Here is a 72,089-nt window from a genome sequence, read left to right on the forward strand (position 1 = left end):
ATATGGGTCCGGGGTCCCACCATCTTCCTATGGAATACTCGGCATGGTGAAATGCTGGAACACATTGCTTCTCAGTTTGGGAGGCTTATTAAGATTGATGATCATACTTTGAATATGACTCCCCGCAAAGTTCGCTCTTCTCGCGATTGAAATTAACCTCTCCCAACCCCTTCCGCAAGGATTCGGATTGGTGGAAAGGATGATAGAGTCCCGTTCTAATTCTCTAAGAACGTCTTCCAACATTTTTGCTATCGATTTGTACGGATTGGGCACTCAAAGGATGATCGATGTTCTCTCCTAGAAAAGATCGTGCACATGATTCAAAGATTTTTGATCATCTTATGGCGCAAGATCCACTCCCAATGGAGAAAGTTTCAGAGCAAGTGTCGGATCATGTTGCTTAGGGAAACGATAGAATGGAGGTGGTGTAAGAATCAGACATGGAGTTCGAGTCCTAGATGGTTGTCCAGTACCACCGGAGCCGTGGCCGTAGCCGAGGTCTGGGCGCTACTTCTCATCGTAATCAGATGACACATTAAGTTGACACATAGCACAGAGAAAGGCAAAGATCAACACACGGTTCCATGTTGTGGCTCACATACAATTCATGGCGGTGGAGGAGGGCGACGTGACTGGTCACATGGGGATTTGGGTAACGAAGGCTCATCCAACAGTCGAGCTTCAATGATCTGATCACTCTCCAAGTCAAAGAAACCATTTAGTCGTTGATGATGGCTTGGCTCACAAGAAATTAAATCTGATCATTGGTTCTCTTGATGTTATGAATCCCCAAAAATCCTTGACACAAGTAGTAGGTATTGATGGGACTAAAGCGGTCGCTCTCCCTGTTCCTCCACCTTTAGGCTATAGCCTCCTTTCTCTATCCCCTCCCATTCTCTCTTCTTTGGATCCTCTGGGAAAAAAGGGACATCTGGGATGATGATGGACACTTCTTCTTCTGGTCCAAATTCTAATGGCCATGATTTCCTAGTTCATCGAGTGACCATGGCTCTCTAGCTGACACAAGAGACTGCTGGTCCCCAGGACTTGGAGATGGATCATGATGTTTCTTCTGCATCGGAGATGTCAAATGGGGATGATGAAGAGATAACTCTCGCACAGTTCCAAAATAAAGCAAAAGAAGAAGCTATCGCTCTTCACCAAAGTGCAAAACAATTCTCCTCTTCCAAGAAGGCGAGAAAAAACTCCTTTGCGTCTTAGCTCTTTTTTTTTTGTTCTTTTCCAGGGGGGGTGTCTAAGTTGCATTCCCTCAATTGTGTGAAGGATTTGATGTCCACTTATAAACATAGGATCTGCTATCTTGTTGAAATCCGAACTGATGAGGGTAGAGTGAGATGCTTCTGTAAACATTTTGATAAAACTTGGGAGTGGGCTGCATTACCTTCTAGAGGAAGGTCTGGAGGTATCATTGTCCTTTGGCATTGTTACCTTTGTACTATCACTCCTATCTCTTTTAATTGTTATACTCTGCATCTTGTTGTTTCTGCTCAAAGACCTGCTGAATGGATCTTAATAGTTGTTTATAATTCTGTGAACACCGCTATTCAAAATATGGTTTGGAAAAGTCTCCATTGTATTTCTCAATTTGACATGCCCTGGCTCATCACAGGTGATTTTAACACTATTCTTAACCCTGATGAGCATATGGATGGTCCTTTCTCTTACTACTCTAGTAAGGCTAGTGCCTTTCATGATTTTATTTCTCTTAATTCTCTTCTAGATATGGGGTTTGTTGGTCCTAATTACACTTGGTGTAATGGGCAACAAGGCATTGGTAGGAGATGGGCTCGATTAGATTGTTTCTAGGTAATCATTTTTGGGTGAGTCAGTTTGATTCTGACCATGCTCACCACTTACCTAGAATGCATTATGATAATGCTCCTATTTTATTGGTTATGAGCTTTCATAATTCTCTCATCTCTAAGATTTTTTCCTTTTGAGAATTTTTGGTTTGATTTTTGTGACCGCCATAAAACTATTTTTAAAAAGCTTGAAATTTCAATAGTCTACTTTTACCCCTCCACCATTTTTTTCTCATCTCGCTTCTCGCACAAAAAAATTTTCTTATTAATTGAGAGCAAAAAAGGTATGTCCTCCTGGAGGCGACATTCTATAGACTGAGAAGGACATCAACCTTCTTGAAACTTCAGATTGTTATGCTAACCCTCTGATCGGGGAGGATCTAGCCCTTAGAGCCCTTTATAATAGACATGCTGCACTTCTTAGGCAGAAGTCTATAAAATGGGCCCAACGTGCTAGAATCCTTTTGGTTAAATCAAGGGATTATAATAGCAAAATTTTTCACACCTATGCTAAAATTATACACCATCACAATAGAATTACTGCTATTACCCATAGTCTAGGAAATGTCCATACTGATTATAATAATTTTGCTGATTGTTTTACCGGCTTCTACAACAATATTTGCTCTTCTTCTAGTATTACCATTGTCTATGATCTTCTAAGATGTCTTCCCTAATGACTTGTCGAGATTAGAGGATTGTGATAGAAGATCTTTGGTCGATCGGGTTACTAGGAGAGAGTTTTTACCCGGTTCTCAAATCTATGCCTAAGCTAAAAAGTCCCCGGTCCCGATGGCTTAAGCTCGATTTTTTTACCTCTTTTAATGGGATATTGTCAAGGATTCCTTATGTGAGGCTGTTTTACACTTTTTCAATCATCGCTAATCTCCCTTCTTCCCCGGGTAGAACCTACATAGCTCTCATTCCTAAAAAGGAAAACCCCACCAAAGTTCCTGATTTAAGACCCATTTCCCTTTGCAATGTGAGCTATAAAATCATCTCTAAAATCCTCTCAAATTGTCTGAAAGAAGTCATGCCGATTCTTGTTGGTCCTAAGCAATGCGGTTTCACGGAGGGAAAAACCACCTTTGATAACATTCTTGCAGTCCAAGACATAGCCCATTCTATTGATTTTGATGCCAAGATCCTCCCTAGGATGCTTTTAAAGGTTGACATTGAAAAGCTTATAAAATGATCGATTGAATTCGCTTCTTGCCACTCTAACTCTTATGAATTTTTCCAAACATTTGGATATCTTGGATCCAATCTTGTATCTCTTCTCCTACTTTCTCCTTCCTTATTAATGGTCATTCTACCCTTTGGATTCGGGGCCACAGAGGCCTTAGATAGGGGGACCCGATTTCTTTGTACCTGTTCCTTTTGGTTTATCAAAACCTTACAGCTATGCTTAATTATGGTTTGCGTAATAATATGATTCCTGGCTTTGATAGTAGACTTACAAAAAAATTTAATCATCTTATGTTTGCCGATGATCTCATTATTATTACTAGATTTTCTTGTTTTGGTAATCAAACTGTTGAGCTTTTTTGGTTCTTTAGAAAATTGTGTAAAACAACTCGGGATATGAGGGATAATTACTCCTTGATTGTCTATAATCCTGTCAACACTAATATTTGGAATGATATCTGGATCGTTGACACTCCCCTTGGTATGAAACCTACTTTTATTAACATGAACCTTCCTAGGGAGTCTTTTATCTCTTACGGACTTTTGTGGATAATTGTAGTCCCGAATATGGTGGTCCTTAAGGAATTTCTTGGTAGCCACTTAGAGTGGGATCTAGATTTCTAGGATTAGAATTGATACCGAAATCTAGTAACCTCTAGGGTTTGGAGGCCTGTTAGTTCCCAGGGTAAGCTATCTTGTTCAATCTATGATTTCTTTCAGCAGCAATATGTTGACACCTCCCTTAGTTGGAGGGGCTGGAATATCATTTGGAGTCTTAATGCCCTCCCCAGATTGAAAATTTTCATGTGGAGGTTGATGTATGCATGGTAGAACTCCAACATTTGGTTTCTTTTATAGATTAAACATTGGGACTAATCGGGTTTGTTCTTTTTGTAATTTGAATTGTGAAACAGATGTTCATTTCTTCTGGAACTATGTGAAAGTTCAAGTTGTTTGGTAGGAGTTGGCTGCTCTTACTGGCTTTTCTCTGGATTGGCTTGCCACCACTACGTCAGGGGACTGGATCACTATTGATTGGAACATTAAGATGGGAAGTAAATCATTCAAAGTGCTTAATGCTACATGTGCTAGGCTTATTTGGAAAGCTAGATGCAACCTGGTTTTCAATTCAGTGTCTCCCAACCTTCATTCTATTGCTTTTCAAACCTAAAGAATCATTGAAGATACTAGATTAAATTGGCGATCTTGCTTAACGGAGATCTCTTTTAACTTAACTTCTCTTAATCTATATATTGATGCCTCCTGGGTCAGTGAAGATACTCTAAGTGGGCTTGGTTTTGTTCTCATTTCTTATAATAAAATTATCTTGTTGGTAGGTGTTGCTAATTGTTGTTGTTCATCCAGTCTTGCTACGGAGTTAGAAGCCATCCAGATAGCGGTCCTAATTTGTACAAAGAAGGGATGGATTCCTGATTCTATTTTAAGTGATAGCTTATCTGCTATTGAGACCTTGGGCAATCGGGAATTCAGCATCAATTGGAGGCATCAAACCTCTATTGAGGAGATCCACTTTGTTCTTAGAGGATGGGTTAGCTTTCACTTACAATTCATTCCCAGTGAGCAGAACTTTCTTGCCAATTTGCTTGTTGTTAAGGGGAGAAGGAGTCAAGGGTTATCCCTTTTTCATTTGGGGCTTAATCTTCCTAACTGGCTAAAAGGAGCAGCTTTAAATGTCGGTTTAGTGTTTTAACCTGTCTTGTTCCTAGCCTTTTGTTTCTTTTTCCTTTTTCTTTTAGTTGTGTGCCTACAACTCCTCTTTGGCCAGTTGGGTGGTTTGAAAGATCAAAAACATGTTGGCATTTTTTACAAAAACACCAAAAATATGGCATTCATTTTTTTCCCTAAACGCCACAATCTAGCGAGACAAACTGTTAAATTTGTTTGCTGGCATTTTTTTGGAAAAATTTCAAATAATTTTCTGTAATAATATCCAATTTTTATTTTTATTTTTTTTACCTAAATAAAACCAAAACATCATTTTCATGAACTTGAATTCAGAATATAAAAGTAAAAGATTAACCATTTCTAAAAGTGTACATTAAACCAAACATTCAAATATATTAGACATGTCAATCAAATAAATATCTAGTACATAAACCAATTTAGAGATCTTCAAATCATTGACAAACTCAAGTTTGTACCAATCATGAGACATAAATTATAAAAAAACCGCATACATAATCACTATTCAATGTCGATACATCACCAAAACATAAAAATAAAACCAAGAAACATGTCTCAAATCTTCAAAAATGTAGAAGTGCCATCATTGACATCCAAGAGACTAATTCTACAATTACTATTTAAAATATTAGATAATAGCTATGTTAGCCTCAGGTATCTCAGGAGATATATACAATAATATTTTTAAATTTCAATTACCTAAAATCATGAACTAGAACTGGCCTATGTTAGCCTCAGGTATCTCAGGTCCAATAGATTGATTCTTCAATTAAAATTAAATGTTTAGAATGCACAATTGAAGATGATAATAATTTACAATTTTGAAATACTTGAGATTGTGAACTTGGCCCACCTATGTTAGTGATGGGGATACTAGCTCCAGAGAACTAATTTTGCAAGAAAGTCAAAAGAGGTTTGTAGTGAGCATGTTCTTGCTCACTCTCTTCTTCCATTGGTTTTACTCTCTGGTCTATTTGATGGATTAAATCTCTACATTCAACTGAATAGCCGATTGATGTTGTGGTACCACAACTACTAGAATATCCATAATAGCTTGTAGGAGTTGGACCCAATCCAAGTTCTCTTGCTCGGCCATGTCCCTCCTTTCCAATTACTTGAGCTAATATCTGAGCTTCAATCATTTCCCCATCCCCATCTACTACTTCATATTCAACTCATTTTCCGTTTGCTTTTTCCTATATTTAAGTAAAAAGTTTGTAAAAAGTCTAAGATTTAGAAGGAAGCAATTAAAATGAAGAGTACTAGAGGATTAATTATTACCATAATTTCTTGAGTCTGCATTCACATAAGATCCATCCTTTTTTTGTATGAGTTGCTTTGAAAAACTCAAGACGACCAATTTTCCTTCCACTATTAAGATCCTAACTCACCAAAACAACAGAAGCAAAGTTTAACCACATAGCAAACCCTAATAAAAAAAATCAGAAAGCAAAGAAATTGGATCTTGCAAGGCATAACAATTTCTTACCATTTCTTTTTTTCTTTTCTTGCAAAACTTTTCAAACCCGATGATGTGTGTGTGTATTTTTTTGCAACTTTCTAGATGCAACCCCAACTTATTCTGATTACTACATAATGACATGTACATGAAGTGACACACAAGTAAGGTTTAACAATTTTAATATCACAAGGGAAAATTATTCTAACCTCTCCTTTCTTTGAAAACCAAAAGTCGATTAACTCTTCCATTGCCATATAATCGTCCCTTCTGGATACTTCTCCTTGTTCACTTGCAGTCCATCTTTCCTTTTGAAATGTCTTTTCTTCAAATCATGTTTGTAATCTCTCCATTTCTTTCCCAAATACTTAAGCACATAGTATTTTGGAATTTCGAGAACAAAGCACAACTATATGTGAAAATCATAAATAGTTTGAGTTTAATATTATAAACCTAATGAAATTTATTCGAGTGTAATCATAACTCAAATTTAAGTATGTAATCATACCTCCACGAAGTTTAATAATTTTTCCTTCAATGTTTTCTGCACTTTATGCCAACTATTATATTGGAGGCTAATTCATTGACTAGATCGAGCGAGCATACCTAAAAATGGAAAAAGCAGGTTGTGTCCGCGTACTAATTGGGTCGGCCTAGATGGTTCGCACTAAAGAGAACATTTTCTTCAGGGGGTAGTGCCCACAACTCCTTTAAAGTTGTTCGCCTTCTTTTGTGTGTCATCCCGTACTTGCAAGTATAATAAATAATGTGCAAATTAGTCAACTAGAATATTTACACCAACTTATCAAAAGCTAAATTTGAAATTCAAAAGCCCTAAATTAAGCATGATTTACATTAAGCACTTCGAGTGATGACTTCCGCATTTTTCCAATGTGTTTCCATTGACTTCATTTGCATCTTCCTCATTGCCATTTGAATCAGCTGAAGATCAATGAATTGAGTTGTGAGGTTGAGCATCAGGTTTTGGAGTAGAATTTTTAAGAACATCTGCAGTAGTATCCTTGCTAGTAGTGTCAGGTCAGATCAATTTTATAGCCTTCAATTTTAGTTTCAGCATCCTTATATTATCTTTCATAGAAAAAAATACATAATATATGTGACTAGGTCAAGCATGTAGAAAATCATATCAAAAATTTCGAGTTTATATTCTTCTACAGCCACACATCTCTAAACATGTGATCCGGGTGCATAATGTATTGATTAAAATATAAGACAACTCTAACACTACAAGAAAAACAAAATTTTGGTACCGAAATGAGCCAAAAACCGTGATAAACTCGACTTTAGTACGGAATAGTAACCTTGCCTATAGCATGCATGACAAATATAATTTGTCATAGAATAGTAAAACCGTGACAAATTTGTCACTATTTTAGGCATGGTTTTTGACATGGTTATTTTGTCACGGTTTTATTTGTCACGATTTTTGGCATGGTTAATATTGTCAAGGTTTTAGGTATGGTTTTTTGGCTTGGTTATTTTGTCACCGTTAATGTTGCCACAGTTTTTGGTACAACCTGATTTTTGTCACGAGTTTTTGGCACGATTGATTTTTGTCACAAAGATAATTTTTTTGGCACAATTTTTGTCACGCGTTTTTAAATTTAACATGATTATTGACACATTTTTGTCACGTTTACGTACGATTTTGAATTTAGTGATGATATTGACATGATTTTTTGTCACATAATTTGACAAAATTCTATTTGAAAAAATAAAATACATTACAAATAGATTAATTTAACATTAGAACCTGTATTTGATTTCATCAAAATATAGATTACAATATTTGTAAAATATGCAAAGTGTTATTACAAGCATAGCATAATTACAACAATAAGGTCCAATCTAACATAACCCTATACATCATCATATACCCTATACGTCATCCTACAAAGGAGAAAATACGAACTTTTTTTGGCATTGGAGAGTGCTTATTGGCATGTGTTTGTGACTCACACCGTCAGTGTTTAAGGAAAATTTCACATGCGAACAACATTAGTCATGTTAGAAAGGTGAATACCTTTCTTGAAAGGAGAAAAAAACTTTATCACATGGTGCTGACTTTAGACATACTAAGAGCTCTTTGTTGATTACTTATACTTTCAATGTATTTCAATGTACTATAAAAAGTAAATGGACAAAATACAATTAACTTCCATAAATACACTAGGCATTTACAAATTGCTACATGGCATTCAATTATTCCATAAATAATAAGTCTAAATAATTCAAGTGGTATTTATGACTCTAAGCAACACAATCATTATACCGATGCATGATAAAATGTATTGCATTTAGATTTTGACCTTTTCTTATATCTCTTTCAACTTTCAAGTGGAATTTATGTATTAGGTGTAAAGATTGGTGTAGAATTTAGCTAACCTTGGCTATTATTATCTGTAAAATTTTGAAAATAGATAGAGACAGTTCTAGAATTATTACATGCATGGACTTCAAATGGGTGGGGGCCTAAAAAAAATATTGTTATACAAGCATATAAAAGCATTATTATATACAAGAAAATAATTATTATATATCCTCATTCTGAAGGCTCAAAGCAGGATGTATGCTGACCTCACAAGCGCCATCAATATCCTCATTCGCTTTGTCCCTCCACTCACTTGAGCTTTTACACCTCTCGTGTCTCCACTACAACCGACTAACCCTGAGGACTGAGATGTAGATGATCTGCACTTTTATTTTTTTTAATCTTCACTGTACTTTTTGTTCATATTCTCATTGTATTTTGTATCAGTTTGCAAGGATTCACCCTATTAAACTTGTATATTTTGTTTTTCTTTAGTGACTTTCATTTTTCTTTTCTTTTCTTTTTATTTTTGTTTGTTGAGCTATAATGGATCTCTCTTGTCTTGCAAGACTTGAGCGATAAAAGGTTAACCCCTTCAATTTAGGTGTTACATACCTGTGCTCAACTTCTTGGTGCTGAGTATGCAGCCTACTATGTTAGAATAATAAGAGTGAACCATGCCTGGTTTGGTGGTTTAATGGCTTCATAACACCTTCAATTAACCGAGGAAGTACCAATTTTCCTTCTCCTGCTTTGCAATTAATATGGTTATTGTTTCATGTTTTTTTTTGTATATTGAGGTTAATGTATGACTTCAAGTGTGGGGGAAGGGTGTAGGATTTAAAATTTTTATGCATGCCAAGTGTGACGCTGATGAAGGCATACTTGAATGTCTAGTGGTAGTCTCGTAGTCAAGGAGTGGACAAGTGTTGAGTATTTATTTTGGGCTCTAATAGTATGCTCTATTCTTAGTCTATGCATTTTTGTTTGAGCATCTCTTTATTGTAGCACTCTACATACTTAGAGTGTTTGGTGGAATATAAACCTTTGAGGACAAAAAGATCAAAGATAAAAAGGAAGATGTAAAAAGCCACCACCCTTGAAGTGTGAAGCTACTCCCCAAAAAGTCGGATACCGAGGTATGCAATATGCCCTAGTAAGAGCAAGTGCCATCTCTTAGGGCTACATGAAAGCTATTGTCCAAGTAAGATAGTAGAATGGGCTACCACTCTTGAAGTGTGAAAGCCACTCTTGGCACCCAATAAAAATTGGCTACCTTAGGAGCTATATGCAGCTACCACTCAAAAGAAAGAAAAAGCAGACGCCAATAGTCTAATAAGTATCTATTGTACAAGTGTATTTCAGTTGAAGAGGGTGAAGTAAAAAGAGTTGTACACAAATGCATGACAAGACTCTGAATGGAGCTTTACTATTTTCTTTATTAGAACTGGTTTTTTTTTTTGTATTTGGCATTATGGATTCTTCTTTATACTCTTGAGACTTACCAATTTTGAGACATGAGGTTAAGCACTTATCTACCTTGATTTTTAGTTGGTTTTTTTTCCTTAAGGACAAGCAAAGACTCATGTTATGATAGAATTTGATAAGTGCTTGAGGATGCTTGCATTTTTTTGCTATGATCATTTACACTTGCCATGATTATTTGTTGAAATGTGAGCAAACTAGTGCTTAATTTATTATTTTATTGTACCAAGGGCATGAAAGGAGCATATAGAGCACAAGGGAATAATTTGAGGTGTTTATGGAGCAATTCAAGGCATTCTAGACAGCCATACGGACTACTTAATTATGCCCATAAGGATGAGGAGAAGACCCCTCGGTAGCACAACATGGAAATTGAGCAAACAAAAGAGCTTATGGCCAGACTTATGGCAGGGCTTGTGGTTATAAGCCCCAAATAAATGAGCTTGCTGGTGAGCTTACATGAGTATGCATGAGTATAAGTGTAAGACAAAAGTGCTTACAAGTAAGACTTACGATCATGCACGCTTTAGTTGCAAGCACCAAACAAAAGCACTTACGATCTAGGCAAACACCGCAAAGCCAACTCGTAAGAACTAGAGAGAAGACCTTATGGGCTACTTTATACTCTTAAGTAACTACTCATTTGCCCATTGAGAGTAAAAAATCTTAAGCTCCAAGTCCATACGGTCTGTGGGTACACCCATAAGTAGCCCTATAAGGTAAAAGGTATAAATATGGGTTTTAACGGTTTTTTTAGCGGACTTTTGGCAAGGTAAGAACGAAATCAAGGAGATTGTTGCCAATCTAGGGAGAAAGGGACTTGAGGGGGGTCTCAATGTTTTTATTGTTTTTGTTCTATTTTTAGATTAGATTGTTGTTCCCAAATTATGGAGAACTAGTTTTATTAGGTGTTTGGCTATTGATGAACCTTAAGATTTATGCTTTATGAGACTTGGATTCAATCTTTCTTAATCTTTCATATTGTAATACTTCGATTGAGATTAAACTTTGCATACTCTATTACCATGATTTCTATTGTTGAGAGAGCCAAGAAATTCATGTATAATTCATGTAAGCAAAGTCAAGTGATCCACTATGTGTAAGGCCACCATAGTTAAAGAAATTAGCAAGTCAACCTAGAGATAGAACACTGCAGGATCGGTGTGTGATGACCCTTATTCTCCCAAGTGAAATCGATCTTGTTACGGTTCTTTAATCATTAATGCAATCGTAGGAAGACCTATTAGGAAGAGATTCCAATTAGTGTTCGTATGGGATTTGAATTGATTATTTTGAGAAAGGAATCAACTAATTGAAACATCCATGTTTGATTTCCAGATTGGAGTTTACAGTGTTAATGCAGTCATAGGGATATCTGTATCAATTATCTTGAGAAAGGGATTAATACACTTTAGGAACTATCTTGGTTATCTAATACGTATTATCTGTTTTAATTACATCATTGTCTAGTATTTACTTTTAGTCCTAGGTGTAGTCTATGCCCGGGCGCCTCTTCTTTAATGCTTTATTTACTGTGACAGCCTAGTGTCATTATTTGTGATATTCTATTTAAATTTTTTTAGCTTTCTTTTATCATCACTTTAATCAGGTTGGATAATAGGGTGTATAGTTAGCATTAGTGATTCCTACATTCTCATGGATCAATAGTCTTGCTTTTATGCACACTATATTACTTGATCAGCACATACACTTACGTTTAATGGTGGCATTAGTCCTCACCAATAAGCTATATTTAAAAAGATGTATTTAATAATATTGGCAATGATGAAATTATTGGCAATGATGAAATTATTCATTAACTTTATGATATAAAAACTCATCAGAAATAGTCAAAACAAATTATTTTACTATTTTAATATTATACAATCAAAATTTTATATGCATATACTTATAATTTAAACAAATATATGAACTCTACCATCAAAAAGTTTTGTATCCTCAACATTGATCATGTATAGGGCTATAAACGAGCCTAGCCGAGCAGAGCTTTGCCTTGTTCAAACTTGTCTCGTTACTATTTTAATCGAGCTCGAGCTCGAGCTCGAGCCAAGCTTTCTTCGAGCTTCATTTGTCAAGCTCAAGCATGGCTCGTTACTATTTTAAATGAGCTGATTATAAGCTTCATGCTCGAGCTCAACTTGTTAAGAAAATTTGAAGCTTAGATTTGACTTGTTAGCTTGATTAAGGCTCAATTATTTTTTTTATTTTTTATTTTTTTAGTAAAGTATCATTTAAAACATATTTAATGAATCATTATCAAGTGCATCTCAACTCGATAGGAATTTGAGGATCATTTTAATAAAAGATTCATTTAAGCTTGTTTATGGAATCATTAAGGCTTGAGTTCAAGCTTGTTAAAATCTTCTTTAAATAAGTTCACAGATAATTACAATAATAACAAAATAAACGTTGTGATGTAACAATCTATAATTTCTTTTTTGTAATATTATTAACTATCCGTTAAACAAGCTTGTTCATGACACTATAAATGATTATATTAATGATTATTGCAAATAAAATTGCAAATGATACTATAAATGAGTCTCTTAATGATTCCTATAAATGATCTTTTAATTATACACTAAACGAGATGTTCATGAGATTTAATGAGCTAAGATTGGTAGTATTCAGGCTTGGCTCGTTTATCTTACAGACTCAACAATAGGCTTGTGAATCGCTCATTTAGCTTAATGAACTAGCTGACCCTAGCTTTTAACTGTTAGTGTAAGCCCTAGCCCCAATACATTGTTTGAACTCTTATTATTTGGATAATTATTATGAGGCATCATTTTATCTATTGTTATTTCTATGCATAGTTAATAAGATAAAATATCCTGGAATATTGGTTCTGCTCAAGTTATAAAATGAATGATTTGGATAGTAAAACCTTGAAGCATAAACTAGAACAATATTCAAAATGTCCCTAGTCAATTATTTTCATGGGAATGAAAATAAATTAAGACTAGTATGTCTTTCGTGAGATGACCTTATTTTATTGGTCATAGGATATTCAGTTCACTAAGAGATCAAGAAATTAATTAGCATTAAAATAAGGGTGAATCCCTCAATGCCTTATGCTAATTAAGATATTCAGTGGCAAAGGATTGTATGAGGTCGCGATAGGTTCCGTTAATTTTCAAAATTGACCTTCATTTAATATTGGGTAAACGTATTATCTTGCTAGAGAATAATTATGATTTATGAGCGTTAAAATTTTTTAAGCTCATTGTCAATGTTAAATGGATCTACAGGATTGCACACTAAGAATGCCGGGATCAAAGTTCAGTATTTGTTACTTATTGGACACCTATTTAGGTTTTGGTGAAAAACCTAAATTAAGTGGAGCGAATAGCTTATTCGGGTTGGGTCTTATTAAGTGTTGATCCAATCTAATCGATTTGGTTATTTAAAATGGTTTAATTAATCAAGTAAAAAGAGATTCCGAATTTGATTAGGAGTGAAGGGTTTATTCGTAAATTAGTGTTTTAGGTTTCCAATATAAATAGATGGTCTAAACCTAATATGATTAGAGAGAAAAAAAAGATAGAGTGATTGAGAGATTGTCTCTTAAGAAACCCTAACCGCCATCCACTCTTTTCCCTTGCCCGCCGTCATTAGATCCCGCCGTTGGAAACCGCCGCCGCTGCGCCTACATCCCCTTTTCTCTTGAATCTCGGGTGCTTGCTATTCGAACTAAGAAACAAGTGTTGTTTCTTGAGGTACTAGCATACCTGATTGATTCCAAGATGCGTTCGTGTGTACGTGATAGTAGAGGGGGGTCGCGATTCGCAATCCCTTTCAATTTCGGGGAAACAAGGGTGTGATTAGAATTGTCATCAACAGAAAGGTATAACTTTTAACTATCTATTTATTTAGAATTTAATCCTATATCTGGCATGCGCTAAGGTTTTATCATGTTTACTTGCTGTTAAAATTTTTGTTATACGCTGTGTTTGGTATGTATTTTTCGTACGGTAATTCCCTTATTAGAGTGATAAGATCCCAACATTAACGAGCTGAGCCTTTGAATAGTAGTTTACAACCCTATATGTATGACTCAAGTTGTCAACAATGACATAGTTTAGACCTTAATATACAAGTATATATATTAATGTAATATATATATATATATATATATAAACAAGCTCACAACTGAGCTTATAAACAAGCTTGTTCATGAGCTTTGTTCACGAGCTTGTTAGCGAGTTGTGTTCGTGAACTGTGTTCGCGAGCCAAAACGAGATGAGTTTTTGGCTATTCAAATTTCGCTCGTTTATTAATCGAGTTTGAAAATAAATTTTAAATTTGACTTGTTTACAATATGAGCTGAACACAAACGAGTTTTTATTAAATCGAACACTAAGCCACTCACGACAGCTCGACTCAAATACATTCCTAACTATGTACTGAAACACAGAGTATTATGTAAATGGTAGACTCGACCAAAAATGACATGGTCTATAACCTTTCAAACTTATGTGCTAATCTTCCCATTTACCCTTCTTTCATCGCCTAACCTCATCAATTATCAACCATGTGCTTCCGGACAAGGTACACAGTGATCCCTTACATGTGGCCTTGTTACTTGTTTTCTCTCTCACATTACATGTTACCTTGGCCCTTGATTACTTGTTCTCTCTCATCAAGGTCACATGAGGACATGCTTCGACGTGATCTCTCGCTCTCTCTCTCTCACTCTCTTTCTCTCTCATATGAGGACAATGGACACACATCATTGGGCATGCTATGATGTGATCTCTCTCTGCGTGAGAACACTGGACACGCATCATTGGGCACACTATGATGTGATCTCTCTCTCACAGACACACACACACACACACACACACACACACACACACACACACACACACACACACACACACACAAATCCAGTGTTAAAATGCCTCCGAACACACACACACACAAATCCAGCAAATCCAGTGTTAAAATGCCTTCGAACACACACACACACACAAATCCAGTGTTTAAATGCCTCCGATTATTTGGTCAAAGTTGCATTTAGATCAGTTTAAAATATCTACTATAATTTGGTATGAGTTGCATCTAGATCAGATTGGGACAGATCTTTGCTGGGGTGATCGGAATTGTTGAATTTTTTAGGTGGATAAAATCATTTATCCCAATCAATATTATATATATAAAAAAATTAATCACCCACTGAGAGCAAGGGAGGGAATTATCATCCTAATATAAGGTGATTGAGTAATGTTATATAGAACGAAAAGATCACATGAAACCAGCCACACGAATGATGTGGTACGGTGGCGTCTTATTATTTTTAATTATTAAAAACAAGAAGATCAAACACGTGATCTCTCTTCTCTCTCTCTCGTTTGGTTCTCTCTCTCTCTCTCGTTTGAGTGTGTGCTCCTGGCCGCCGTCCGTCTCCCCAGCTCCCGTGCACCACCGGATCAGCCGCCGCTCTCTATCTCTTGTGTACCACTGACATGTGACCTAGTTTCTCTTCAAAGCAAAACAAGAGAGAGGCGGTGGCCGGGAGTGGGAGAGGGGCCCGAGGCCGAGCGGAGGCCCGAGGCGGTGGAGGGATGCGGCGACCGGGACGGGGGCCGGGAGCGGGAGACAGATGTCGGCCAAGAGCGAGGGAGACGGACGGCGGTCGGGACCACACACTCAAACGAGAGAGAGAGAGAGAGAGAGAGAGAGAGAGAGAGAGAGCAAAGGAGAGAGAAGAGATCATGAGGAGGAGGCGAAGGTCGGGAGTGGCGGCGGTCACGGGGAAGGAAGGCGGCGGTCACGGGGAGGAAGCGGCCAGAGACCCACGAGAGAGACACATAAACTAGGGCAGAGTTGTGCGTGTCTTCTCTCTCTCTCTCTCTCTCTCTCTCTTGTTTGAGTGTGTGCTCTCGGCCGCCGTCCATCTCCCCCGCTCCCGTGCACTACCGGACCGCCCGCCGTTCTCTATCTCTTATGTACCAATGACATGTGCCCTAGTTTCTCTGCAAAGCCAAACAAGAGAAAGGCGGCGGCCGGGAGCGGGGAAGGAACGCAAAGGCTGGGAACGGCGACCGAGAGCGGTGGAGGGATCGCGGCTGGGGGCCAGAGCTGGGAGGCGGGAGATAGATGGAGGCCGAGGCGGGGAGGCGGATGGCGGCCGGGGAGCACACACTCAAGCGAGAGAGAGAGCCAAGCGAGAGAGAGAGAGAGATCACGAGGGAGGCGAAGGCCGAGGCGGCGGGCGGTCGCGGTGGAGGGAAGAGGTGGCCGGTCGCGGGGGAGGGAAGCGGCGGCCGAGACCCACACAAGAGAGACACACATAAACTAGGGTAGAGTTGTGCGTGTGATCTTCTCTTTTTAATTTTTTTTAATTAAAAAAAAATACACGTCACCAACCACATCATTCGTGTGGCTGGTTTCGTGTGATCTTTTCGTTCTATATAGCATAACTCGTGTTAAAATGCCTCCGAACACACACACAGACACACACACACACAAATCCAGCAAATCCAGTGTTAAAATACCTTCGAACACACACACACACACACAAATCCAGTGTTTAAATGCCTCCGATTATTTGGTCAAAGTTGCATTTAGATCTGTTTAAAATATCTCCTGTAATTTGGTATGAGTTGCATCTAGATTAGATTGGGACAGATCTTTGCTGGAGTGATCGGAATTGTTGAATTTTTTAGGTGGATAAAATCATTTATCCCAATCAATATTATATATATAAAAAAATTAATCACCCACTGAGAGTAAGGGTAGGAATTATCATCCTAATATAAGGTGGTTGTTGAATCAATTTTATTTATCGTTTATTTTAACAAAATTTAATATATTTTTCAAATTTCATAAAAAAATTCATAGAAATGGCTTGCAAGTCTCCACTTAATTTATTTTGTTTTTGTAATTCTATTATTTTTAAATACAATGAAACACTCTTCTCATCTATGCTTAGTTTTATTTAATTTTGAGAATTTTCATATAAATATTAATGCAATACATTTTCTTATTTTTTTTTAAAAAATATATATTTTTTTTCTTATTGTGACTTCTTTGTTTTATTATTTTCACACTATTATTAAAAGAATTAAATATGTCAAATTAAGAAAAATTTGATTAATATACATTTTAAAGTTGAGCCAACACCCTCGTCTTTGACACAAAATCCCCTAAATAAGGTGTTCTTATCCTGCTGATGAGACAGGTTCAAATCTAGACTCATATAAAGTGAAATGATAGATATATCGAGGGATTAATTCAATGCATGCACATGTCTTTGATTTGTGATTGTCTGCATTTTCACATAGTCTATTCATGAAATAAATGAATTAATATAATAAAGATTACTTTGTTACATGCAAGTTGCATAAGCCTCCTACAACACTTTATGAATATAAACAAATTAAAAATATAACTCATGAATTTTCTCTAAATTTTCAATTCCACTCAACAAACAAGCAAATTGACTACCAAGTGCATGAAGAGACTACAATTGTCCATTCACAAGTGACTTTTGCTCATCAACCATTTGATGAAATTTGAACACGATGATCCCTTCCATAGGAACAAAGTGCTTTAATATTTGGGGTAGATCAAAATTGGCAATTAATATAAGTTTTACTCATTAATAGGCAAGCGAAGGCAAATCCATTAGTTTTAATATATATATATATATATATATATTGAAAATATAGATAAACCACATGTATTAACAAGAAGGAAAGCTATAAAACAAGATATAACGTCATTCTACTAGCTGCGGAAAGTTTTAATATATTTTTTCTAATCTTGTTTTTTTATATTTATTTATTTTTTATGTGCCTTTTTTACCATGAAAGAGACAAACTCCAATCAAGTGGGCACGCTTGCCACTCTTAAGAAAAGAATTGATGTGAGCTGTCGTTACCTTAGCTTCATGCCTATCCTCAAACTAATGGATTTCTTAATTATCAAATCACAGCAAACAAGTCTTTTGTTAATCACGATGTCACCCTAAAATATCCTTTGCGGGAGTGGAAAAAAGCATTCCACACGTATGTATAGATTTCTATATCTACCAATGACAAAATTAAAAAAAAAAAATATTCAACTAAAATCAAGTTGGATTAATTAGTTTGTCAACTCAGTTATTGTTGTAATAACCGAATAGTCAATGAATTTAACTACTCTACTGCAAGTTGAGAACCAGACATTCCCCCAAAATATAATTGAATTATAAATAAAGTAGAAAATTATGGTGATTTATCTACATTAAAAAAATAAAAATAAATAAAAACACAAAATTTACCGGCTCTAGCCTGCAAGGGCATCAATGATATCAGCCAAAATTTTCCTAGACTAGTTACATCAAAATGATTCCTTTCTCCTTCATAGTGAATTTCATAAATTCACTATTCCTCCATAACTCCAAGTCTCTTGACACTTTGTTCAGAGGTGCTCAATGCACAAGGAACAGTTTAATTCAAACTTCGAGTTTGGACTGGACGAAATTATGGCCGGAGATGAAGTTCTCACATTTTCAAGATGTTTGGTGCAGCCCTCACACAAAGATGGGAAGAAAGAACAGAAAATAATCCACCTTACACCATGGGATCTGAAGATAATCTCCATAGGTTACATCCAAAAAGGTATTCTCTTCTCCAAACCATGCTCTTCTAAATCTATTAACTCTATCGTTGACTCCCTCAAATCTTCTCTCTTCAACACTCAATCATTTCTTCCCCTTGTTGCTGGTCGTCTCACTATTACTACACATGAAAGCACACCACCATCTTTCTCTGTATGCATCTTGTTAGGTCTGAACACTTGAGTTGGCATTATATGACAAGTCAAGAGATGACATGGTAATGGAAGATGACGTGGCTATGATGACTTGGCAAAAAGGAGAAGTGACTAGGATAATGATGTGACTAAAGCTTGGTGACATGGCATATAAAGATATGAGGTTTACAAGATCATGATGGAGAGTATAATTAGAGAAATACCTCTAAATGGATCATTTGGCAGAAATCTATTTTTGGAAAGAAGATCAAGATAAAGGGATCTCATCAAAAATGGGTAAATTTCATCTTGGGTATGATTTAATTTATTCTTGGTAAGATTCGGAATGATAAATCATACTTTCGTAAAACTCCTTTTATGAAAGATCTAATTTAAAGAAAGAGGTATTATTCTTTGAGAGATGATTATCATGGAGTAAAAAATAGTAAGAAGTCTAATTATGGATGAAGCTATTCAAGGAGACAAATCATATATGGAGGATTGACTGAAGATTACTTAAGATTTGATTGAAGATTTTAACATCCAAGCATGGATGATCAGAGATCATACATGAAGATATTGAAGAATAAACTTGGATGAGAGGAGATCAAGTTTAGTACCAATATTTCCATGATTCAAATGAAGATCACATGTGAAGACCAAACTTGGACCAAGTTTGGAAAGAAGATCGGGAGATCTTCGGTGACCATCTTCGATGAGATGGTTGCGTGTGCCTTGGTAGGAACAACCCTCAGGAGAGGGACCTGCTAAAGTGATGTGAGAAAGGAAGCGGTTGTAGGCAAGAGGAGCTCAGAACAAGTCAATTGCTACAAAGCGGACTGAAGGAGCAAGGAGAGTTGAAGGTGTCAAAAGTTCAGTGGTAACTGGCTAGAATTCAGTCATGTTCAGTAAACTGGGCAGAGTTGTAACTAGGTGTTGCAATATTTAACTTTGGAAGGTGTCCAAGTTAGGAAGCCACGGAGGATTCTAAAAGAGGAAGGATCTAATGGACGTAGGTGTGTCTATATAAGATATCCTGCTTGAAGATTTAGGATGAGTCACGAGTGAGAGACCCTTTAGTGAGGATTGTGGAGAGTGGGCATCGAGCAATCTTAAAAGGGTATTCTTTGTCTTGAGTGAGTAAGGGAGTGTTGTACTTTTTATTCTATCACCTTTTTTAGTGGATTGTTTCTTCAGGCTTGGTCCCTCAGATGTAGGCAAAGTTGTGCCGAACTGGGTAACCAACTTGTGTGTCTTCTTTCTCTTGCATGTGTGTGTTTTAAATTCTTGTGAGATTGAGTGTTTACCTTAAACACCTACCTTTTCGGAACTATCACATCTCTTGCAATGACGAAGGTGCTAAATTCATCCATGCCGTTGCCAATGAAGTCACAATCTCGAACATTGTCAACTCTATCTCTGTTCCTCCAATACTACATCTCTTCTTCCATCTCAATGGAGCTCTGAACTTTGAAGGCCAATCAGTCCCACTCCTATCCGCCCAAGTCACTGAACTAAAAGATGGCGGCATCTTCATTGGCTTCTCTTTTAACCATATCATTGCCGATGGATTCTCGTTTTGGCACTTCATGAACTCATGGTCTGGGATTTCAAGAACCGGTTCTCATTCAATCACATTTCCGTAATCTCTTGAGCATTGGTTCATTAACTCTTGCACACCTCCCATTCGTTTACCATTTCAGCAACCTCAAGATCTCATTAAGAGTTATAGTCCTCCACAACTTGATGAGTGTGCCTTACATTTCTCAGCTCAAGTAATTGCAAAGCTAAAGACAAAAAGCAAACAAAGAGACGCAAACCAATAAGATTTCATCCCTCTAAGCCTTGTTAGCTCATGTGTGCTAAAGTGTGACTAGAGCTCGTTGCCTCAAACCTGATTAGCCAATAGGTTATTTTTTGGCCATGGGAAATCGATCAAGATTGGATCCTCCTTTACCATTAGCATACATGGGTAATTCTATACAAATAGCAAACACGGTGAGAATCTTAGCAGGAGAGATGGTAGGAGAAAGCTTGGGATGGGCTGCAAAATTGCTTAATGAAGCAGTGGCATCTGTGACTCATGATAAAATTATAAAGTTTCTTGATTCATGGGCGAAGTGTCCCTCTTTTACTGACTTTAGTCAATTTACTACTTGTGATTTGTTCATAGGAAGCTCCCCAAGGTTTGATGTGTATGGAAATGACTTTAGCTGGGGAAAACCTATTGTTGTTCGTAGTGGAGGGGCAAACAAGTTTGATGGGAAGATTACTGTATATCCAGGATCAGAGAAGGGAAGTATTGCATTGGAGATTTGTCTCTTGCCCCATGTGTTGAAGCGTCTCATTGAGGATAGAGAGTTTATGGAGGTGGTGAGTGCACCTTAGTTTTGCATTGAAGAAAACAATATTTTGTATTATTATTATTATTATTATTAGAAAACTGGTTTCTCTTCATATTGTTGGTTTTTCTTTCTATTTCTCAATATAGATGTTTGGAGATTTTTAACATATATGCCATTTATTTCTCAATCATATATGGGGATCATATTTGTCACTCCCTGGACATGGCCAAGTTGAACCCAACACGAGGACAAATGGCCGTAGTCCCACAGGGTGTGAACCTAGTAAACCTACAAAACCTCAGAAGTTAACTCAGAGTGGAGAATGTAACAAGCTAATAGAAATACAAAATATGTGCACAACTCAAGGAATACATTAAAGGTTCAGATACAGAAATGACCAGAATATAGACATGTCCCAAAGTGCAAGATTTGACGTCTATACAACCAAATATAATAACACAAGATACAACTCCATAGGGAAAATATAACTATTGGTAACTTGCTATGCTAAACAAACTCTGGCCTACAGCTCTTGATCTGAAAAAGATTTAAAGCAATTTCATGGGCTTACTAACCCAGCAAATAATCAAAAATTTGTAAACAAAAATTCTAATCTAAGATATACAAAATAATCATGACCAATACAAGATCTAGTTGGTTAACATTTTAAAAGAAAGCATGCATGTAGCATAATCAAGTTAAATGTAATCATTAACCCACAAATATTTCAATCAAGAAATATCCAGACTAGAAATGCAAAAAGAAAGGTAGTAGATTCTCAGGTAATGGAGGTTATTTATTTACCCTTGGTGACCTGAGACTAAATATCAGAAGATGCTATTATTTCACCGATGGACCAGTGCAAAACTATTGTCTCATTTTCCAAAAACTATTGTCTACAAAGTCAATGCTTAACCTCCACTATCAGGATTAAGTACAGTTTATTTGGAGACTAGAATATTTAGAAATAAAAACAAAACTGATGTCCATAAATAAATGTCAAAAAGCTTTCCAAGTTTTCATACAAGCAAAAACACATAAATGGCATAATCGCCTGAGTAGACGAGCAACCATTTTCACAAATCAATAAATAAATAATCCTATAAAAGTAAAAATATTTTACTAGATAATCCAATTATATAAATGGTTAGGTGAAAATCACTGTAAAAAAAAAAATGTCAAATGGACATTGAAAAAATTGGCGCGGAAAAAAATTGTGACAAATTTGTCACAACATTGGATACGGAATTAACAAACAGTGTTAAATATATAAATTTTTTTAAAAATATTTTTAAAATTTTTGCTAAAATATATCAGATTAAAAATTTTACGATGAGGTTAAATCGCAGTACTAAATATATTTAAAAAATAATAATAATTTATTAATACCGTGCCAAATACCGTGCCAAAATACAAATATAATAATATATTAATACTATGCCAAACACCATGACAAATATATAAATATATTAATATATTAATACCGTGTCAAATACAAATATAATAATATATTAGATCAGACTTAGAATACAGGGTCTATATAAAATATAAATATATTAATATATTAACACACGATCAAATACTCACGCTAAAAATACTAATATATTCATTAGACACAAATAATCAAAAAATATAAATATATTAATATATTGATACTGTGTCAAATATGATGCCAAAAATACAAATATAATAATTTATTAATACTATACCAAATGCCAAAAATACAAATATAATAATTTATTAATACCATACCAAATGCCAAAAATACAAATATATTAATTTATTATTACCATACTCAATTAAGTTTATATATTAAAAATAATTAATACAATTGGGAGTTTGGGAGCCACCCTTAATTAATTCATTAAAAATGATTGAGGGTAACCCTTAATTAGGAAGTTAGGTCTATTTCACTGTCCATTAATACGACTAACCTTTTTTAACCCCATCTTAAACAATGGCCACAACTTCAACCCCATTTAATTAATTCATTAAATATGATTAAGGGAACCCATCATGATTAGGTCCATTTCACTGTCCATAATTAGGACTAATCCTTTTTAACCCATCTTCATCACCTTTAAAACCCTAATCCAATTCCATTGAAACCTCCATCACATTCCCTCCTCCATCAACACCATCACCGCCATTGCCAATCGCCATAGATCTCACCACCATGGTCACCTTTAAATATGATTAAGTAGCTATCAGTTTCATTGCCATCAAGTACTTTGTGAGATGATTGACCTACAAATGATCTTCCCAATTACCAAATATTGCTGGATTTTAAGTAGAATCCACATTATCAGTCATCTGAACTGTATTAATTGTAATTTCCTTCTTGCCGTTGTTATTGAGATTGCCTTCTCCTGAGGTTTCAAAACTTCGATCGAAATTCTCATTTGTTGAGTTCTTTAAGCAGCTATCTGTCTCTCCATCATGTAGTGTTTTGTGAGACTGAATCAATAAAGATGGGGAATTTATATCCCTTCTTTGCTCCACCATTTGACCTAATATTTCTATTGGTCTCTAAGGTGTTATTACGGATCTTCAGACAGCTTGTTCTATTCTTGAGTTGGAGATCACTCTGGGTAGTCAATTATAAACTAGGCAGGGCCTAATAATTGTGGATCCCGAGTTGATCAACTCTGGTAAATTCTATTATCTCAAACAATTCATTAAGCATTAGCAATTGGTTTAATATAGTTTAATTAATCAACCTAGTTTATCATTGGTGGATTTAATAATTGTTGTTTATTAGCCTAATGTTTAATTTGTTTGCATGGTTGCACATGCCGTGATGCCAATGCCATAAATGTGGTTTCCCTTTGGATTTCTATATTAACTTAATTCTTTAGGTGTAGATCTTATTATATTTAAAGAAACCAAATCATCAAGCACATCTTACATAGATTATAGACGCCTACCAAAAGATTAGGAAACAAAAAAAGAAGATTATGATAAGCATATGTAATTAAAATCTACTAGACTAATAATCTGAAAAAGTTATTCTAGTTGTACCCTTGGATCTCCGCAATAAGGAAGAGTGGGATGAATCAACTACAAATGAGGGAAATTAAAAAAGAAAAATAATAATTAAATGAATAAAATAAAAAAGGGTTGCTACTTGCTAGCCAGGTATGGTATTATGGTGTGTGTTGATATAAAATGTGGGTAAAAAAATGGTTGTTAGTACTGGATTAGAAAAAGAGAAACAAAATTATTACATAAAAGGGTGTGCATTACTCTCAATTCCATTGCGTATCTGGTTTCACTGGGACCTCCACTGCCATTAATTATTTTCTTACTCTAAGCATTTTATATATATGACAAAGTTTAAAAGAATGAGCCAGATGTATGCTTCATATACACTTTTTTATAACATTTTATTTGTTTTTATGTTATTTTTCTTTTTTTTTTTAACCCAAAGAAGTCTTTGTCTCACCAACATGACCATCTGATGTACAACTGTTCACTATCTCCATTGATTTCTATAGTTCAGTATTTTTGCTAATTAATCCATAGATTTATCCAGACATTTTGTTTTTAAGTAGTCACTCCGAATCCTAGTGGTCGTTATTGTTTACATGGGGAAAAATTTTGTTATTTTATTTATTATCTTTTTTTTTTGTTCATCATGAATGCATATGCGGATAATTTATCAGCATCAACATCTGGCATGAGTATGAACTAACATTTTCTTGTTTGTTGGATGATGTTAGTCACTGACAGAAAATAGAAAGAGAACATCAAATGAACAGAAATTTTCAATTGTTAAAGCACAAAAAAGCACAATTTATTATTTGGTATTTAATTAGAAGACCTAATTTGTTGAAATAATTTATAGGTTGAACCACGAAAAAATGATGGTACAGTATGTATGAGTAGGCTTTGGGTTTGGGGACAAAATCAGGCATCAACTATTTCTCTCTTATTATATGTATCATATATATGTGATATGCTATAGTGTTTGGGATATCAACTATTTATCTCTTATTATATGTATCATATATATGTGATATGCTATAGTGTTTGGGATACAAATAACTCATTCTCTTGTTTATTTCTGTTTCAGGGATCAAATTATCAATGTATATTTTTGGGTGTGTTTAGTCTGAACATGGTATGGAAATTATTGTGTTCAATTGTTAAATTCGTATCCAAATTATGAAAATGCACATGGAGTAATCTATTAGTAAATTAAGGATTTGGGAATTGTCTTCTTGGTTTCGATTGTATTTACATATGATGCTATCATCCTTGTAATTTATATTGTCAAGTATAGTTGTTCTATTGTAATATATCAAATTTAAGTTAAGTTTTAATCTGTTTGTTTTCACTGAGATTATCAGTAACATTAGCAATTGTTTTTATTGAGATTTAAATCAAAGTTTCAAATTGTTTTATATTGTTTTCTATGTTTTTCTTTTATTTCTTAATTCAAAATCATGTTTTTATGTTATGGCATGGGATGTTGTGCAGGGTGGATGTCTGTTAAGGGGTTTTATGATGTTATGGGAATCATATGGTTTATCTTATTGAATTTTACATCATATATCCGATCCATTGCATTTGAATTTTGATCTACATACATTACTCTTTTTTTCATTCTCATCGGTTCTGTTTGTTTTTTTAGTTTGTAGTGTTTAAGTTTTTAACTTTGGAGTAGGTTGATATCTAAATTTGGATGTGATGCTGTTTGTTAATTGCCTTTTTAAATTTATTGAATGATTTAGTATAAAAATGAAGGTGGGAAGCTTATTTACCAATACACCAAGAAAAGGGCGAGAGGGCCAAAGGGCCCAGTAACTGGAAAGAGAATTAAAGGAGTATACAACCTTGTTTTCCCCTAATTTTTTCTTCATTGTTTGTATGATTGTATTGAGGTTATAAGGTTGTTTTTAAGTTTCTAACCTACTTAAAGTATTGAATGCCATAAGCTTGTCACTGTTTTTCTGTTGTTCCAGGAAAATGTTATATTTTGCTTGCGTCTGTGTATCTATTCTGTCACCATTTGCAAATCACATATTTTTATCAGTTGTATATTGATAAGTGCTTGTGTATAAGTAATACAAAGTATAATTTTCTTCCATTGAGTATTACTTTTATCAGATTTTATAGCTCATTCATGTGTATTTGTGTTCTTTTGTGCATTTAGGGTCATGGATTCAAGTTTGGAAGAAAGGAAGTAAAAGTAGATCATGGACACGATTGTTGATGAAAGTCTTGTATCGAACAAGGGTCAAGGCACAAGTTGTACTCATAGACATGTGGGTGTGTGCCAACCTCCATTATGCTTAAGGAAATCCACAAAGTGGAGGGGCACAAAGACTGTCACACTCATATGTTCCGACTTGTGCAACATTGTTAAGAGCTTCGTCAATGTGGTTGAATTGAAGATGCGACGTGATCTACTATATGGATGTGTGCCCAATCATGCGGCCTTGATGAAGAAAGTGAATTCAGAAGCATTTCGGTGAAGTATTGTAGCAGTTTACTTTTGAAAATACTATAGCAGTTACTGTTCACAGCGCGCAGAAAAAGATGGCCTGGAAATCCATACGTCTGTGTGGATGCCCGATTTCAACCCTATAAATACCGCTTTGAGAGTTTTATTTGGGGATCTTCTTCCTATCTTTTGCTTATCTTTTAGGAAGAGCGCGGCTAGGGTTTGGAGAGGCTTCTGTTGGGTTAGGAGTGGTTCTATGGTATTTGACATCAAGTTTCTTTGGAGGAGAGCTATTGGGGGAGCTTTCGTTAGCATTGATTCTGCGAGGTGTGCCCTAGTCTTGACAAGAGAATCTTTGGAGAAGACGAGGCAACTCCTCAAGACCATCGACACGGACGATAAAGGGGCTATCTCTATCGATTACTTGCACTTACTTTCGATTTCATTATTGATTTTGTATTGCTCCATGGAGAGCTAAACCCCTAGTGGGTGCTTGGACTTGTAAACCTTATGATGATTATATTTCATTGACTCTTATTATGTTTTCTTTAATTGATGTTTTAATTGAGTTTCAATCTTGTGTGCTTGTGGATTTGATTTTCTATTGGAGTGACACTAGGGTTGAGAATTCATCTAGGTAATCCTTTGAAGGGGTGACAACTTCATTAGGGTTAGACTTAGCGAGATTGAAGAGAGTTGAGAGGGTGAGTCGAGAGATAGCGGAACACCCCCTTTCCCTCCCGATGTGATTTATCCTATCTCCATATTGTAAGAGTTCTTTGCGGTCGTGATAGAGTGAAGTACTAAGAGACAAACTCCACTGGGGCTTAGTTACGCAAGCAACAGAGTGAAGTGTTGAAGTAATTCTTAGTGTTAGGGCTTAATTGTGACTATGGGGGTCTTCACCTGGACCAAAGGGTTAGATCTATATTAGAGAATATGATTTATCACTGGAATCCCTAGAGCTTCAAGGAGTCTTACACAGTGTGAGGCGTTGAGAGTATCCCTTTCCACCGGGGCATAGTGTAAAGGGTTAGTCACAGTTGACCTTAGGTTTCGGACTGTGTGTCTTTGGATCTCCATGACTCATTAAACTTCAATAAGGAGATATAATATTAGTCTTGCACTTGAAACAATAGTTCTTTGGTGAGCATTGTCCGAGTACCCCATTTTACCATTGATTACCTCTTTTCCCTACTCTTTCTTGTTCTCTTTTCCCTTTTAATTTTCTTTGCATTAATATTTTGAATCAAATCACAACTTGGTTTTCATTATAGTTAAATAGAAATACTTTGTGTTTCTGAGCAACTATTCCCTATGGATTCGACTACCCATTTACCGGGGTATATTATTACTTCGACCTTCCCTGCATTTGCGGTATACGCAAGCAAGGGGTGTGTCATATATGTTTTCTATTACCTTAATTTTTCATTTGATGGAGAATGTGCATTAGGGTTTTCAGTCCTTTATGTTTGTGGACGTTGATGCTCATTGATATTTTATGCCTTGTATTCCTTTAAATTTGTGATATCCCATTCATATCTATATGTTCCATTTGTTCTTGGGTTTTATTTTCAACTTACTACCATTGTCACCTTTTTTTCCTTTGTTTTTTCATACTCGTTGTGCGCATTTTTTTGGGTCATTTGTATACCTCTTGTCAGAGGTGCATGATTATTGCATTCAACCGTTTTTTCTTTTTTTTTTTGGCCATATGAGGCAACAAATTCTATAATTGCCTCAGTTGGGACTTTTTTTTTATTTATTTTGATTTTGAGGTTTGCTGTGTGACTCACTGGCAGCTGCATAAATCATGAGTACCAGTAAAGGAACTGAAGTTATCTATCCACATTAAATAAATCGGCATTAGTTACCTCCACCATTCATTAAGGTTGTCTCTTATCCTGGTTAGACTGAGTAAATACCGCCCCATTTTTATATTAACTTATCCTAGAATAACATCCATTGTTCTTGGTTTAATAGTCGAGCTTCCAAGGAACAAGAGCCAAACACTTCTTATATCATAATTCGGGTTACTGAATTTAGATTGTATCTTAGTTTATCTATCCAACTCTTCTCAATGAAACTTGAGAACCATTTAATGCCATTTTTCTATTTCATTTTTGTAGATTCCTCACCTTAGACCTGTAGAGTATATGAGGTTAAGATTATCCAGGAACCGTAGAACTGTGAATCGTGCTTATAGTGGGGTGTTATCTAGAAGTGCAGTGAGGAAAAGGTTATTAATGTCTCTATTCTAGTATGTTAACTGTTATGTTGGTTACTTTGCTATATTTTTATTCATGCTCAGTCACGAGATTATCCTGGCTTTTCTGGTAGAAGAGCAAAAGATTGTAAAGAAAGTTCTCAAGATTCAGAAGGCCAAAGAGAAACTGTCATCAAAGGGCTAGATTACTGGTACAAGTTTCTTAGTTATCATTTACTGTGAAGAATTTTGCTTACATTCTATGATGATGATGATGAAAATTGTACCAAGTGGTTGCTGTACTTCCATCTAACTTGTTGTATTTCTGTGACATACATTGGTTTTAATTACTGTTTCAATCAATAAGAATGATCTTTCAAAACATGTTTTATGACTAAAAATTCAATTAGATAAGTGCAAAACTGAATTTTGTGTGTGTTTCATACTCAATTCATCCATGCATCGTGTCTTTCTCTTTAAAAATGCATGATGTTTTTGTATTAGTTGAAAATAAATCATTATATCATCAGAGCTTTATGCTTGATGATTATAAATTCTTGCTTACAAGGAATCTCAGCATTGAGCTTTTTCCTTGTATGTATCTGGTTTTCAAAATGTCTTATTCTTTTTTACAATGTGCACTTTCAGTGTAACTCATTGTTTCACCCAACTCCTATTAGCTCAATGAAATTGAAACCTATAGTCTTGACACCATTAAAATATGAATTTGGGAGCTGCTTCTGTAAGCTGACTCCTCATCTATTTATCACTGGTTATTTTTTTACAAAATTCAAGATGTCAATTGAGTTTAAGTTTCATCAGTGTAGATTTATATCACCCTCGAAGTTGTTTGCTTAAGAATGTTAATTATGACATGTGAGATCTGATACTCAAACTTAGGTGTGAAAATACTTAATTTCTTACTTGCTTAAATCTTAATTAGTATTGAGCAAATGGTAGAAGTAATAATATTTTAGTATCCTTATTTATTAATCAGCAGTTATAAAGCAGCCTATAATTTTTTTTTTTTTTGACAAGATATAATAGTCTATAGTTGATCTTCATAATTATTACATCCCTTACTGTTCCATGTGATCTCCCTATTGATGGAGAATCTTCACACTGACAGATTATACATATCTACAAACTAAACTCTTGATCTAGGTGTCTAATGATGCCATGTCTTGCATAATTAAATTCATGAACAATGCATAATATATTTAAATAGAATGTTACTATAAGGGCATGGTATGTTCTTTGATTACCAATATTGAATTCATTCCATTCTTTATATGTAAGTTTATTTATATATTAATTCTTGATGAATTTTTGTGTGGAACCTTTGTGTGGACATCGTTTTGGATGTCCTGAGCTTGCCCCTAGTGCAGAAAGACGAGAGGTTAGCTTATATGGAGTGCTTGGTGGCTTCTCCCTCTAATAAGGTCTGTGAATTCCACCAATGCATTGTTTTTGTTTATTGTATCTCCAACAAAACAATGGGACATTTTGAGCTTTGAAGCAAGTGTAGCAGCCATAAAGGTTATACGATTCTCCTTTTAGATTGCGTCATGCATCATGCACCATTTATGTGATGGTGACTGATATTATAGACATCACACATGACATGCTTAGCAGTTGGCTATAGTTGGTAGCCAAACCAACTAGTTATTTATGAAATTTCATAGTTCTCAAGTTGAACTCCGCTAGCAAGTTAGAGAAGCACCTCAGTTTGGATCTGGTTTAAGTAAAGCGTTGGTGAGTATAGCTGAGTTCTCTACATTCAGAATAATATTTCCATTATTTGGCGATGAAAATTCATGTTATGTTTATGTTAAATGCCAAATGAATTGGAAATCTATTATAGAGAAAAAAAATATCCCTAGATGGTTCCTTCAGTGATGAATCCCCATGATTTCCTCAGTTTTAACCAATGGTTTTACAATTGTTGTGAATTATTCATATGACAATAGACTCTTATATATTATTAGCTTTGTGCTGTAAGACCATAGGAATCCCGGACAAATTGTCTTATATTGATTATTTGATATCTCATCAGGAATATCAAGGGACAAACCTTTTGGCCTACAAAGAAGAAGAAGCAGCTTCTCCACTGGAGAGCCCAAAACTTATTGAAGAGGAACCACGTGTGGAAACTAAAGAACCACCAGAACCAATCGCAGAGGCTGCTCCTCAACCAAATACTACTGGAGATCTATTGGTATTGTTCATATTTCTTTGTCATTGTCATTGTCGGTAGATTTATTATCCAATACCTATATATTGATTCTCTGCGTTGTGTATATCATGCAGGGTTTGGATGAAATAAACCCCATGGCTACTGAATTGGAACAAAGCAATGCCATTGCTTTAGCGATCATCCAGCATGGTATTTATTTATTGATAACTCAACCTTTTTATTTCTATCAATGTCTGAAAACATTTATATACATATATGTAATACATGCATAGATATTAATGTGAAATAGAAATCAAATCCATGTGCACTTTTGGAAATTTCAGGAACATATGAAACCACAGTGGGCATTGAAGATTTGGATTTATATCCAAAAGACAGCCTCGCAAGGTCCATGAAATTGTCCAGTTGGCATTGGTCTTAGAAGAAATTAAGGCTAAGATAAATTCTCACACAAGCAAGAAAAGTTCCCATATACTTATGTCTGCTGCTAACAAATTGTTTGTAGAGCTGCAGGACGTCGAGTCTGAGATACAGATAGATTTGTGAGTGTCATTCAGATAAGATATGAATGTTAAGTTGGAGCTATCTTTAAAAGCTAAACTGTTAATTAATTTCATGATATTTGTACTTTGCAAAGTAAAATTTGTTGTTGTCAGCAAACTTAAGAGGAAACATTTAAAGACTTACTAGAAGCAAGGAGCAGCTTCAAAACTAGCTTGACTATAATCAGATCAAAACTGTGAGTGGTTTCACTGTCGATCTTTTTTAATTTATAGTTTGTTTCTTAATGTTGAGAATGAATCAACAAATGAATGGTATTATTTCTTGTGTTGCTTTATTCTTTTGCAACTTTCTCAGTTTCATTTTTTACTGGTGTAATTCAAGAAAATTTAAATAAAATTAATTTTATATAAATTATATTTTTCACAGAATAAACAAAAGGGTGTCAAAAGTCGTAACCAAAAATTTTGCCAAAAACTATGCCAAATATTGTGAAAAAAAATATAATATACAAAATCGTGCAAAAAAAACCGTGCCAAATACCGAACCAATAAACCGCGCTAAAACAGTGGCAAACATGGAACCAAAGCCCATGCCAAAAATCATTTATAATGTTCGGCACAAAAGTAAATAACTGTGCCAAAAATAGAGACAAAGTTTGGCACTGTTTAAAAAAAGGGTGCCAAAATACATTTTCCACCATTGCTATAGGCACGGTTATTTTTCTGTGCAAATACTGTGATAAAATCAATTTGGCATGCTTCTTAAAATTATTTCCGTGACAATTCTACCGTACCGATATAGGATTTTTCTTGTAGTAATAATTATCCAGCAAAGGTAAACATAATTACAACAATAAATTGAAAAATAATCATCTAATTTTAAATGTCTAACGGCCACAGTGCATAAATTAGAAAAAAAAAATTTTAATCTCCAGAAAATAAGAAAGATAAAAGAAAATAAATGAAATAAATAAATATATAAATAAATAATTAGATAAACAAAAAAAGGATAAAAATCTGGGTATTTTTAAAATAATACGATAAAATATGATGGATTACTTATATGGTATTAGTCTAACTCCAAGACACAATTTGAATACCAAAAATCACTTCTCAAATGGTCCTATTTCCCAATAAAATTCCACAATTAAAAAAAATCCCCCTAAAGCACAAGATAGCATTAACTAATAGGTGATAAAAATCAAGTGCATTAAATCATTCGTTAACAGAACAAACAATGATTAACATGCTTGTTATAGCTGAACCAGTTTGATTATAAATATAATTACATATATGTGCACGAGTCCCAAGACCTAATTCCTAATGAATTGAAAGGCATTATCTCTTAATTAAATGAAAAACTGAAAATTTATAAATATTAACCACAATAAATTTCAAAAAAATTTATAAAAACAAACACATATATATATTTCTTCAAAAAAATATTGCCCCGAGTGCTTCTAATATCTAATGCACATGCTTAACAATAGGTTTCTAATTAGCCATGGAAACCTCTCACCTATAATATAATATAATCCTGTATAAACTACAGGTCATGATATGTGGAGATGATGGCAGATCCTGATGATAATACCTTAAATGGTCACTGTAATCTATTCACTATACCTTTTCAATCCCTCCATTTCAATTTATACCAATTGAGTATTTATACTATTTGAAATTGGTAAATGTGGTCCAAAAACTAACACCCATTAGTTCTTTCGTCTTCGGATGTTGATGTAGCATTTTTCACCATTTAAATATTATTTAAAAATTAAAAAAACATTAAAAATAATAATAATCAAAATCTTATACACCAATTCAGATTCGGATGTTAAATCCATATTCGAATCCATCCCCTTTTTCTAACCAAAACTTTCTCTTAACTTTCCCAATTTCTCAATCGCAATTGTTCTAGCACTATGCCGCCAAAGACACACTGAAGACCCACCAAGACTCCATCGAAAGTCCACCGAAAGTCCACCTTCATTTCTCATCACCTCCTTGCCCTTTTTCACCTTTCACAGGCTTGATCACAGTAGCCTCATACAGAAGTCTTGGCAGAGACTTCTAGTGATCACTTGTCAACCTGATCAATTGATAGGGACATAGGTGTACATGCCAATCGTGTAATAAAGTGTGGTGAAAGCAAAATGTCAGTCAATAGAAAAAATTGAGGTTACTCGTAGTAACCCTAGTTCTAAAAATTAGCCTAAACAATTGAGTGATGAGTGTGAACAAAAGAAAGTAAAAGCAAGAAATATAGAATAAAGGAGAGGAGAAATCAGGGGAAGAAATGATGTCGAGTATAACATCCCTCTAAGGTTTAATAAAATGCAGGACAAAGGTTGCCTAAATATGCAATCCTATTTGGACCAAGAGGTTTTTCGAAACATACTGAACCCCTTTTTCAAGGGTGAAGAGTAACTGAATTAGTGCAAAATTATTGCAGTCACCCACACAATCACATTAACACTCTATGAAACCTTAATGTGAGTCAACAAGGATCTCTTAAGTAGATAATCTCCCTTAGGAAGAGAGATTACCCCTAATCAGAATACAAAATAGAAATGTGATTTCTCCTAAAATCTATTCCACATGATTGCAAAGAGCATGGAGATACTCATTAACTCACTCAAAGAATTGAGGGAGACGGGGTCTCCAAAGTACCCTATTTCTAGGCTTAGCCATAATTCCTTTTAATCGTGGTATATCTATACTAGGTGGGTATTTCTACTAATCACACAGCACATCAAGTATGATAACTAGGGCTTTCGCCACAATGGAAATCAAGCATTCATACACACAATTAGATTCAAATAGAATTAATTGTAATAAGGAAAACTATTAAATCACATAAATCCAACAACCATTGTCAAAAGATAAGCCCTAGAGTTTAACTATGCCCAAACATCTAACAACTTAGCCTTCCATTAATGGAGGGCAATCATTCAAGATACATTCCACAATGAGAATCAATGAAGTATGTAAACCCCTGTCTTAATCATGGCAGAGATAGATCACTGGAAAACTCCAAAGAACCTCCAGCGAACGCCGCCATGGTAAGCTTGATAGCTAGAATCTACTTTCCCCTTGAATGTGGATTCAAATCTCATCTAAAAGTTTCCTATAGAGCCCTAGAGATTTGCCCCGTTTTTTCCCCTAGCTTCGCCTACAAGAAAAGAATCAAAGATTACCCTAAAAATCCTCACAGGTTTATTTATACTCGAATGCTTACGGGCTGCTTACAGACTACTTAGAAGCAAAAGGACGTGGCCGTAAGAAGCTGGAGAAGATAGGTTGCGAGACTTACGGGAATACTTACAACCATAAGTCCCATCCTTAAGGTCTTATTTCTGTGTGACAGTGCAACTTATGGCCATAGGTGCTTGACTGTAAGCTTCACTATGCTACCGCTTGTGTATGCCCTTAAAGGCATAAGCTCTAGTCATACAAGTCTCTTTATGGGTATAAGTCCTGCCAATAAGGTCTTTTGGTTTGGCTCTGAACTTCCCCTTACAGGATAAGTATGGTCGTAAGGTTCTTAGGAAGAGGCTTATAGCCGTAAGCAGGCCGTAAGCTAGCCGTAAACTATCTTGTTCGCCTTGTACTTACTCACTTGATGCCGAGAGAGCTCCAACTTCTTCGTTTTGCACCTAGGATATTTCTTTTGGTTTTCCCTCATCATTATGTATTGCCTGAAGCCTGAGAATGCAAAACACACTAATTTTAGCACCGAATTCCATAATATGATCCTAATACAAGCCAAATGAGTGTACAAAATGATATGAAATAATAGAATATTGTACACTCATCATCAATCTCTTTGTCAATCTCTGAGGCAAGCATCAAATACTTGGCATTTCTTTTGATATGATGTGGGGAATGTAAGCTAGGGCTTTTGTTTGATAGTGTAATAAACATTTATGTGATGGGTTTTGTTTGATAGAATAAAGTTTTTGGTTTGTTTAGGGAGAGGTTAAACATTTTATAACAAGTCTAATAAACATTATAAATAGATAGTCAACACTTGTTTAGGAGTACTCAAAATGTTGGCTCTATTTAGAGCATTAATAATATAATTTCCTTCATAATCTTGCTAGTTTTAAGCATAGACACCTTCAGTTCTTGGTTTTAAGCATAGGCAATCTTGCTCTATCAGTATTATACAAAATTCTGATTGGGGATTGTAATAGAGTATGATTGTGCATTTTTTTAATATGCTCTAAATGATTTTTTTTTTGTTCAATTGCCATTAGTAGAGAAAAATGTCAACTTTCATGGTTTGGAATGACTTCTAAATCATTATTTTTTTATTAGATTTGTTGTTAACTCATACTAAATTTGTTATGCTTAATTGATATTATAGTTGGTCGATGTTATTGTGCATAGATGTGATTGGAGATTATAGCTTGAGATATGATTATACATTTATTTAATATGAATAGATTTGAATGATTTTTTTTTTTAACTACAAGAGTAGAGAAAAATGTTCACTTGCATGGTTCTGAATGACTTCTAAATCATCATTTTTGGCTTAGATTTATGTTAATTCCTACTAAATTTGTTATGCACAATTACTATGGTTTTGATTGGAGATGCTCAACATCATTGTTCATAGATCTGATTGGAGATTATAATTTGAGATATGATTATGCATTTTTTTAAAATACATATGTCTGAATGATTTTTTGTTCAACCGCCCAAAGTAGTAAAAATTGTCCACTTTCATGGTCATGAATGACTTCTACATCATCATTTTTTTGCTTAGATTTCTATTAATTGCTATTAAATTTGTTGTGCACAGTTTGTATGTTTTTGATTGGAGATGCTCAATCATTATTGTGCATAGATATAATTGGAGATTATAATTTGAGATATGATTATGTATTTTTCATTTTAATATACATAAATTTCAATGGTTTTTTTTTTGTTTAACTACCAAAACTAGAGAAAATTGTTCACTTTCACAGACACATGACAAGGGTGGCTTAAGTTTTTGTCTAGATATATAATTAATTCCTACTAAAGGGTGCCTGGCATAGAATTCCACTAGGGTTTGTTAGGTCCTGGATGATGTCTGTATAAATTCATGCAATCAAGCAAAGAGAGAAAGAGGGAGTATTTCTCCAGATCATCTACAACAATCCAGGAAGGAGACGAGCTCACCCACCATCTAGGGCACCATTGTAGCCGTCGAGGAGCATCAATAGTGATGTTTGTGCACGATAGGAGAGGAGTTCTTCGACATCTGCATGTGTAAAGAAAGAAAGTGGGTTATCATGTTTTAATTCATTTCTCTTGTCTTTTTTGGATTGTATGAGTATTATCCTCTAACTAAGAACTAATTTGTTGGTGCTTGGTCATAGATGAAAACTAGGGTTTACATTTTGATTGATATTGGTTGTGAATCTTCAATGCTTTTATATTAATTTGTTAATTACAATCTTTTATTGTTGAATTCAATTACATGTTTCTATTGCGTTTGATTCTATTATAGAAAAAGCTAAGAATCCATGTTTAATATACTTTTGTGATTAATCGAGATCCACCTAGTATAGATAAGTTTTGATTGATAGGGATCACTAGTTCACCTAGAGGTAGAGCACTGTGAAGTTGATATTTTTCCTCCTGTGATCTTTTTGAGTGAGTTAGTATAGAATTTCATTCTTAATGTAATCATAGGGAGCATCTTCTGGTAGAAATTCTGATTTTACTTTATATGGGGTTAGGGTCAATTACTTTGAGAGGAGAGTTGTCTATATTTTGAATGCTTGCTTATTCTAGAAAGAGTTAATAGAGTGTATTGTGGTTATAGATGATACCCCCTTTGCATAACCGCAAGTGTGTGGGGTTGTACCAGTAGTACAGTGTATCAAATGGGATCGGGTAGTTGATTCCTAAAGGACTAGAAAAAACTCTCAATACTCGTTCGTGTCCTAATATCTAGCTAGTTCAATAGATTGGATTTGAACTAATTAAAACTACTAAAGAAGAAGAAAAGAAGAAAGGAAGAAGAGATAGGGTTTTGGGTTATAAAGATAGCAATGGGAAGGACAGTGTCCCGGACTAATCCCCTTGACAAATATATTAACTATGCTATTGATTACATGGACATCTCCTTGGACCATGGTGACCACCTATGGAAGGTTTGATAATGTACATCCTAAATCAACATTGATAGCAGACTAAACCCTTAGCTAGATGAATAAAGCTTATCCTCTAAACAACAAGCAATCAATCTAGGGTTAACATGCACTCTTAACTACAATTACAACTATGGGGGACATGTATGGTACATCAATGCTCATGCACATAGTGGCAATCCCCACATTGCGAGTTTTGCAACATACAAACATCAATGGCAATCAACACAAGAAGATAATCCAAATAAACAAAAGTGAGTTTACAAGGAAACTCAATAATCAAATAACAAGAGTCAATTAATACATCATAATGTCAAGGTTGATAGTCTAGGACACTGAAAGACGGTTAGCCCTTCATGGTTCTATAATCAATCAAAGAAAAGCAATAAGTTAAATAAAGATTATCCATCAAACTCCCTTCTTGCTTCACAATCATGTTAGAAAAGGCTTAACAATCATTGTCGCCAGAAATCCTCCTATCCCACGCTTATCTCCACTCCGAATCTTGCCTAAATGATGTCAATAGTTTCCCTAACACACAATTCCAGAAAGAGAGAAGAAGCTCCCTCAAAAATCTAACTTGAGGACTTAAAAACCTCTTTGCCAATGTAAGCAAGGCCATGCTCTTGACTGTGCTTGGCTCTAGATGCTCGGGAATAATTCTTGGCACAATTCCAGTAAAACACAAGGGCACAAGAACGCCTGTGTTATTTGACCATGCTTCCTCAGCAGGTTGGTGCTAGGTGCACGAAAACTGTACTTTTGTTTTCAAGAAATTTCCAGTAAAATACATGGGTATAAGCATGCCAATATTTCCCAACTGTGCTTTCAAGAACACTAGTGCTAGGGGTAGTGAAACGGTGCTCTCTAATTTGTCCCGAATCCAGTGAAATGCATGGGCCTTAGCACGCCTGTGCTTTCAACCGTGCTTCCAAAAACCGGTGTGCTTCAGACTGTACTTGTCCTGAAAAGTGTATTCCAATTCCGTTTTGCACTAGAATCCATCTCTAATCTTTCCTTTTGCCCCAAAGTATAATTATCTACAACAATTAGCAAACATACCTCAAGTAGCATAGGTTTATAAGAAAAACATGCTAAAAGGACAAGTAAAACACACAATAGGGTATATAAAATATCTATATAAAATGCACTCATTGAATACCCCCAAAATTAAACCTTTGCTTATCCTCAAGCAAAAATACTCGGATCACATGGAAAAAAGATGAGTGCATGACCTCGAATCTCATAAAAGATAGGGTATTCACAGACATCAAGGTTCGTTAGAGACTAGCCGTAAAGAGTTGATTCCATAAAAATTAAATTCACCCATATTCCATATTCCCTATGTGTTTGTGCGGTTACCATAGACATATGCCCATGTTCCTTGGGAAGAGGAAACTAGCTTAGCCCACCTTATTTCCACAAAACTAAATGGGTAGTAGCTTCATACACCCTAGAGGTAGCCTTTTCCCCCGGTAGGTTACCAATTGAACATTGGTGATGCCCAATATCCAACTACTTAAGGGTAGCTTTCACACTTCATAAGGGGATAGCTCTTTCTACCGTCTTTCTATAAAACAAACTATTTACAAAAATTGATAGGGCATTCTTACGAATCTTACTTATTGATAACTAACAAGCAAAGTAGTTATTTTTTTTTTTTTAAAAGGGACACAAGAAGGAATTGATCTATAAGCTACAATCCTTCCTAGGATACAAGTACACCCACAACTAGGGTAAAGAGTAAAATGAAGGGGTTTTCAGAGCACGAGTGAATCAACAATTAAAACAACACAATACAGTAGCTCTAATGTTACCCTTAGCCTTATGAAACCCTAACAACATGTCATAGATCGCCCTAAGTCATGTATCATCACACTGAATACAAATATCATAATAGATACAAAGATAACCCTCCCTTATACTTAAACATTACATTGTCCTCAATTTATACCATGTAAGAACATAAATTAAGCAAAGAAGACAAAAAGGAAAATTGAGGAGAGTTGTTAAGGCTTACTTGGACCGGAGAGTGATGATGTCTCTCTCAATGTGAACAACACAATCATTCCAAAGATAACATACATCCTATTAAGCAATAAGAGTATAACTTGAAGCTCAAACACAAAGTATGATAAAATAAAATAAAGTACTAAAATGAAATACAGAAAAGCGGTAAGATAAACAGTTTAGCAAGGGACTCCCCTTGCTAACTGTAACAAAAAGACAAGTCCACACTAGAAAATGAAATACAAAGTCCAATACTAAAAATAAAACACTAAAATGTAAAGATAAAATGATGCTCAGTTAGATTGAAACTCAATAGCATCAAGATCATCATAACTAGACTTATCAACAACAATTGCAGGCTCATCTCTTGGCGGAGATCCTCCCTAGCAGCTAGAGTCATCTCCCCTATCCTAGTCAAAGGCCTTGGATCCCTTAGACTCCAAATCAACAATATCGACCCCGACATGAACTGGTGTAGAGGATGGAGAAGAAGGAGGAAGAGATAACTAGAGTCTAATGTGGGGGCTATTTGATAAGTGCTTGTGTGTTAAGAATGTGAAGTATTCTTTCCTTACGATGAGCATGACTTTTATCAGGTTTAAGCGCTAATACATGTGTATTTGTATTCTTTTGCGCATGTAGGGTTGTGAAGCTAAGTATTAAGAAAAGAAGCCAAAAGTAGATTGTGAACGCACTATTTGGTAGAATCTTGGAAGCAATAAACGCGAAGACACAAGTGGGGCTCTAAGATACGTGAATGTGTGCCAACATCCATGTATTCAAGCCATTACAATGAGTTGGAGGGTGACAAGATCCCCTTGCGTATATCCCACAAGTACACAGGTTTGTCGAAGTAATAATCCCGGATGAGCGGGTATCGTATTAACAGGGAGTAGGGAATAAAAACACTTAATTTGCTTGTTAGCTATGTGAAAGTTGAATAGTGATATGTGTGACAATGATTCAATTCTCAAAATTAAAAATAACAAGTAAGAGAACACAAGTAAAGGAGAAGGTAAGGCAATCGATAAAGATGGGGTACCCGGATATTGCTCCGCCTAGGACAATCATTTCAAGTGCAAGAACCCTCTATTATGCTTCCTAATCAATGCAAGTGAGTCATGGAAATCCTTAATTACATAGTCCCAAATCTAAGGTCAACTATGTCTAACTCTATACATGTCCCGGAGGAGAGATTGACTAACCTCTTAACCTCGCACTCGCATAGAATTCCAATAAGTTCTAGAGATTCCAAGTGATAAATCTCATCATAATTGTAGACCTAACCCTTTGGTCCAGGTAGAAGGTCCCTAACCACAATTAAGCCCTAGATACTAAGATCACTTCTACGCTTCACTCCGTTGCACCAGCAACTAAGCTCCAGCGGAAGGTCATCCCTTAGACCATTCACTCTATTGTAGCTGCAAAGAACTCGAGGAACGAAGGTAGAATCTAACACATCGGAGGGGAAAGGGGACGCTCCTGTACCTCTCTACTCACCCTCTCAACCCTCTCCAACCTAGCTTTGTCTAACACTCGTGGTGTGTCACTCACTCACAAGGTTACCAACAAGAACTCTCAACCCTAGTGTCACTCTAGGGGAGTATTCGCACAATCAAGCATTCAAAGTTGGAACTCACAATAAACATCAATTAATTGAAAGCATAATAAAGAGATTCAAAGAAATGAATACATCATAGGGTTCACAAATACCCAAGTACCCACTAGGGGTTTAGCTCTCCATGGAGCTAAGTACAATCAAAGAAATAGAATGTAAAAGCAATGAATCCATAGAAAACCCCCTCGATAGTCATGTCGATGGTCTTGTGGAAAGTCTTCTACTCGTCGTCCAAAGATTCCCTTGTCCGGTATAGGATATGCCTCGACGGAAGCTCCCCTACCAACCTTCTTCCAAAGAGATGACGATGTCGGAGCTGTAGAACCTATCCAAAACCCTAGCCAATACCTCTCAAAACCCTAGCCAAAACCCTCTCTCAAGTTAGGAAAAAGATCGAGAAAAGAATACTGAAATCGGGGCTGAATCGGCTTTAAATAGGGCTGGAATCGGGGATCCACACACCCCTGTGGAGGCCCCTGTGGATTTTTCACACGGCCGTATGGAATTTCTACACGCCCGTGTGGATTCTTTGTTATGCAGTTTTCTCTGTTATGCATTCCTTCAAAATCGGTGCATTATGATCCACATTGGCTTCTTTCCTTCATAATCGGCCTCACAACCCTACCTGCATAAAAGTAACATAAAAACACACATATTAGTGTAAAAACCTGAGAAAGGTAATGCTTAACATAAGGAAAGAATGCTTCGGATTCATATCGCACAAGCACTTATCAGAGGGGCACGAAGGCAGTCATATTTGTGTATCCCAACTTTTGCAATTATAGCAAGATCTTCACCAATGAACCTGTTTATTGAAGACGCGATGCAATCTATGGCATAAATGTGTGCCCGTTTATGTTGTCTCGATAGAAAGTGGATTCGGGAGTGTTTTTGGCAGAGTTACTATAGTCAATCACTGTAGTAATTTATTGTAGCAGTTATTATTTACAGCCGGCTGAAAATCAGAATTCCAGAGAATCTACACCGTCGTGTGGAAATTCCACAGGGGCGTGTGGAACATTAACAGGCCCGTGTGGATGCCCGATTCCAGCTTATTTAAAGCCGTTTTTCAACCTGATTTCAGCATCCTTTTTCCCATTTTTCTCAATCTTTTAAGAGGCCGGCGGCTAGGGTTTAGAGGGGTTTTAGCAAGGTTTTTGGATTGGTTCTCCGGCTTTGACACCATGATTCTCTTGGAAAATAGTTATTGGGCAAGTTTTCATCGGCACCAATTCGGTGAGGCGCGCCCTAGGCTTGACAAGTGGACCTTTGGAGAGGATGAGACCACTCCACAATACCATCGACACGAATACCGAAGGGGTTTTCTAGTGGATTACTTGTTTTTACTTTCTATTTTATTATTGATTGTATCTTGCTCCATGGAGAGCTAAACCCCGTAGTTGGTACTTGAATTTTGTAAACCCTAGGATGTTATTATTTCTTTGACTTTTTATTATGCTTTCCTTAATTGATATCTTTAATTGAGTTTCAATCTTGAATGATTGTTGCATGATTTCTCCCTTAGAGTGACACTAGGGTTGAGAGTCTACATTGGTAACCTTCGTGAGTAAGTAACACACCATGACGGTTAGACATTGCAAGATTGGAGAGGGTCAAGAGGGTGAATCGAGAGGTAGCATAGCATCCCCTTTCCCCTCCGATGTGATTTATCTTACCTCCACATTCCTAGAGTTTTTTGCGGTCATAGTAGAGTGAATGGGCTAAGGGATGACCTCCGCTGGGGCTTAGTTGCACAGGTAACAGAGTGAAGCGTTGAAGTGACTTTAGCACCTAGGGCTTAATTGCGACTAAGGGTCTTTCGCTTGGACCAAAGGGTTAGATCTACACATAGGAACAATATTTATCACCTGGATCCCTAGGGAGGCTTGCAACTTTAAACAGTGTGAGGTGTTGAGACTGTTTGGTTTCGCCATCGGGGCATAGTGTAGAGTTAGTCATGGTTGACCTTAGGTTTGGGACCGTGTATTTAAGGATGCCCACGACTCATTAAGCATCAATTAGGAGACATAATAGTTGGTCTTGCACTTGAAACATTGGTCCTAGGGGGAGTACTGTCCGAGTACCTCACTTTTATCGATTGCCTTTCTTCTCATTTTATCGTGCCTCTCTTTCTTGTTTCTTTTAGTCTTTTCATATCAATCTTATTCACACCATCATTGATTCATTCTCATCCTAGTTAAATAGCAATTATTGTGTTTCTATTTACTATTCCTTATGGATACGATACCCCACTCACCTGGGATTTATTACTTCGATAACCCCGTGCACTTGCGGGTCACACGCAAGGGGCATTGTCAAGTCTTTGGCACTGTTACTGGGGAATAGGCATTTAGAGACACTTTGCACTTTGCTATTTTAGCTATTTATCATTCATTCTATTTCACACTTTCTTATTCTTCCATCATTCTCGTTTGTTTTCTTTTGTCATGACTTACTCTTTCTTGCAAGGAGCTTAAATGAAGATTGATTCGCTTATTGCTCTATATTCTCAAGTTGAAGCTTTGAGTAAAGAAGTTGATAGAATTGTTACTTCACAACAACAGAGCAATCCTTGTTACAGAACATATCATCCAATTGAAGTGGGCTACCCAAACCCATTATGGAATAATGATGGAAACCATTGGGAAGCACGTCAAGGTGAATGTCAAAAGGGTGAGCTACTTGGAGAGGATGCGCTTCATTTGCAAAAAGTATTAGCTAATTTTATTGAAGCGACCAATGTCTGTGTCCAAAATATCGAGACCACATTTAGATGTCATGAAGCCTCCTTTAAAATCCTTGAGCACCAATTAGGAGGGATACTTGACACACTCTCTAAGGAATAACAAGTATTTGAGAAAACAATTCAAGTTCCTTCTAGAAATGATGTGGTAGTGAATGACAATGAAAAAGTAGGATAGAATGGGTATGATGTTGTAGAGAGTGAGAGGATGCAAGAAGAACCTTTCTTTCAAAGTGGGGATTGCTTCAATTTACAGCGTGTTTGTGAGCAAGGAATGATGCAAGAAGGCTTGGTGAAGACATATTGCTTTCAAGTTGAAATGGAAGAAGAAGCAAACCCTAAGGTAATGGAACAAGCATCTCTCTTTGGGATTGATCAACTCATAAATTGCAAGCAAAAGATTTTGGGTTTGGAAGAAGATGTGGGTAGGCGATTGAAGCCATCCAATGACCCACCTGTGCTAAGCTTGGACAATTCCCAACCCAAATTGTTTCCTTGGAGGCCAAAGGTAAGATGGTTGGACTCTCTAAGAAATATTCTGCCCTGGCAATTACATTTTTGGTTTAAAGGAAGTAGCTATGCAATGTCTAGTCGGGAGGAACACACTCTTTTCAAGCCCCCATAAGGTAAGGAAGAGGTACGTCAAGCTAAGTGACATAAAACAAGCGCTTCATGGGGAGCAACCCAAGTTTTTAATGTTTTTCTAGTTTTTAGTTAGTATTTGCATGAATAAGGCTTTGAGTGTTAGTGTCTAGATCTTTTAGATGCTTTTGCTGTGCTTTTCTTGTGGGTCATTTGGTGTTATCGTGTGCTTAAATGTATATGGAGAAGTTGTTGGTCGTTTGAGCGAGTTTGTTGTGTTTTGGCTGGTATATTTTGTATGATAGAGCAGGCTTTGAGAGTATTGAGATGTTCAGGAATTTTCTGTAGAGCTTACAGTTTTTCCTAAGTTATCCAGAGAAAACACATGGACGTGTGGAATTTTCACATGACCCTGGGTCTCTACTGTGAGCTCTTCCCGAGAGAACACAGGGGCGTCGACTAGCAACTGTGAACGACCTTGTCAAGGTCATACGCCTATGGGTAGTTTCCCCAAGGGTATGCGTTTTCCTATAGAGACAGAGATTTTTCCCGAGAAGACACAAGGGCGTGGACTCACCACTGTGGATGACCCTGTGATTACCACACGGGCGTGGATAATTTACACGCGCCTGTGTGGATCTCTGCAGAAGATCTCTCCTCCATCACGAGAATACACAGGGGCATGTGGGTGCCCCTGTGAGCTGGCCCTATGAATGTCCACGCTCGTGGGGAATTTTCGCATGGGCGTGTGAAACACAGGGGAGTGCATCTGCCCCTATGGGTCGAGCACACGAGCGTGGGGAATTTCCACTTGCCCATGTGGATGCGTTCAGAAGCATAGGGTATCATCTCGAGAAACCATAGGGGTGTGCGTCTGCCCGTGTAGGTCTCCCTAGGGAGTCACACGGGCGTGGATAATTCCCACAAGCCCTTGTGGATGCACAGAACTCAAAAGACTGCGTTTTCTCTTTACAAAATTTATTTTTGCTTTTCATCTTTTGACTCCCAAACATTCTGAGAACGCATCCTTGCACTCTCCCGACCTGTCATCGTCATTTTAGAGGGTTGTTACTTGAGTTTTCCGGCCGTTTTTCCATTCTTTCATTCTCATTTCGTTGGTAAGCTTCTCTTTCTCTTTTCTTCGCCCAATCTTCATTTATTTTGCAGCACCAGCATCATCTTCACCAGCAGTGGCAACAAATGCACCAGCAATTGACACTGACACTTAAGGTGTCTTTACCTTCTTTGTTCTTATTTTTCGTATTTTATTTTTGCATTTTATTTTGGACTTGTATACTCAAAAAGGATCTTCATTATGAGTTTATCTTTGTCTCGATTTGTATTTCATTGCTCTATCTTTTATATACTAGAGTCATTTTTGTTTATTGAGATTTACTGAACCCCCTTGTGTATGCATGCAGATGGTCTTGTCAGTATGGGAATTGAGAACTAGTCATGGACATGGTCAAGGTGTTTTACACTTGGCCGTGTGTGCTTCACAACCCATTGGAACTTCACTCCAAAGGATTTAGCTCCATCAAACACACCACTAGGAGTCAGGGGAGTATTGTTTCAATTTTCCACTCCCACATGTGTTTTAAATTGTATTACTTTTATTGTTCTTGCATGCGTACATTGAGGGCAATGTACATCTTAAGTGTTGGGGGGAGGGAGGAGGAGTTTACATTGCACATGTCCTTTATATAAATTTTGATTGACATACATCGTCACGTAGCCAATGATGGTTCACCTTAGTTGCAATGATTGTATTCTTGAGTTTAGAAGAATTTTAACATTGAATGTTTTCATGCTGTAGTTTGTTCTAGAATTTCTAGGAATTTTTGCCCGATTGACACTTGTTGCACCACTCGCTCATGAAACTCTTTTGGAAACTCAAGTTTGCTGTTTAAGGGACTAATTAGTTTTGTTTCTTGTGTTATTTTTCTTAAAAAAAATGAAAAACGAAAGGAAAAAAAATTAGATTGTTTAGTTATGCATTGGGGGTGGAAAGAGCTACCACCTATGAAGTATGAAGCTACTCTTATAAGTCAGATACTAGGTATGCCCTAATGAGAGAAAGAGCTATCTCATGGGATGAGTGTAAGCTACCACCCCGGTAGAAAGAGCTACCACCTTGAAAGTGTGAAAGCTACCTTAGAGGCCGCTTTGGAAAAGGGCGGGGGAAAAAAGGCTGGTGGCCTTCACTCGATGATGATCATAGCCATTAGTGGTGCTCAGATGATGCCAACAACTATAAAGACTCCCCTACTAGCTTCTCAATTAAAATGGCATCATACTCTAGTGTTCGAGTGAATACCTCATCATAGAGTCCTAGGTGGATTGAAAACCGAGTCAAACTTATATGATGTATGGTGCCGAACACCTAAAACTAAACAGTGTCATCCCAGTGGAAGCTAATCATCCCTCACTCGAGCTTAAAAGTCATGAGGAACTCTAAAGTTAGCTCTCTATTGGTGGTATCAGTGATATGGAAAAGTTGGCTCCAGTATCCTATACGTAAGGATGCTCAGACGTCGTTAGTGAGTCCCACATCATATAATACATCCCAATCGATCTCCCTAGACTCGCCAATGCATCAGGTACATAATTGGTTGTATCACAGCTGATGGGCTAATGCACTAAAAATGGGCCCCGTAGGGGCAGCCTGAGAGCTACTCTCTGCACTGGCTCACTTGGGCACGGGCCCACATGTTATAGTCTTCTTACTTTGCTTAATTGTGCATAAAAATTTAATAAACAGCTAAATATATAGGAAAAACAATTGCATCAGTAGCATGGGTGTGATGCTGGAAAAGAGCATGGTTGTGCTGTAGAATTAGTGATGAAAAACACAAGCATGCCCCAGCAGGAAAAATTGCACATTTGAAAAGTGCTTGAGTGAACTGATAAGTGCTTGTGTGTTAAGAATGCGAAGTATTCTTTCTATACGATGAGCATGATTTTTATCAGGTTTAAGCGCTAATACATGTGTATTTGTGTTCTTTTGCGCACGTAGGGTTGTGAAGCTAAGTATTAAGAAAAGATCCCAAAAGTAGATCGTGAATGCACTATTTGGTGGAATCTTGGAAGTAACAAAATTGAAGACACAAGTGGGGCTCTAAGATACATGAATGTATGCCAACCTCCATGTATTCAAGTAATTACAATGAGTTGGACGGGCACGAAGACAGTCACATTTGCATATCCTAACTTGTGCAATGATAGCAAGATCTTCACTAATGAACCCGGGCTTTGAGAGGTTTTGGCACGTGTGGAATTTTCACACGGGCATGTGAAACATTTAGACAATTTTATCGGCAGGACAGAGAAGCCACATGGGCGTGCGTTTGCCCCTGTGGGTCGGGCCCACGGGCGTGGGAATTTTCCGCACGCCCGTGTGAATGCGTTTAGAAGCATAGGGTGTCATTCCGAGAAACCATAGGGCGTGCGTCTGCCCCTGTGGGTCTCTCCTGGGGAGTCACACGGGCGTGGGTAATTTTCACACGTCCGTATGGATGTACAAAACTCAAAACGCTGTGTTTTCTTTTTATAAATTTATTTTGCCTTTGCATCTTTTCACTGCCAAACATTCTGAGAACGCATCCTTGTACTCTCCCGACCTCTCACCGTCGTTTTAGAGGGTTGTTACTTGAGTTTTCCGGCCATTTTCTATTCTTTCATTTTCATTTCATCGGTAAGTTTCTCTTTCTCTTTCTTCACCTAATCCTCATTTATTTTGCAACACCAGCATCATCTTCACTAGCGGCGGCAACAAATGCACCAGCAATTGACACCGATACTTGAGGCGTCTTTACCTTCTTTGTTCTTATTTTTAGTATTTTATTTTTGCATTTTATTTTTATCTCGAGTTGTATTTCATTGCTCTATCTTTTATATACTCGAGTCATTTTTGTTTATTGAGCTTCACTGAACCCCCTTGTGTATGAGTGCAGATGGTCTTGTCAGTATGGGAATTGAGAACTAGTCATGGACACGGTCAAGATGTTATACACTTGGCCATGTGTGCTTCACAAACCGTTGGAACTTCACTCCAAAGGATTTAGCTCCATCAAACGCACCCGTAGGAGTTAGGGGAGTATTGTTTCAACTGCCCACTCTCACATGTGTTTTAAATTGTATTACTTTTATTGTGCTTGCATGCGTACATTAAGGGCAATGTACATCTTAAGTGTTTTTGGGGAGTTCACATTGCACATGTCCTTTATATAAATTTGGTTGACATACATGCTCACGTAGGCAATGGTGGTTCACCTTAGTTGCAATGCTTGTATTCTTGAGTTTAGGAGAAATTTTAACATTGAATGTTCTCATGCTCTAGTTTTTACTTGAATTTCTAGGAATTTTTGCCCAATGAATATTTGTGCACCACTCTCTCATGAAACTCTTTTGGAAACTCAAGTTCAATGTTTAAGGGAATAATTAGTTTTGTTTCTTGTTCCATTTTGCTAAAAAAAATGGAAAACGAAAAAGAAAGAAAAAAAAAAGATAAAAAATAGATTGTTTAGTTGTGCATTGGGGGTGGAAAAAGCTGCCACCTATGAAGTATGAAGCTACTCTCATAAGTCGGATACTAGTTATGCCCTAATGAGAGAAAGAACTATCTCATGGGATGAGTGAAAGCTACCACCACGGTAGAAAGAGCTACCACCTCGAAAGTGTGAAAGCCACCTAAGCCGCCGCTTTGGAAAGGGCTACCTTAGAGGATATGTGAATCTACTACCTATGTTTTGTAGTTAAATAAGTCCCTTATACTTGGAACATTGAGGAGTATACTTTGGGTTTACTTGAGTAAGTTTACACACACTTACACGATCTCGGGTTTGTTGTCCTTTTTGATTCGAGTTTTTAGCTAGAGCATTGATTTTTTTGTATTTAGTGTTGAAATTTCCCTTGTAGAATGCTCTCCTTGCATGCTTTGGTGAACCTAAGGCCAAACACTTTCAATATTTCCCTCTTCTATACTTCAATGATTTATTTTTGCTTGAGGACAAGCAAAAGCTTAAGTGTGGGGGAATTAGATAAGTGCTTGTGTGTTAAGAATGAGAAGTATTCTTTCCTTACGATGAGCATGACTTTTATCAGGTTTAAGCGCTAATACATGTGTATTTGTGTTCTTTTGCGCATGTAGGGTTGTGAAGCTAAGTATTAAGAAAACAAGCCAAAAGTAGATCATGAACGCACTATTTGGTGGAATCTTGGAAGCAACAAACGCGAAGACATAAGTGGGGCGCTAAGATATGTGAATGTGTGCAAAACTTCATGTATTCAAGGCATTACAATGAGTTGGAGGGGCACGAAGTTTACTGTAGAAGATCACTGTAGCAATTTACTGTAGTATGAAGTCAGTCACATTTGCGTATCCCAACTTGTGCAATGATAGCAAGATCTTCACTAATGACCCCGGGCTTTGAGAGGTTTTTTCAAGGCTTTTGGAGTGTTTCTCCGGCTTTGACACTGCGCTCCACTTAGAAGAAGGTTATTGGGGAAGCTTTCATCTGCACCGATCTGGCGAGGTGTGCCCTAGGCCGAACAAGGGGACATTTGGAGGAGACGAGGCCACTCCACAAGACCATCGACACGACTACCGAGGGGGTTTTTCTATGGATTACTTGTTTTCACGTTCAATTTCATTGTTGATTATAACTAGCTCCATGGAGAGCTAAACCCCCTAGTGGGTACTTGGATTTGTGAACCCTAGGATGCTATTGTTTCTTTAAACCTTTTATTATGCTTTCTTTTCTTAATGTTTTAATTGAGTTCCAATCATGAATGCTTGTTGAATGATTTCTCCCTAAGAGTGACACTAGGTTGAGAGTCTATATTGGTAACCCTTGTGGATGGGTGACACGCCATGATGGTTAGACAAAGATTGATTAGTGAGGGTTAAGAGGGTGAGTTGAGAGGTAGCAGAGCATCCCTTTCCCTTTCAATTTGATTTACTCTACCTCCACGTTCCAAGAGTTCTTTGCAGTTATAGTAGAGTGAACGGGCTAAGGGATGACATTCCGCTAGGGCTTAGTTGGAAAGGCAACGGAGTGAAGCGTTCAAGTGATTTTAGCACCTAGGGCTTAATTGTAACTAGGGACCTTCCGCCTGGACTAAAGGGTTAGGTCTACACATAGGAACAGGGTTTATCACTTGGAATCCGTAGAGCGTCTTGCAACTGTACACAGTGCGAGGTGGTGAGATTGATCGATTTCTCCACTGGGACATGGTGTAGAGTTAGTCATGGTTGACCTTAGATTTGGGACCATCTTAGGATCTCCACAACTCATTAATGCATTAGTTAGGAAGCATAATAGTTGGTTCTGCACTTGAAACGATTGTCCTAAGCGGAATAATATTCAAGTACCCCATTTATATTGATTTCCTTATCTCTCAATTTTATTGTGCCTCTCGTTCTTATTTCTTTTATCTCTTTTTATATAAATCTCATTCATCATACCATTGATTTATTTTCATCATAGTTAGATAGCAATCGTTGTGTTTCTATTCACTATTCCCTATAGATACGATACCCACTCACCTGGGATTTATTACTTCGACACCCGTGCACTTGTGGGACATATGCAAGGGGCGTTGTCATGAACATATTTCTTTATAAGTTTTACATGCATTGAATATCATTTTTTCGTTTTTATGTCTCATAAATTGTATTTGTTGTTTCTTTGTGCAAATAGGGATGTGAAGGTTTTTAGAGAGAAAAGGTAGCAAAGATAGGTAATGAAGACACAATTTGGGACTCTTTTGCATAACATAAGGATCAAGACACAAGTGGTGCTCATACACATGGGGGTGTGTGCCATCTTTAGAAAGAGTTCAAGTTAAATTATGAGCTGGAAGGGCACAAAGGCAGTCACATCTTCATATCCCGACATGTGTGAAGACTTCAAAAGCCTTCCCAATGTTATTTAGTCAACAAAAAGCCATATAATCTATGATGCGGGTGTGGTCCTGGCCGTGTGGCCTCAAGAGAAGGAGAGTTTTGGAGCATTAGTCAAGAAAATATTGGAGCAATACTCTAGCGGTTACTGTTCATGGTGTGTGGAAAAATCTTCAGCCCACACAGGCGTGTGGTAACACGTGGTAACACAGGGTTTTGATTATAAAAGGCCGCTTTGCCTGATTTTTAGGCAATCAACATACAAACATTAATGGCAATCAACAAAAGAAGATACTCAAAATAAACAAAAGCGAATTCACAAGAAAACTCAATAATCGAATAACAAGAGTCAATACATCATAATGTCAAGGTTCATAGTCCAGGACAACAAAAGATGGTTAGTCCCTCATGGTTCTACAATCAATTATAGAAAAGCAATAAGGAAAATAAAGATTATCCATCAAACTCCCTTCTTGCTTCACAATCGCGTCAAAAGAAGGCTTGATGATGATCATCACCGGCAATCCTCCTATCCCGTGTTTATCTCCACTACAAATTTGACCCAAAATGACGCCTACAGCTGCCCTAACCCACACCTCCAGAAAGAGAGAAGAAGCTACCTCAAAAATCTAACTTTAGGGCTTAAAAACTCCTTTCCTAATGTAACCACGGTGGTGCTCTTGGCTGTGCTCTTGCCGGTGCTCGGCTCTAGATGCTCGGGAATAATTCTCAGCTCAATTCCAGTAAAATGCATGCCCTTGCTTTCCGACCATGCTCCCTCAGCACGTTGTTGCTAGGAGTAATGAAACCATGGTTTTATTTCCATGAGATATCTAGTAAAACCGACAGGTGTAAGCACGCTCGTGCTTCCTGATCGTGCTTTTAAGCACACTTGTGCTAGGGGTAATGAAACTGTGCCCTCTAATTTATGAAGACTCTAGTGAAATGCATGGGGCTCAGCATGCCCGTGCTTTCGTCCATGCGTCCAAGCATGGGTGTGCTTACGACTGTGCTTGTCTTGAAAAGTGTATTCCAATGTTGTTTTGCACTATTATTCATGTCTAATATTTTCTTTTGGCCAAAAGTCTAGATATCTGCAACAATTAGCAAACATACCATATGTAGCATCGGTTTATAAGAAAAACATGCTAAAAGGACAAGTAAAATACACAATAGGGTATATAAAATGCACTCATCGATAGAGTTATTTGTATTAGCACCGTATGGGACCTGTTGCCATTCACCTTGATAAATAGGGTAGTATGTTTTGAGAACTCTCTTGGTTCAATTTGATTACAAAAATTTATACAACCATTGTTAAGGAAATAACAAACCCTAGGCGAAGTTTATGTTTTGACAACCTTTTTTGTGGTTGTTTAGCCATATTTTCTATTTGTGTTTTTAATTCCTACTTTTTATTTTTAATTTACACTCCACCATTATAATTAGGTTAATTGTTGAATTTAAAGTCAATATTAGTATTCTTTAATTCCCTGTGGACTGATAACCTTGATTTTTCAGTACATGTTATTACTTGACCTACACTTGCATAAAGTAGGTGATTATGGTTTTTCTTTCATGTTTTTTGCCTTTGCTAGTCTATAATGCCTATGAACAAGAGAATTGCATCTAGCCCATCCAAGATGGTTAAGAATGGAGATACGGGACCCTCCACTCCTGCTCTGGTCAGTGGAGTTGTCATTCTCCACCCCACGATTATGATAATGGTATGATAGCTTAAAGATGAAACGATTTGGTTAGTCTCATATTATAGAGTAGTAGGGGCGCACACACTTATTTGTAAAGGAAGAGGTCCACCGTTTAGTGGACTTTGAGCAGTTGAACCGGCTCCTATCTATTGAGGAGTCGGTCTACCATAATGCAACCTTCGAGGAACTTAGAATCTTTGAGGTAGACAGGAGTTTGGTAGGGTATGCCAAACCCAGGGGCTATCAATTCTGAATGTTCAGTAAGCCTCATCATTTGAGCTATACTTAGTTTATGGTGCTTATGGGGCTTTATAATGGTGATTTCATGACCACTATTAGTATGACACACTAGAGATTAACCTTCCATCTGCTATAACCCTAACTGGAGTTTACTGTTGTCTTAGTTAGGGATGGAACTACAAGCTAGGCCTAACAAAAGGCCTCACTTTTTGTTTGACTAGCCCACATGTATATGTAGACTATGATGGCTTCTTCTTTTGTAAGCCGAGTAGACAGTATGGTAGTGATAGAGTTGCAAGAGGTATACAACCTATTTAACATAACAAATCGCTATCCCAATCATCTAGGGCATGAGTTGGCCAACTTCATCATATGCCAGGGTTAGTACATGCACCTTAGCGCCATACTCACTAGACCCTATATGACATAGCTTATACGAGAGATGGGACTCTCAGATCTTCTCAAAGGTCTCGACACAGTCAGCACTCTAGTGCAACTTGGGATTGAGACCCTATGCTTCATGGAAATGATCATCAGGTGTGGCACCCAATACATCCTCAATACTAGCACCATGAAGCAGACAATAGATAAGGATGAGGATAGCTCAAAGAAGGATTCTTGGGATCAGTTGGGAAACAATGATGCCTTATGTCCCTCAGCCTTTACACTAGCTGCCACTTCAAACATTTCTGGCTAGGCATTACTTCCTCGACCTTGATCACACTTCCAAAGCATGGAGGGTCACATTGAGGTTCTACATAGTGAGCACTAGTAAATTTGAGCAGACTAGCACACCAATATGGAGTCCCAGGCTTGGATCGAGACTGGTCTTGGCCAATGTGGTATTTTGACCTTTTCTTGTGTGTTCAAAAGAATTCTTGATTGAGTTCTTCTTGTGTTTTCCTACGTAGGGCTTATCAGTGGTTTAGAGTGTGTGAGAGGAGTTGGCATTGTTTACAATTTGCGCAGGCGAGCATGCACCCGCACGGGTAAAAGAGAAGTTTTTTTTTGCACTGATTTGAGTTGTGTAGTCATATATATGTTTTACACCTGCATATGAACCTGCACAAGCCAACCATGGAGCCATACAAGTAGTTGTAAGCATGCATACGTCTAGTATATGGTCATACAAGGTCACAAAAAAAGCATGCAGACTACTGTCTACCCACACACAACAGGCCGCATGGGGTTGGCAGAGGAGCATGCTAGGTGGTGTGTGCCAGTGTACAAGACTGTATATGTGAATAGTTACTTGTTACAATATTGTAAACAGTAATTTTTAGCTATTATTATGCTGGAAACCATGGGCTCGCATAAACTGGCTAGAAGGCCGTGCTGCCCAAGCGTGTGCCCGCATGGGAGGCCATACGACTCATAAGTTATGGAAATTTTATGAGTTTTTTAGTGAAGAAGCCAAAGGGTATTTTTTTTCCTTTCTATACCCTATATCGTTCTTTATACTTCTCTTCTTGCTCTCATTCTTCTGACTTCTCCCTCTTGGATGAGAAAGAAGCCCTTGGAGGATCTCCATCTTCACTCTTGATTTAAACCCCATTCTTCATCCCTTCATCTTATTTGAAGTTAGCAAGGTGAGTACTCCCATTGGTAGTTTTGTCTTGGTTTTTCTTCTTAGTGTTCTAACTTGGTTGTTAGAATTAGGGCTTTCATTCTTGTTACTCCATCATCGATTGTGAGAAGACATGTTCATGGGGGGAAGCTAGATCCTCCCGTCCTTGTTGTTGCTTTCCTTATTTCTTCTTTGTAGTTGTATGTTCTAAGGATCCAGGGTTACGGTGTGAGCTTGATAGGCTTGATTCTTGTTGTTATTTGTTTTTGGTAGTTGTTAGAACTTGAGAAGATGGTTGCATTATTTTTCTTCACTGATTTAATGTAACATAGAACAAGATTTTGCAGGAATTCATAGTCACTATAGCTCAGTTATTGTAGTTTTGATAGAACTTTCTTGTTTCCTTGCTTCTTTGTTTTAGATTGAAGCCTGGAGCCCTTAAGAACTCCTTGGAAGCCTTTGAACCAATTTTTGATCCAACCCTATGTCTTGTTAGGGCTGCATTGCATTGTTAAGCCTATGGTTTCATTTATGATTTCATTTGCTTAATTCTTGTTGCTTGTGTGTGTATACGTGTTTGGTTGGTTAGGTGGTGAAAACTCATCGTGAGGCAAGGAGCCAGCAGAGGACTAGCACACTCAGGGTTTAAATCGCCTAAGTTGTGAGTGGGTTACATGATTGCATAATTATACTAGAATATTAATTAAAATTTTCAAGTGCTTTAACTGATAGTTTTCCATGTTTTATCGTATTTAATTTATGCTTTGATCGGTTTGGAAATGAGAATCACATGTTATGGAATTATGAGTGAATCTCTTAATGGTTGACAAAAATTCTTATGACTATGTTGGTATATTGGGTTTGAAATCAATTTTGAAACTTTACGCACACATTGTACTATTGTCTTTGGTTTATTTGGAAATGATGTTCATTTCTGATATGTGATTTTTTATCTTGGACAAGGACCCTGAGATATATTTTATATGGCATGTATCATTGATGCACCTACAAGTGATTTTGCTGGTGATGGGGTTGGAACCCACTTGTTGAAGTTAGGCAATCCTCATGGCCATCTAGTAGAGGAGGCGTGAAGGGTCCCATTCTTGGTATCCTTTTTGGGAGGTGTGTGATAAGTGTTTGAGTGAACATATTTTTCTAAGTGTTTTACATGCATTGAGCATCTTTTATTATCATGTTTTATGCCTTATAAATTGTATTTGGTGTTCCTTTGTGTAAATAGGGTTGTGAAGGCTTTTAGAGAGAAAAGGAAGCAAAGATGGGTTATGAAAGCACAAATTGGGAGGCTTTTGTGCGATATAGGGATCAAGATACAAGCGATACTTTTATACATGGAGTGTGTGTGCCAACTCCCAAAAGAATTCAAGTCAAATTATGAGTCGGGAAGGCACAATGGTTGCCATACTTCCGTGTTCCTACTTGTGTAAATATTTCAAGAGCCTTCCAAATAAGGTGTAATTGACAAAAAAGCTTCATAACCTACCACCTGGATGTGTACCCATCCATTTCGCATCAAGAGAAGAGTGTTGGATCCTTGTTCATGGGGAGCATTATTCACTATTCACACAACCGGGTGAAAATTCCACCTAGTCATGTAGCTCATTCTACAGCCCACACAGTTTTGAGTTTTTGAGTTTAAAAGGCCGATTTACGTGGAGGCATGTAACAGACACAAGTTTTTGAGTTTAAAAGGCTGATTTACCCTATTCTTTAGAGACTTTTTAACAACTTTTGAGATGCAAAGCTGCTAAGGTTTGGAGAGGAGGTCTTTACAAATTTGGGGGCCGTTCTTCACCAACTTTGATAGATTCTTTCTTTGTCATAGAATTGAGGAAGCCATTAGCGACCTAGCTTCGGAGAGGAATCCTTCAAGATGTTGAATGACCCATCAAGGTCATCATCACATATTCAAGGGGGTTTTATTCCGTGGGTTTCATTCATTTGCATTGCATTATTAGTTTTGTAACTTGCTCCATAGAGAGTTGAACCCTAGAGGGTATTTTGGGCGTGAACCCTAGGATTTTACTCTTTGTATTAATTTACTTTGTGTTTTCTATAAAATCCAAGTTTAATTGAGTTTCAATCTTGCTTTCTTATTACTTTCTTTCTTTATTGATCTTATGGTTGATTAGTATGCATGATTTGTTTTCATTGTTGAGAGAGAGGTCTCCATTTGGTCTAGAACCTCAAGATTGAAGAGCGTTGAGAGTGTGAGTCATGAGATAGTGGAGTGTCCACTTTCCCTTCCGATTAGTGCATTCTATCTCCGTATTCCTTAGGCTTTATGCAACCATATTTGATATAAGGTATTGAGATTGAGAGATTTCTCCGCCAGGATCATGTAGGGGGTTAGGGACCCTTCACCTTGAAGTAGGGTTAGGTCTGTCGTTAGAAATCAGATTCTATTGATGTTATATGTGGTGTGAGGTGTTGAGATTGAGTGATTTCTCCACCAGGACCTTATAGGGGACTAGTATCAATGATCTGGAGGCAGGGATTGATTATTCTTGGATTTTCTCGACTTGATTAACTCGGTTTAGAAACACTTTGTGAATCTTCTGCTTAACGTTAAATCTTAGGGGAGCATTGCCCGGGTACCTCATTTCCATTGAATGAGACTTCCCTCATTTTTACTCTTTCTTATTTGCTTGTGACATTCATATTTCTTGTAATTAAGTTAATTTAATCATATTCTTGTTTCGACTAGATAACTTAGAAGTAGTCATTACTAATACTTCCATTCCCAGTGGATTCGACTACTCACCCGTTGGGTACTTTATTACTTCGACACCCGAGCACTTGTGGTACACTGATAAATGCCTAAATGTGTGTATTTTATACATATTTATGTTGTACTATTCATGTATAAATTGATGATTCGATGCTATTTTTGTGGTTTAATTGGTTTTATTTGTGTTACAGGTTTCAAGGATGCCTAGGTGAGCTAGACAACGCAAATGAGAATGAAAGCAACATTGAAAATGATGTTTTAGAGCCCGGGGTATTGTAGCAGCACTACAGTAGTCACTTGAAGGAGTTAGGAAATGACAAAGTCTCGGGTTTCTTTGACAAGTTTCCTGACGGCCGTGAAGATGCCCTTAAAACGGCTGAAGAATGTGCAATTTATTGTAACATTTTACTGTAGCACTTTATAAAATTTTTGGCAGAATCCCAAGGTTCTTACAGGTTCCTTCACGCCCATGAACAAGGCTGTGAAGGTAACCCGAGAAGGTGTTTAAATGGGGGTTTTTATGGCTTTTTGAGAGATCATCTCCTCCTACCCCCCACCACTCACCCTCATCTCCAAATACATGGTAAAGAAAGCTCAAGAAGACATCCTTAGAAGTGGAAATCGAAGGAAGAAGCAAGATTTGACAAGATCTCCATTCATCTCCTATTGTAGAAGCTTGTAGAGGGAAAGGAAGCCACCCATTTGACGGCATTGTTAGATGCTCTCCATGGCTTGTTTCTCAGCATTCATCACTTGAGGGAGTTCTATGTTGCTTTACTTGGTTGTTTTTATTGCTTTGATCATGTATTTTGTTTGTACGAACAACTAAACCCCAAGGTCACTGGATGTTGGTGAAGCTTGGGGGTAAATGATAAGTGCTTGTGTGATATGAATGCGAAGCATTCTTTCCTTATGTCGAGCATTACGTTTCTCGGGTTTTTACACTAATATGTGTGTTTTTATGTTACTTTTATGCAGGTAGGGTTGTGAGGCCGAGTATAAAGGAAATAGGCCAATATGGATCACAATGCACCGATGTTGGAGAAAATCTTACTAAGGTTCAAACGCGAAGACATAGGTCGATGTGAGATGTTAGAATGTGTGCCAACCTCCTCGTATTCGAGTTGGCACATCCATTTGGAGGGGCACAGAGGCAGTCACACTCGAGCATTCCGACTTATGCACATAGAACAAGAGTTCCACCAACGTGTACACCATTGAAGAAGCAAGTGATCCACGACGTGAACGTGTGCTCGTTTGCGTTACCCCGATGAAAGTATGGAATTGGTAAGCTATTCAGGTCAAATACTGTAGCAGAGCACTGCAGCAACATTGTAGTATGTACTGTAGCAGCAATGTTCACAGCCGACTGAAAAACCAGAGAAACAGAGAATCCACACGGGAGTGTGGAAATTATCCACGCCCGTGTGGAAATTATGTACGCCCGTGGAGTCGCCCGATTCCAGCCCTATTTAAAGCCGATTCAGCCCCGATTTTGGTATTTTTTTCTCCATCTTTTCCCCAACTTGCGAGAGGGCTTTGGCTAGGGTTTTGAGGGGTATTGGCTAGGTTTTTGGAGAGGTTCTACGGCTCCAACATCACGCGTCATCTGGAAGAAGGTTATTGGGAGAGCTTTCGTCGGCACCGATCCGGCGAGGTGTATCCTAGGCCGGACAAAGGATCCCTTGCGACGAGTAGAGGACTCTCCACTAGACCATCACCACGACCATCGAGGGGGTTTCTTTATGGATTCATTGCTTTTACATTCTATTTCTTTGATTGTACTTAGCTCCATGGAGAGCTAAACCCCTAGTGGGTATTCGGGTATTGTGAACCCTAGGATGTATTTGTTTCTTTGAACCTCTTTATTATGTTTTCAATAAATTGATGTTTATTGTGAGTTCCAACCTTGAATGCTTGATTGTATGAACATTTCCCCTAGAGTGACACTAGGGTTGAGAGTTCTTGTTGGTAACCTTGTGAGTGAGTGACACACCACGAGCGTTAGATAAAGCTAGGTTGGAGAGGATTGAGAGGGTGAGTCGAGAGGTACAGGAGCGTCCCCTTTCCCCTCCGGCGTGATAGATTCTACCTCCATTCCTCGAGTTCTTTGCGGTCATAATAGAGTGAATGGTCTAAGGGATGAACTTCCGCTGGGGCTTAGTTGCGCGTGCAACGGAGTGAAGTGTTGAGGTGATCTTAGTATCTAGGGCTTAATTGTGGTTAGGGATCTTCCACCTGGACCAAAGGGTTAGGTCTATATTAAGGAAGAGATTTATCACTTGGAATCCCTAGAACTCATTGCAACTCTATGCGAGTGCGAGGTGTTGAGATTGTTCGATTTCTCCTCCGGGACATGTATAGAGTTAGGCATAGTTGACCTTAGATTTGGGACTATGTAATTAAGGATTTCCATGACTCACAATTGCATCGATTAGGAAACATAATAGAGGGTTCTTGCACTTGAAACAATTATCCTAGCCGGAGCATTATCCGGGTTCCCCATCGTTATCGATTGCCTTACCCCCTTCTTTACTTTTGCTCTCTTACTTGTTGCTTTTAATGTTGAGAATTGAATCATTATCACACTCATTATCGTTGATCTTTTACATAGCTAAGAATCGAATTAAGTATTTTTACTCCCTACTCCCTGTGGATTCGATACCCGCTCACCCGGGATTATTATTTCGACAAACCCGTGCACTTGCGGGATATACGCAAGGGGACCTTGTCAATAAACTTGTGAAGTTGGATGCTCTGCTCTATTTTATTGCAATTGGTGTGTTTGAGATTCAAACTTGGTATACTTTGATGTATTGGTATATATGAGAATTATGTATGTCGATTTCTAGGTTGTACTTGATGGTGTGACCAACGCCATTGTACTATTCATACTCATGCACAAATACGCCGTGACCATCGAGTATTTGGTGCCCCTCCAACATTAGGGTTAGACCTAGTTTGAGTATCAGCCCTAATTAGAGATTTCCCCACCTTTAATGCAAATATAGGAGGATTTGGTCAAAAGAAATTCTATATCAGTACCAGTATTGGATTAGGGGTCAATTGCCATGACCATCGGGTTGACTCATCTTAGGAATCTGTTGGTCCAAACAACTACTTGCTTGGTGGTTCTAGCATCATTCTCACTTTAGTAACCCTAGGGGAATCCACATCCATGACCAGCTTCGTCCCATGATTTTTACCCTCACTTACCTCCATTGTAAACATCCGTCCTAGAGTTCTTTCTATTTCTTTTGTAATTTAGAGCACTCACTCGAATCTGTAGGCTAGATAACACCTGAAGAGGAAGTAAGGGTAGCTCCATGGGCCCTGCGAATACGACCCTCTTGTGCTTATAAAAGAGGTATTACATGATGACCCCATGCACTTGTGGGTGTCACACCATACACGCACACAAGAGGTGTGTCAGCAGTGTGTAGAAAAGCCTGACGGGAAATAAACTGAGACCCGAAGTCAACTCATGGGTTCTTAGTGGCCAATGTTAAGATTATGAAGACCTTGATGGCTCTCGATTTAGTTGTGATGACAATTGATAAGTGCTTGTGTATTAGTAATATGAAGTATTCTTTTCTTACATTGATCATCACTTTTATCAGATTTTATCGCTTATTCATGTGTATTTGTGTTCTTTTGTGCATGTAGGGTTGTAGAGACAAAGTTGGATGAAAGAAAACAAAACTAGATCATGGACATGATTGTGATGAAGTTCTTGGATCAAAGAAAGGTGAAGAAACAAGTTGTGCTCAAAGACATGTGGGTGTGTGCCAACCTCCATTGTGCTCAAGAGAGTATACAAAATGGAGGGGCACAAAGGCAGTCACACTCATTTATTCTGATACGTGCAATATTAGCAAGAGCTCCGTCAATGTGGTTTTATTGAAGACACGACATGATTTACCACATGGATGTGTGCCCAGTTATGTGGCCTCGATGAAAAGAGTGGATTTGGGAGTATTTTGGCGAAGTACTTAGCAAAATAAATGTAGCAGTTGCTATTCACAACTTGCCGAAAATGGATTTATGGAAATCCACACAACAGTGTGGAAATTCAACATGGCCATATGGATGCCCGATTCTAGTCTGTATAAATACCGCGTTTTGAGGGGTCTTGGGGGATATTTTTCCCATCTTTTGCCCACCTTTTAAGGCACTCGTGGCTAGGGTTTAGAGAGGTTTTGCCTAGGTTTTTGGAGTGGTTCTACGGCCTTTGACATCGCATTTCTTTGGAAGAGAGCTATTGGGAAAGCTTTCGTTGGTATCAATTCGGCGAGGTGTGCCCTATGCTTAACAAGGAAACCTTTGGGGAAGATGAGGCGTCTCCACAAAACCATCGGTACGAACTACAAGGGGGTTTTATTTAAGGATTGCATACATTTACTCTTGATTTCATATTTTCTTGTGTATTGCTCCATGGAGAGCTAAACCCCTAGTGGATTCTTGGACTTGTAAACCCTAGGATGATTTTGTTCATTGACTCTTATTATGTCTATTTAATTGATGTTTTAATTGAGTTTCAACCTTGAATTCTTGTTAAATTGATTTTCCCTTAAAGTGACACTAGGGTTGAGAATCTATCTTGGTAATCCTTGTGAATGAGTGACACTTCATTAGGGTTAGACAAAGCAAGGTTGGAGAGGGTCCAGAGGGTGAGTCGAGAGGTAGCGAAACATCCCCTTTCCCTTTCGATGTGGTTTATTCTACCTCCACGTTCCAAGAGTTCTTTGCGGTCATGATATAGTGAAGTGCTAAGAGAAAAACTTCACTGGGCTTAGTTGCGCAAGCAACAGAGTGAAGTGTTGAAGTAATCCTTAGTGCTGAGGTTTAATCATGACTAGGGTCTTTCGCCTAGACCAAAGGGTTAGATATATATTAGAGAATAGGGTTTATCACTTGGAGTCCCTAGAGCTTTAAGCAACCTTATACAATGTGAGGTGTTAAGAACATTCTTTTCCACCGGGGCATAGTGTAAGGTTAGTCACCGTCAACCTAAGGTTTGGGACCATGCGTATTTTTATTTCCACGACTCATTAAACATCAGTTAGGAGGCATAATGATTAGTTTTGCACTTAAAACAATAGTCCTAGGGTGAGCAATGTCTGGGTACCCCATCTCTCTATTGATTACCTCTCCTTATTCCCATTGCGTTTCCTTTCTCTTTTCCTTTGTTAATTGCATTGATATTGTTCACTCAAATCGCAAATTGGTTCACTTGATAGCAAAATATCATTACTACTTGCTTCTTAACAACTATATCCTATGGATACGACTACCCACTCGCCGCGGTACTTTATTACTTCGACAACCCATGCACTTGCTGTACACACACGCAAGGGGTGTGTCAATAACTAACGCTGCAGAGGCTTTTCAGGCTATTGGTTTGATGACATCTTTACATTTTAGTTTTTCCAAAATCATGATCTTTGGATTGAATTCTTCAATCATGAATTCCTTGTTTTGCCTCTTTAAATATCTAAGATTTGCAGACTCATATTTTTAGCAATCATGTTTTCATGCAAACAAAATCCTTAAGTTGTGAATCTCTTTATATTTTTTTGGAAGGTTGGCTTAAGTCCGAGTTTATGATAAAATTTTTGTATATTTCTCTTGCGACTTGTACTATACCATATGGTGATTTGTGAATGTTGGAAATTTTATTTGATCAAGTTGGTGTTTATGCTTATTATGATACTTAGGTATAAATGATTGTTATATCAATAATGATGTGCTACGAGGTTTTGAACATATTTTAGAAGATTAATGTTTGGGGGTTTGAATAATGTGGGTTTACATCCCACATGTATATACTGTTTCAAATGTTAAAATGTTTGAAGACTATATGTACTATTGCAAAAGCTTGGTTATTGAAAATTGATTGTTGTGTTTTAATATTCTTTTAGAATTATGCTAACCCATTCACTATGTCACTCTGGTTACTCATTCTCTCTATTCATTCCAGGCTCTAGCACCTAGTGGCGTTACGGCGGGATAGAGTGTTGTGCCTTTTTCTAGTTATTTTTCTTATTTCCATTCTTATATATGTTTCTTCTTGAACATGTTACATTGTATGAAGAGATGGATCCACTAGTGTATTTGTTACTCTACATACATGGTTTGTATGGTTGTGTAGTTTCTTGGAAACTTTATTGTAATTGTCACAAGAATATCTTTTTGAATTCTATTATCAGGTTATGGTCATTTTGCTTCCCCTGTGTTGTTCTTGTGTTCAATATTTTGTATCTTCTATACTTAAATATTCTATTAAGTATTGTCTCCTCCTAGGTATTTGTTAGCTTTACAGCAACTTGAGGGTTAAGTGGCGTGGGTGTTCCTTCTCGGGTTGTCGCGATGATCGTTGCATATCGGCCCCGTGAGATGGGGAGTGATAGCCACGCCCTGGACTTTTTGGCCAACATGCTCTGGCCTCCTCTAGCATCAACTCCACCATCCACACTACATCTATCACTAACTCAGCGCCACACTCTGACACCTCTGAGCCCTAGTTCTTTTATTTTTGTCATTTTTATTTGTACTTTTTATTTGTACTTTTGATTTCTACTTTCATTGTATTTCTCTTTTATAGCAAGGGTTGGCCCTGCTATTGTTGTATTTCAGTTTTGAACATTTAATGGATTTTTACTTTCATTTTCTTTTATCGTTATTTTATTTTCTTGATAAATAATGTATTTCATTTGTTTCACAGGGTAAATGAATGTAATTATCACCCTCTCAATTTAAAAGGGATATTCACTAATTTATATCTTGACCTTAAGTGTATCCCCACCCCTGGGCACACCAAGAATGCATCATACTAATTCAAAGATTTTGTCAAATTCAATTTGACCACGGAAGTACTTTGCTTCTTCTACCTCCCATGTATTTTGCATTGTTCTCCCATTTATGTTCTTTTATATACATTGAGAACAATGTATGACTTCAAGTGTGGTGGAGAGGTTTAGGATTATTGAAGTTCTTTACATGATAAATTGTATGCCTATGAGTGTATTTCTAAATAGTTAGTGGGACTTTCATAGAATAGCGATGAACATTTGCTTAAATTTTTTATTTTTAACTTCTTTTCTTTTAAGCTTTTTTTATTCTTGGTTATTTGTAAATTTTAAGCACGCAACTTCTCTATTGTAGCAACTTAGACTTATGATGACTGTGTAGTTTGAAAGAACATTGAAATTAATTGAAATAGACATGAAATTGTTTTAATTTTGCAAAATGAATTATTTGAAATAGAAGATAGATACTGACAGAAAAACCTACCCCTTTAGATATGTGAAGCTACTCTTAATATGTCGGAAACCGTGCTTGCTCTAATAAGAGAAAGAGCTACATCTTTAGGTGAGTGAAAGCTACTATCCATTGGAGAATGTGGATAGAGCTACCATTTTTTTAAAAGTGAAAGCTTCTCTTCAGGCTCGGAGAGAAAAGGCTACCTTGGAAGTTGTGTGAAGCTATCACCTTGAAGAAAAGAACATTTTAAATTATGAATTTTTGCTATCCATGTCCTGTAGGTTGAAAGGAGCGAGGTAGAGAGTTGAGTTGAACTATTTGTGGAACTTGCAATGTTAGGCATTTGTGCATTGAACTCTCCCAATTACTCATGGAACTCCCTAATTTTAACCACTTAAGGTTATGTACTGATTCCTCTTGGGTTATAATGTGTCTTTTTGCATGAAGACAAGCAAAAGCTTAAGTGTGGGGGAATTTGAGCAAAAGCTTAAGTGTGGGGGAATTTGATAAGTGTATAATGGAACACAATTTTATATTATTTATAGAATTAATTGCTATATATTTTGGCATTTATTTTCAAAAATGATGCTTAACATGGTATAAAATATGATTTCAAGTGATGGACAATATATAATGAGAAAAAGGATCCAAAAGAAGTAATATTAAGCCAAAATAATGAAGATAGAGCTCTCTTGACACTAAGAACAAGGGAACATGCTAGATAGAATGCTTTACGACCGCCTTACGTCCATAACTTATGATCATAAGCCTTGTCTAGACAACCTTGTGACATGCTTATGCCTATAAGGAAGAGGATAACTGCCAGACAGAGTGACTTACTGGTAGAACTAATGCTTGTAAGGATGACCATAAGAGCTATCTAGAGGAGTTTATTGGGAACACATATGGCCGTAATGGAGGTTGCAAGCGTCATCCATAGAAGTTTACAGTCCAGACCTTATGGCTGGAAAATGGACCGTAACACCAAGATGGAAGACCCTAAAGGCTGAGCTTACGCTCGTATGATGACTACATGGCTTGTGACCCATCATCTCCAGCTCCTTAAGGCCTTGTTCTTACTTTGGTAAGTAGCCCGTAAGGGGTAAGGTATAAAAGATTTTACAAAGTATTTTGGAGGAATTTTTGATGGCCAAGCAAAGGAAGAAAGAGTGAGAGACTCTCAAAGTTTTCTCCAACAATACAACAATGGTGATAGGCTTATCCACCATTTAGGGCACCATTACACTACAAAAATTTAATAGATTTGCAACGGACAAATCTATTACAACTCCATTGCAAATTTCTTCTTGTAATAGTTTTGCTATGCTGCCATTTTTTTACTCATCGCAATTCTTTTGTGAAATGAAAGGGTTTGTCGCAAAATTTTGCAATGGATTTGCAACCCATTGGCAACGGATTAGCATTAAATTAGTTGCAAAACATTATAAGTTTGCAATGTAGTTGTAATAGATTTGTAACCACTCCATTGCAACATACATTTCAAATGGGTTGCATAGTTGCAAGGGATTTACAACAGATTATTTGGGCCCATGATAAATCCATTGCAAATGTGTTAAAACTTTGCAAGGGATTTGCAATGGATTTTCTAAAACTGTGACATATCTATTATAAATACGTTGTAATTTTACAATGGATTTGCAATGGATTTTTTGAATACATGCAAATTCCATTGCAGGTATGTTACAAATTGGTAGCAGATTTGCAATGGATTTGTAAAAAACCCATTGCAAATGAGTTGAAAATTTGTAACGGTATGTAGCAGAAGTCTATTGCAAATTTGCAATGGATTTGCAACAAAATTTTTGGTTACCTAATTAAGTCAATGCAAATTTACTAATTCCCTATTCTCATATACATCAATGAGTTTTATTACTATGATTCTAAGAAAATATAACACATATATAAATTAAAATGTACTTAACAAAATATAACATACATAACAATAAAAATTGTAATGGAAGTATAGCACGCACAAACACAAATGAAAATGTTTAGTAGAAGTAACATGCACAAAGAAAAATGACAAACAAACCTATAACTATTGGTCATTCTCCTTCTCCTCTTCCTTTTCCTCCTCTTTCTCTTCCACTTCTTCCCACTAAGGCTGTGATGTTTGCCTAAGTCCATCAAATGGAAATCCATATTGCATCATCATTCTTATATTCTTTCACTCACGGCGCATCTATCTTATCATATTATATCTTTGCTGCATCAAATTTTTGTTTTGTTGTTCAAATTCTATCATTTTCCTTTTCATGTGCTCCATTTCTAACACAATCTCTTAGGGGATCATAACTACTGAAGGTGGTGGGGAGCTGATGTAGCACCACTAGAACATGACTCTAGATACAAGCCTGATGCCTGAAACACGATACCATAAACTTTCCTTTTCATTTCTCCCCCAGAAGCCTCCAAGTACGTAGCATCCATATCAAGTGGTGAAGGCTGTGAACCATCTAATAAGGGGTTAAGTATAAATGATTTTACAAAGGGTTTTGGAGAAATTTTTTGACTACCAAACAAAGGAAGTGATGAGTGCACTTCATATCATGTTCACTTACCCTCAATCAATTCATTTTTGTGTCTTTTAGCACAACTTTGTCTATATTCGGTTCTATTCTTGGTATATTTGTTGTTGATGTAGAAATTTTGGGCTTGCAGTAATTAGGAGTGAATTTTGTAGCCAAACAAGTGAAGAATGGAAAATTTTGCTAAGTGTTCAAGCTCAGCATGGGCAGAGCACGGTCATGCTCTGTCCCACTAATTATCTATGCCTAAGAATCGCCCAGTTAAAATTAAACTAGGAGGGTACTTTCAGGCTGAACATGATCGGAGCATGAGCGTGCTCCTCCCCCTAATTATTTCAGGCTTGAGGTATTTTATGCTCAACAGGAGAAACATGTTTTTCTTGCTCGTAGCACTATTGCGCTTAAGTAAAGCATGGAAAAAGCATGACCGTGCTCCCTCCTAATAAAAAATACAGGCAAGCACTTAGCCAATTCACTCAAAATCTCAACTGAGAAGCACGATCTAAACACGACCGTGCTTAGCTCGTGTCGAGCCCGAGATCATCTTTTTTTACTCTAGATTTCAGAGTTTCACTATCATCTTTGTTTGGGAACTCATCTCTCCTTTGGGAGGACTTTAATGAGAGCAAAGATCAAGCTTCACCACACCTTCTAAGGGAATCAAGGATGAGTTGGAGGCACTAGGAAAGTGGGTTAGCATATCAGAGCTCAACTAGGGAGATCATCTTGACAAGGAGGGAGTCATGTCTTCTTCCTTTAGCTCTTTCTCTTTCTCTTCCTTGTTGTCCCCATCCATGACTGGCTAACCATCCACGGTGCCCAGGATGTGAACTATGATGCTTTGTATGCTTTGACTACTTTATTTTAATATCTATGGAGTTCTTTTAGATTCATGTGTTTAATCTTGTGTTGCATAACTTGATGTGTTGGATTTGCAGTGTTGCTCCGGTAAAACTCAGTGTATAGATTACCATAGTTGTGTGACTGCTTATGTTATTGCAAAACTTGGTGTGTTTGAAATGCACAGTTATCTTGGCAAAACTTGGTGTACATGAGAACCATAGATGCAACATTGCTTGTGAGCACATACTTGAACTTTAGAATGTACCTAGTAGGCTTTAGATATAAGTCAACATGCTATACTCATAGGAATCATCACGGGGCATTGCTCTATTGTGTTGAAAACCTTCTTCCTAATCCATCTTTTATCTCCATCTATTCTTTCCTTGTTTATTTGTTTCCATTCTAAAAACCAGCAGAGAGTGCATCGGGAAGGAGGGAAAAGAGACTCTAAAAGGTTTCTCCAACAATACAGCAAAGGGGAGTGTACTATTACACTACAAAATTTTACATATTTGCAATGAACAAATCCATTACAACTCTATTGCAAATTACTTCTTGCAACAATTTTCCAATGGATAAATGCCATCATTTTTTTTAACACATTGCAATTCCTTTTAGACGGGAAAAGGTACATTGTAAAATTTTGCAATGTATTTGCAATAGATTAGCAACAGATTAGAATTATATCAGTTGCAAAAATATTATGAGTTTGCAATGGAGTTGTAATAGATTTGTAACCACTACATTGCAACATCTGCTGCAAATGGGTTATGATGTACTCTCTACAAGTGTAAGAATCGCACATAAGGAATACAGTGGTACCCCATGAGGGGTAAGGTTATCGAGCCACAAGGGCTGGACTTAAAGTACTTACTCTTCTTCCAATGTCTAGTTGAGCAAGAGTTGGGTTGGTTATAAGAATAAAAACAAACAAAAAAAAAGGAAAGAACAGGTGCAGATAATAGATGGATTAGGAACAAGGTTTTCAATAAACAAGAGAGCAATGCCCCAGGATGATTCCTATGAGCTATAGCATGCTGACTTGCTTCTAAAGCCTATCAGCTACATTCTAAAGTTCAAGTGTGTGCTCAAAAGCAATGTTGCATCTATGGTTCTCAAGTACACTGAGTTTTTCCAAGATAACTGTGCAAATCAAACACATCAAGTTATGCAACACAAGATTAAACACATGAGCCTAAAAGAACTCCGTAGACATTAAAAGCAAGTAGTCAAAGCATACAAAGCATCATAGTTCATGTCCCAGGGCACCGTGGATGGTTAGCCAGTCATGGACGGGAACAATAAGGAAGAGAAAGAGAAAAAGCTAAAGGAAGAAGACATGACTCCCTCTTTCTCAAGATGATCTTCCTAGTTGAGCTCAATATGTTAACCCAACTTTCCTTGTGTCTCCAACACATCCTTCATCCCCTAGAAAATGTTGTGAAGCCTGATCTTTGCTCTCCTCAAAGTCCTCCCATAGGAGAGAAGAATCCCTGAACAAAGATGAGAGCAAAACCATAGAATCTGGAGTTAAAAAGAGGTGTTTTCGGGCTCGACACGGGCTAAGCATGGTCGTGCTTAGACCGTGTTTTCTCGATTAGGGTTTTGAGTGAATCGGCTGAGTGCTTGCCTGGATTTTCTAGTGGAAGGGAGCACGGTCATGCGCCGCCCGTGCTTCACTTGAGTGTGGTCGTGCTAGGAGCAAGCAAAGAGTGCTTTTCCTATTTAGCAAAAAGTACCTGAAGCCTAAAATAATCAGGTGCAAGGGCACGCTCGTGCTCTGACTGTGTTTGGCCTGAAAGCAACCCTTGCTTGAATTTTTACTTGGTGATCCTTTAGACAGAGATAATAAGTGGGACAGAGCATGATCGTGCTCTGCCCATGTTCATCTTGAGCACTTAGTAAAAATCTTCATTTTCCGTTCGTTTCATCCCCGATTTCACTACAAATTGTTTCGAACCCCAAAATCCTGCACAAGGAACAACTATACCAAGAATAGCACTGAATATACACAAAATTATGCTAAAGGACGAGTAAAATAATAAATTGAGGGTAAATAAATATAATATAAAATGCACTCATCAGGTTGCCTAGTTACAAGGGATTTGTAAAAGTTTTTTTTAGCCCGTGAAAATTCCATTGCAAATGTATTACAAATTTGCAACGAATTTGTAGTTGATTTCTTTAAACTATGACAAATCTATTGCAAATATATTGCAATTTTATGATGGATTTGCAATGGATTTTCTGAGTACTTGACAAATTATATTGAAAATATATTGGAAATTCGCAATAGATTTACAATGGATTTGTAAATACCTCATTGCAAATGGGTTGCAAATTTACAATGGATTTGTAATGGATCCTACAATTTTGTTGGAAACTAGTTGCAAATTTGTAATGGATTTGCAGTGGATTCCATTGCAAATCAGATGCAAATTTACAACAGATTTGCAACAAAATTTTTGGATACATAACAAATCCAATACAAATTCACCAAAGCCCTGTGCTCATATACATCAATGATTTTTATGATTATGATTCTAAGAAAACATAACACATATAAAAATTCAAATGTACTTAACAAAATATAACATACATAACAATAATAATTTTAGTGGAAGTATAACACACAAACGCAAATGAAAATGTTTAGTACAAACCAACGTGTACAACGACAAATGAAAAGGCCAACCTATAACTTAGGTCATCCTCCTGCTCTTTGTCTTCTTCCCCTTGAGGTTGTTAGGCTTACCCTGGTCCATCAAGTAATAATCCAGACTGCATCATCATTCTCATATGCTTCCACTCATGGTGCATCTATCTTATTATGTTTTTATTTTTCTTTCTACTGTATCAAATTTTTGTTTTGTTTTTCCAATTCTATGATTTTTTTTCATGCCCTCCATTTTTGACAAAATCTCTTATGGGGATCGTAGCTACTGAAGATCCTGGGGAGTTGATGTAGTACCACTAGAACATGACTTTGGATACAAACCTAATGTTAAGGACATAGCATTCATATCAAGTGTTGAAGGCTATGAACCATCTAATAAGGGGTTAGGTATAAAAGTTTTACAAAGGGTTTTGGAAGAACTTTTTGTCATCCAAGAAGAGGAAGGAAGGGAGAGAGACTCTCAAAGGTTTCTATAACAATACAGTAAGTTGGAGATCCTTATCCACCATTTAAGGCACCATTACAATATAAAATTTTTATAGATTTGCAATGGAAAAATCCATTACAACTCCATTAAAAATTTCTTCTTGCAATAGTTGACGATGGATAAACATCGTCATTGTTTGGCTCATAGAAATTCTTTTGCGATGGGAATGGGTCTGTTGCAAAATTTTGCAATGGATTTGTAACACACAGGCAACGAATTAGAATTATATCGGTTGAAAAACCATTATATGTATGCAATGGAGTTGTAATGGATTTGTAACCACTCCATTGCAACATCCATTACAAATGGGATGTATAGTTGCAAGGTATTTGTAATAGACTGTTTTGGCCTGTGACAAATCAATTGCAAATGTGTTACAAATTTGCAAGGGATTTGCAATGGATTTCCTAAAACTATGACAAATCTGTTGCAAATATGTTGCAATTTTATGATGGATTTGCGATAGATTATTTGAAAATGTGACAAATGCCATAGTAAATGTATTGTAAATTTGGAACAAATTTGCAATGGTTTTGTTAAAAACCCAT

At 37.0% G+C, this 72,089-nt stretch overlaps 1 protein-coding gene and 1 pseudogene across 1 annotated transcript; both read left to right on the forward strand.

Moving 5' to 3' along the window:
- Positions 1–18,485: 18,485 nt before the first annotated feature.
- Positions 18,486–21,142, forward strand: LOC120253613 (annotated as a pseudogene).
- Positions 21,143–24,962: 3,820 nt separating this feature from the next.
- LOC120253614 (60S ribosomal protein L34-like) lies at positions 24,963–28,959 on the forward strand. The gene is made up of 4 exons (XM_039261918.1): positions 24,963–24,968; positions 25,836–25,928; positions 28,678–28,796; positions 28,860–28,959. Exons 1-4 carry the CDS (start codon positions 24,963–24,965, stop codon positions 28,957–28,959), a joined length of 318 nt encoding a protein of 105 aa, XP_039117852.1.
- The last annotated feature ends 43,130 nt before the right edge of the window (positions 28,960–72,089 follow it).

This window comes from Dioscorea cayenensis, unplaced genomic scaffold, assembly GCF_009730915.1.
Source record: "Dioscorea cayenensis subsp. rotundata cultivar TDr96_F1 unplaced genomic scaffold, TDr96_F1_v2_PseudoChromosome.rev07_lg8_w22 25.fasta BLBR01000132.1, whole genome shotgun sequence".
Lineage (NCBI taxonomy): Eukaryota > Viridiplantae > Streptophyta > Magnoliopsida > Dioscoreales > Dioscoreaceae > Dioscorea > Dioscorea cayenensis.

What these genes read in the sequence shown, in the direction of transcription:
- LOC120253614 (XM_039261918.1), top strand. An exon ending in CTGGAAAGAGAATTAAAGGA is followed by an intron (nt 25,929 to 28,677) that starts GTATACAACCTT and finishes TCATTTTTGTAG; the next exon opens with ATTCCTCACCTTAGACCTGT. An exon ending in GTGAGGAAAAGGTTATTAAT is followed by an intron (nt 28,797 to 28,859) that starts GTCTCTATTCTA and finishes ATTCATGCTCAG; the next exon opens with TCACGAGATTATCCTGGCTT.